Raw genomic sequence first — 72,089 nt, 5'->3', positions numbered from 1 at the left:
GCAAGTTGCACAATTGTGCATCTCCTTGCGCGCGCCAACCCTGGATTTTATAACATGCGCGTGGCTGCGTGCACATGTTATAAAATCAGGTGTACATTTGTGCGCGCCGGGTTGTGAGCACAAATGTACCCCGCACGCGTAGGTTTTAAAATCTGGCCCATAGCTTTGAATTTTTAAAAGTGTTTGTGTCGTTTTTGCCAAGAGTTGCACCTGCACAAATTAGGGATAAATATGTGTAGATACTTTTCCGGGGGTAATCTGGAAAGAGAAAATCTGTGCATAATTTCCCTTTGAAAATTAGTTAAATGTACAAGCTGACTTATTACTTATGTAGCTAGTCTACATGTCAATTTGATCTTTATCACATTTTTATACAGGAATTGCAAGGATTATGTGCATAATACAAGTAGATATGAACAACTGAAAAGTGGATTTATTGAAAGGTATTTTTCAGAACCGGGACAATGAGCATAAAATGTGCATATATTTTTTACAAAAAAATAGAGGTCCATATTCAAAGGCCTTTATCCAGATACCTTTTGAAGAAATGTCTACTTGTGAATATCCCTGGTACTTAGCCAGCTAAATTTTAGCCAGATAAATTATTGTTTGGGGCAGAGTAGAGATAGCTGAATAACGTATTCAGCTAATTGATATTTGGAGTTAGCTAAATATGTTATTCTGCTGTCTCCAGACATGAGCGGCAGGAGGGTGGAATTATCGGCTAACGTGTTCCCCAATAATTTTATCTTAACCAGCAATATTCAGAGAATATCGCCGGTTAAGCAGTGGGTAGAGGCAAAAAAAACCCCAGCATATGGCTGGTGAAGTTTTTTTAAAAATTCCTGTAATGACAAATTGCAATGACAAGAGAACCACCAGCCTACAGCAATTCCCATCGCAACCTGCACTGTTATAAAATTCCACCGCTTACACAGTAGATGCGGCATTTGCACACACATGTGTGCATTCATTTAAAATTCTACACACATGTAGGTGCATCCAGGCTTTAAAATGGACACGAGCTAGTCAATGCATGCCCATGGGTGCTCACGTGCCAGTACTAAAGTTTACCATCTATCAGGATCATTTATCAAATAGCATTATGGCGTTTTCGCATGCGTTAAGCACCTTTAACTAATGTGAAATCCTCAACGCCTGTAAAAACGCCTTTAATGCATGTGATAGCACAATAACGTATGGTGCGATACAAATCAGAAAAAGAGGAGGAGGTAGGGGTGGGATTCACTGTTTTGCGAAGCCCTATTGCATGGCTTTAATGCTGATTTTAGCTACACCTTTTTCAGTAGCTTTATTGCACGTAGCAATGTGTTCTCAAATGCTGGTTTTAGTAGTTTTGAAGCTTGCTCTTATATGAGAGAGAGACAGAGAGAGAGACTAGCCATAATGCCCTCACACTAGATAGGTATTTATATCTCTATGGGAGGCCCACCTAGTAACTCAAGGTGAGGTTTAGGTATTAGTGTAGGGGTTAGGGGCCACTTTGACATTCAAAGTGAGGCATACGAACAGAACAGTGCGAGTGAGGAAACTCACTCAAAGATAGATTTGTGCAATGTTCTCTCAACCTAGCTTGATGGACTCATCAAGCTAGGTTGAGAGAACATTGTACAAATTGACTCATCAAGCTAGGTTGAGAGAACATTGCACAAATCTCATCTTTGAGTGAGTTTCCTCAACGCCTGTAAAAACGCCTTTAATGCATGTGATAGCACAATAACGTATGGTGCGATACAAATCAGAAAAAGAGGAGGAGGTAGGGGTGGGATTCACTGTTTTGCGAAGCCCTATTGCATGGCTTTAATGCTGATTTTAGCTACACCTTTTTCAGTAGCTTTATTGCACGTAGCAATGTGTTCTCAAATGCTGGTTTTAGTAGTTTTGAAGCTTGCTCTTATATGAGAGAGAGACAGAGAGAGAGACTAGCCATAATGCCCTCACACTAGATAGGTATTTATATCTCTATGGGAGGCCCACCTAGTAACTCAAGGTGAGGTTTAGGTATTAGTGTAGGGGTTAGGGGCCACTTTGACATTCAAAGTGAGGCATACGAACAGAACAGTGCGAGTGAGGAAACTCACTCAAAGATAGATTTGTGCAATGTTCTCTCAACCTAGCTTGATGGACTCATCAAGCTAGGTTGAGAGAACATTGTACAAATTGACTCATCAAGCTAGGTTGAGAGAACATTGCACAAATCTCATCTTTGAGTGAGTTTCCTCACTCCGAAAGTCACTGGGTTTTTTTTTATTTAAACTGTTACATGTATAGCCTGTTGCTAATTTATTGTTTCACTGTAAACCGAGGTGATGTATGTCTATACGTACCGCGGTATAAAAGAATCTATAAATAAATAAATAAATAAATAAATTAAATCTTCACACGAGAGCACTGTTCTGTTCGTACGTCACACTTTGAATGTCAAAGTGGCCCCTAACCCCTACACTAATACCTAGACCTCACCTCGAGTTACTAAATACCTATCTAGTGGGAGGGCATTATGGTTCTTTCTCTCTCCCCTCAGTGGTCCTGATAGTAAACATGGTCTCCCCAGTGGTTGTATGTAGGAAATACCACAATTCTGTCACTTATTTCAAAGTGCAAACAAATTATCACAATTTGCAGTAACTTACACTTCACAAAGGGGCGGATTTTAAAAGGAGCGCGAATAGGCCTACTTTTGTTTGCGCTCAGGCGCAAACAAAAGTACGCTGGATTTTAGTAGATACGCGCGGAGCCGCGCGTATCTACTAAAAAACCTGGATCGGCGCGCGCAAGGCTATGGATTTTGTATAGCCGGCGCGTGCCGAGCCGCGCAGCCTACCCCCGTTCCCTCCGAGGCCGCTCCGAAATCGGAGCGGCCTCGGAGGGAATCCTCTAACACCCTCCCCTCACCTTCCCCTCCCTTCCTCTACCTAACCCACCCGCCCGGCCCTGTCTATACCCCCCCCTTACCTTTGTTGGGGGGGGGTATAGACAGGAGGCCCGCTGGCCCGCTGGCCCGCGACAGGGCCCGCGACAGGGCCCGCTGGCCCGCTGGCCCTGTCTATACCCCCCCCCTTACCTTTGTTGGGGGGGGGTATAGACAGGAGGCCCGCTGGCGCAGGAGGCCCGCGCGCCAGCGGGCCTCCTGCGCGCCGGGCCGCGACCTGGGGGCGGGTACGGAGGGCGTGGCCACGCCCCCGGACTGCCCCGGGCCGTAGCCACGCCCCCATACCCGCCCCCAAAATGCTGCCGACACGCCCCGAAAACGCTGCGACGACCGGGACCGCCCCCGACACGCCCCCCCGACACGCCCCCTCCGAAAACCCCGGGACTTACGCGAGTCCCGGGGCTCCGCGCGCGCCGGTAGGCCTATGTAAAATAGGCTTACCGGCGCGCAGGGCCCTGCTCGTGTAAATCCGCCCGGTTTTGGGCGGATTTACGCGAGCAGGGCTCTGAAAATCCGCCCCATAGCTATTAGCACAAATTGCAATAAACTGCCTATTACCATAAATCACACCCTTTTTCCTATCGCATGCATTTTGATAAATCCAGGTCTATGTATGCTAATACCCATAATATGAGAAATGAAGTCCTAGATCTAGCTGCAGTCATGGAAGAGGCTGACTTGGATATAGTGGTTGTCATACAATCTATTCAAAAAAACAAAGAAAGAAAAAGAGGAGGAGTGGTGCCATCTATAAAAAAATATTAAAGCAACAGAACTGCAGGGCTTATGAAGTAAGGAGAAGGCATTCTGGAAACAGAATGTACATTTATGGATTAAGTTCATATGCTTCTATTATGTATGATCATTAACTTTAATATGTTTTATGTTTTTAATTATTTGTTGCTTTTTCTTTGATAGATTATGTTAGTAGATGATTTTGTGTTTTATTCTGTATATCTACTTGCTTTATTGATTTTTTAAAATGCTTGTCGGATGTATCCTGCCTTGAGCGCTGGATAAAATAGGTTATAAATTCTTTAAAATAGATAAATAAAAATATTGGTATGGCATACAGACTTCCTTCACAGAAAGAATAAAGATTTAATTGAAAATTCACAAAATTGCTATAAGGGTAAGGTTCTATTGCTAGGTGATTTCAATCTGCCAAATGTTGATTTGGACATCCCAGCTGCAATGATTCTAAAAGCAGAGAGATCCTGGATTCTCTATAGGAAGAACTGTTCCTACAACTGGTGATAGACGCCACACATGAGGGGGCTGCACTGGACTTGGTGCTTACCAATGGGGACAAATGGGGACAGTGTTTCTGATGTTGTAGTGGATGATCATCTAGGATCCAGTGATCACCAGATGGTGTGGTTCAGAATTAAAGCATAGGAAATTCTAAGATGAGAGTCCTAGGCTTCAGTAAACTTATCATTGTTAAATTAGGGGAGAACGACAAATTATTGTTAGCTTGATGGGATAATATAGAAAAAGTGCATAAGAACATAAGAATGGCCATTCTGGGTCAGGCCAAGGGTCCATCAAGTCTAGTATCATGTTTCCAGAAGTAGCCAATCCAGGTCAGAAGGCAACAAACCTTTTTGTTAGAAAAGTAAATAAATTTTCTAAAGAAGTTGATGAAACAGTAATGAATAAAAGACTATACCCTGGAGGAAAGTCAAGATAAGAGAGATGTGATTGAAACATTTAAATGTCCAAAAGATTTCCATGCACAGGAGATGAACCTCATTCAATGGAAAGGAGGCTCTAGAATGAGGGGTCATGGGAAAAGGGTGAAAGGGATAGACTCAGGAGTAATCTTAGGAAAAAAAAATTTCACAAAGAGTATAGTGGATATATGGAATGACCTCCTAGTGGAGGTGGTGGAGACAAAAACAATATTTGAATTCAAGAAAGCATGAGATAAATAGTGGGGATTTCTGAGGCAGTGATAAGAATTGTAAGGCTAGATAAATTGGATGGATGAGAAAATAGGCCATATGGTCTTTTTCTGCCATCATGTTTCTTTGTTTAGTGTTCACAAACTACAAGAGACAGGCAACAATATCTGAAAAAGCTAAGTAAGCTAGGAAAGTAGTTAGGAGAGCAAATATGCAAATAAAAGAAAAAATAGCAAATACAGTAAAATGGGGAATAAAAGTAGCATTGTAAGACTCAGAGCTGAAGGAGAGTAATATATAGAGGTCGATGAGGAAGAATCAGAATTTCTTAACAAAAATTTCTGTTCATTGATCACTGTGGAAAGGCTGGGAGTAGGACGAAAGAAAATGAACACACATAGGATTGGAAGTCAGGATAACGTCAAGTGATTTTTCAGAAGACTGTGTTCATGAGGAGTTAACTAAACTAAAAATAGGGCCAGATGGGATATATCTGATGGTTTTAAGGGGAATTTAGAGAAAATCTGGCAGCTCTGCCAGCAACCCTTTTCAATATTGTTTTAGATTTGGAGTACTTATGAAGGTTGATGGGCTCTTCTTCATTAAAGCAGACATAAAGAGAGGGCTGGGAACTACAGGCTGGTTAGCCTGACCAGTGATTAGTGACTGAATGGAATCACTGCTAAAACAGAAGATAGTGCAGTTTCTAGAATCCAATGAATTCCATGATCCTGGTCAGCATGTTTTTCCCAGAGGTAGGTTTTGTCAAACTAATCTGATCATTTTCTTTGAATGGGTGACCAGAGAGTTGGAATGGGTGGAGAGTGGTAGATGTAATAGTGGGATCCATTTTCAACTACTGGATAACTTTGCAGGGATTTTCAGCAGTGCGAGCATACTGTTGAATATCTCCAGCTATCTTAAAATTAGCCAGATAAGTGTTATTTGGCTGTGTTAGCTGGAAAATATTAAAAATAGGCATTTATCTGGCTAACTTAACTGGATAAGCACCTTCACCTATCCCCATCACACCCCCAAATTAGTGAGATAACATTTTAGCCAAATAAAAAATTATCTGGCTAAGTTAGAACTCGTTTGTAAGGATCAATTTTTGAATCCTAAATTTCTCCGGCTATGTCTAAACTTAGCCAGATATATGGCACTGAAAATACTGGCCTCAGTGTACTTTGATTTCATTAAGGCTTTTGACACAGGTCTACATGGGTGACATAAATAAACTGAGTCCTTGTTATTGAGTTAGAAAATGGATGAGTGGGAGGCAAAAAAGGATAGTGGTAAATGGAGTTAATTCCAAGAAGAGAGGCATTACTAGAGTTCTGCTGCAGGGATCAGTCCTTGGACTGGTTCTTTTCCTTATTTTTATAGTGAGGCAATGCAGAAGGAGTACCAGGAAAAGTTTGTCTTTTTGTGGATGATAGCAAAATCTGCAACAGTGTAATGGGAGTAACCTACATATTGGCCACATTCAGGTGAACTGATAGGGACTAGTTTGTAGGTCTCAGAACAACCTCTCAGGAAAACCATGTTTACATGAATAATTTTAGCTTTTGTTTGCAAAAATACAGAATTGGTAGAGGAACAACAACGGGGCACGCAGGCCTAGGAAAAGAGGAAGCACTGTACTCACAAATACCCCCATCCCCAGAACGCCCCCCAATGACGCGCATGCTGCGACACGCCCCGACATGCTCCCCTCCCCAGGAAAGCCCCAGGACTTACATGCGTCCCGGGGCTTGCGCGCGCCACCGAGCCTATGCAAGATAGGCTCGGCGCGCTCAGAGGGTGGAAGGGGGTTATGCACATATCTTACGCGCATAACCCTTTGAAAATCTGCCCCTAAGTCTATTCCATGCTACTGTTGCTAGTAATAGCAGTGGTTATTTTCTAAGTCAGCTCAGTTAATAGCAGGTAATGAACTTCTCCTCCAAGAACTTATCCAATCCGTTTTTAAACACAGCTACACTAACGGCACTAACCACATCCTCTGGCAACAAATTCCAGAGTTTAATTGTGCGTTGCATGAAAAAGAACTTTCTCCGATTAGTTTTAAATGTGCTACATGCTAACTTCAAGGAGTGCCCCCTAGTCTTTCTATTATCTGAAAGAGTAAATAACAGATTCACATTTACCTGTTCTAGACCTCTCATGATTTTAAACACCTCTATCATATCCCCCCTCAGCCGTCTCTTCTCCAAGTTGAAAAGTCCTAGCCTTTTTAGTCTTTCCTCATAGGGGAGCTGTTCCATTCCCTTTATCATTTTGGTCGCCCTTCTCTGTACCTTCTCCATTGCAACTATATCTTTTTTGAGATGAGGTGATCAGAATTGTACAGAGTATTCAAGGTGCGGTCTGACCATGAAGCGATACAGAAGCATTATGACATTTTCTGTTTTATTCACTTTATTGCCTCTATGGTATCAGGGCACAGGAGGCAGGCCTCTTTCAACAGAAAGAAAGTTCTAGAATGAGGGGTCATGGCATGAGGGTGAAAGGGAATAGACTCAGGAGTAATCTGAGGAATTATTTCTTTATAGAGAGGGTGTTGGATGCATGGAAGAGCCTCCCAGAGAGTGGACGTAAAATTATTGTCTGAATTGAAGAAATCATAGTACAATTCAGGGGATCTCTAATGAAATGGTAGAGATTGGAAAGCTGAGAAGTTAGTGTGGATGGGCAGACTAGATAGGCCATATCATCTCATGGAAGTATTTACCCCTAGTATTTTTCCCATTATTTGTTTATATCTCTCCTTTTCAAAAAAAGATACTCATCTCAGTATTAATAAATAGGGGTGACTAGGAGGTGGTGCCACCATATGCGATCCATTACAGCCTTCTTATCAGCCAGAAAGAGGTATTTATTTATTTATTTATTTATTTATTTAAAACCTTTTCTATACCGTCGTTAAGTTAGATAACCATCACAACGGTTTACAGCAAGGCACAATATTGAAAATATGAGTGGTATAGATTACAAATTAAGCATGTGCCATCATAGTACGGTAACAATTTAATTCAATAAACTAAGGGGGGTCATTTTCAAAGGAGTTACGCATGTAAATGTGACATACTATCGTAGCAATTTTCAAAAGCTATTTACTCGAGTAAAGTGCACTTACTTGAGTAAATCCTATGGACAATTCAATGGCATATATTGTAGCAATTTTGAAAAGCCCACTTACTTGAGTAAAGTGTATTTACTCGAGCAAAAACCAGTTTTGCTCGAGTAAATGCTTTTTAAAATCTACCCCTATGTGTGTAAGTTAAGCTTGACTATTGGGAACATATTAGGCGGTTTGAATTTAACATGAGGATTTTATCTTAGAGGTCTCCACAATGTATTTATTTTTTCCTGCTTAGGAAACAAGTAAGGTGAGCTGGGTCTTCTTTTTGCCACATAATACCCATTATATTCTATGAGAGGAAATAATTTGTTCAATTATTTTTTGCTCACTTAGAAAATTATGGAATCCAGACCATGCCACTTTCTGTCTCTAACCCTTTCATACTCATGCAGAAGTATCATCAGGACAGAGATATGGAAAACAGTTCTTGCTCTTAAAAAAAGTCATCTTTTTCAAAAATGCTTTGGCAGATCCTACCTACTGGAATTTAAGAAAGCCTGAAACAGGTTCAGGAAATTCTTAGCTGTGAAAAGAAAGTAGACATCAATGGTGATCTCTGGCACTACAAAATGAAACAAATTGGGCAGATAATGTATATTCTTTGTGGCAAGTGTACAACTGTTTGGCGCTAGTGTTACAGCTCCACTAAGCTTTTTAAATTTTGCCATAGACACAGAATGGGGAAAAAATCCTTAGTAAATCAGGCCCTAAGCAAGAGAATTAACAAACAATGCTAACACTGGTAGAGCTGGGTATAAGGATCTATTTAAAAAAGGTTGCGGGCTGTGACTTATGGCGTGCTTTTTAACATTAAAGTCAAGGTACAGTAAGCACATAGGTTACATAAGTAGATTGACAAAAATGAAATTGCACTGCCTAGCCTTTTTTCTACCCCAAATTTACCACTGTAAACAATACTTTGAGCACATTGGTATCAAACATTTACTCCACGATGGAAAAGATGTTCCTTTTTTTAAAAAATGGAATTGTGCCCAATAAAACTATGTACTTGGAATCTGCAGGAAAATCTTGATTATCTCAATAATCTCTAATCTACTGGGCAGAGGCCTAAGTCACTGTCAGCTCTGTGTAATTAGAACATCTATTGGGCGGATTTTAAAAGCCCTGCTCGCGTAAATCCGCCCGGATTTACGCGAGCAGGGCCTTGCGCACCTATTTTCCATAGGCCGCCGGTGCGCGCAGAACCCCGGGACTCGCGTAAGTCCCGGGGTTTCTGAAAAGGGGCGTGTCGGGGGCGTCACCGAGTGATGCTGCGTTTGGGGGGCGGGCCTGGGGCTTGGCGCCGGCCCGGGGGCATTCCGGGGGCATGGTCGCGCCCTCCGGAACCGCCCCTGGGTCGGGTCTCGGCGCGCTAGCAGCCCACTGGCGCGCGTGGATTTACGTCTCCCTCCGGGAGGCGTAAATCCATGGATAAAGGTAGGGGGGGGGTTTAGATAGGGCTGGGGGGGGGGGGGGGGGGTTAGGTAGAGGAAGGGAGGGGAAGGTGAGGGAAGGGCGAAAGAGAGTTCCCTCCAAGGGAGGGAGGGAATGGAGGCAGGCTGCGCGGCTCGGCGCTCGCCGGCTGCCCAAAATTGGCAGCCTTGCGCGCGCCGATCCAGGATTTTAGAAGATACGCGCGGCTACGTGCGTATCTTATAAAATCCAGCGTACTTTTGTTTGCGCCTGCTGCGCAAACAAAAGTACGCGATTGCGCAGTTTTTCAAAATCTACCCCCTATTGTATTACATACAAATAATTTAAAACTTCTATATAAATCTGTTTCACACTGTCAACTCGCTGAGGCTGTGCTGGTCCATAGTGCCTATCTTACCCTTGGTTTCATTATTCCGCTATAAATATAGCGAAATGATGAGCCACAAAAAAAAAAAGGGGGCGGGGCAATAGTGAGCAGATGGCCACATTGTGGCAGTGCTTTTTCAGCTGCCGCAGTTGCGGCTGTGCTGCACACTATCGCCCCCATAGCGGCAATGAAATAGCTGTAGCTATTTCCAGTGCTAATGCGGGCGATAATGTGAGATATGTTATCGCCCACAGCACTACAGGACCCAAATTCTCCTAAACCCCGCCTAAATCCCACCCAAATTCCTCCCCTTTCCCTAATTTACATTTTTGATTCATCCTAATGCACGCAATAACGGCCCATCGCGATTTGAAGAATGACCCCTTAGTTAATAAGCCCCTGTTTATTTGTTTACATAACCAAGCAACCACTCTCATTAACCACACATGCTTTTCCCTTTCATTCATACCTCACCTACATATCCTCTCTCACATGTATACAGTATCTGTTCCTAGACTGAACACATGCATCCATTGTCTTGCTCTCATACACATTAATTATCATCGTCACAAACCACCAAACAGGGGACACAGGAGATATTTAAACAAACTTTGTGAGTTCTGAGATAATTGGAAACCTTTAAAAAAATATTCTTTTGTTTTATGAACTCCTCTGGGGGTGATGACAATCTTTTTAAACATACAACAATAATGATGGGCAGACTAAATAAGAAGTTTGATATTTGAAAGGTTACTGTATTTTGTATCAGGATAATCTTTTTAAACATGCAATACTTGATAACATTTGACATGTATTTGTGTACTTTGCAGCAAGAGCAGGCGTACAGCAGGGCTTCGTATCATGTGGTTACTTTCCTAATATTGGTAATGGATATGCTGTGCCAGTTCTCAGGGCTCAAGCAAGAGTAGCAAAAAATGTATATGACAGAGCCACTTCGCTACAAAGTTGCTTTTGTAAACTTTTGATTTATTCTTCCTTGGGTGGTTTGCGTTTGACACAGAGAACTTATGAATTACAAAACTGAAAAAAACTACAAAAAAAATTTCGTGGGCATGAGCACTAGGGATGTGCATTCATATAATTTTCAAAACTAATCAATAGAAAAAAAGCACATTTTGTGTTTTTCCTGCTGTCATTTTTATACTATTCAGAATAGTGCACACTGTTGCAGATTTTCAAAGGGGTATGCACATAAGATACGCGAGTACCCCCCAAAAACCTGCCCCAAACTCCCCCTGCGTGTGCCGAGCCTATGTTGCATAGACTGCCGTCGCGCGCAAAGCCCCGGGACACGCGTAAGCCCCGGGGCTTTGCTCGGGGGGCGTGTCGGGGGCATGTCGGGGGTGGTGCGGCGTTCGGAGGCATGTCGGGGCGTGGTGCCAGCCTGGGGGCATTCCGGGGGCATGGCCAAGGCCTCCGAAACTGCTCCCGGGCTGGGGAATGGCGTGCCGGCAGCTGGCCGGGGCAGGCGTAACTTTTAAAATAAAGGTAGGGGGGCAATTTAGTTAGGGCTGGGGGGTGGGTTAGGTAGGGGAAAGGAGGGAAAGGTGGGGGGGGGGAACAAAAAAAATTCCCTCCGAGGCCGCTCCGATTTTGGAGCGGCCTTGGAAGGAACGGGCAGCTCACACAGGGCTTGGCGCGTGCAAGGTGCACAAATGTTCACCCCCTTGTGCGTGCCGACCCCAGATTTTAAAAGATACGCACGGCTACGTGCGTATCTATTAAAGTACGGTGTACTCTTGTTTGCACGGGGTTGTGCAAACAAAAGTACACCCGCGCGCTTCTTATAAAATCTACCCCACTATTGCATGAATAATGTGCACTATTTCTGAATTGTGCACACTATTTCAAAAACCTAAAAAAAAAAAACCCAATAAAAATTGGGACAAACTGAAACAAGATGAAAATTTGTATGCAAATAACACAACATAGAATTTGTTGGCCTGCATACCACCAAGAAGTAAATAATAACTACAGTAGATGAGAGCGCAATAAACCAAATAAATTAAACACTTAATTTATTTGGTTGTTATTGAGGCCTTGTAATTTGGTCCAGTCATTATTCTTAAACATTTATTTTATACCAGCACCACCATATATTCTCTTTTTGCATTTTGCTTCTTAACAAAGTATGCACACTATTCAGAGAAAGAGATAATTGTGTGAAAGTCTCACGACTAATTTGAAAGGAATAAAGATAAGTCTGTTTTTATTGTTGGTGGAATTACAGAAGAAAAATTTGGTCACAAATAGTGTGGTATATATAAAAATTAAAAAACAAAGTATATGGGAAATAGTAAATGATGTGATTCTACATCATACTGGTTGAGAGCGTGGAGACTGTATAAAGAGCACTTTTTTAAAAATTCTGATACTAATCCCTATACATAGAATAAATTGTTTTAAAAACGAGAATTAAAAAGAATTCCTCATGGTTATGTTTTAGAGTATATTAAAGCTAGAGCTCTTCCATGGGGCAGATGTAGCTCAATTTCCCATTATCCCTACAGCTGCTACCATGTGTTAATGTGATCAGTTTCCTCTGTGAGCTGTGAATTGAAATCTCACTTTTCCCGTTGACTCTTCTTGTGACTTTGGGGAAATTACTTTATTGTCCACTGCCTTTGGTATCTGCTTAGATTGTAAATTCTTTAGGGAAGGAATTTATTATACCTGTATGTCATTTTTTTGTACATTTCACCAATTTAGGGTGCAATTTTAAATACGAAAAGGAATACATAAATAAATAGAAATTGAAGTATTGTAGGGATTGAATATTGAATGGTCCTTGTATGGCAAAGTTCTGCTTTACCAGCTGAGTGGCCAGGGTTATAGGTTAATAGGAAGCTAAACCGTCATTCAGTGAAATAGAAAAAAGATTGCATAGATTAGAAAGGGTATGTTGCAATGTTTTACATATGCTGACCTTCCCTACTAGTAGTATTTCATTCTTTGTATTTTGCTGAGCCATTTTGGGTGCTTTTTGGACTCTATCGAAGCATTTTCCATATGTGTCTTGATGCTGGATTTTTCACCATTGTATTATAAGGCTTCAGATTTTAGGTTTTAACTGATCAAACCAATAAAACACGACCAATGGAAAGCAAAATAAAATAGTTTCTTGCAGAAGCACTGGAAAAATACCTCTTCTAAAAAACTCTCTTCCCTCACTTTCCCTGCCTTGGATTGTGCTCTCTGTTTTTGTGCGTTGACGTATGTATTTCTTTATTTGAATAACTTATAGCCCACATAATTGTCCTTGGCAGATAACAAAAGTTACATACACAATCATTACATAAACGGAGACATGATAAAATTTTACAGAGGTAAGACTGAAAATTAAAATCTATATAAATTTAGAGTACAATAAAAGCAAAAATAACAGAATGACAAAGTAACAGATAATAACTAAAAAGGTCATTGTTAAAACTTATTAAAAGCAGTTCACCTGTTTCTGAAATATCTTATTAAAATATTGCTGAAAATAGAATGCTTTCACCTGTTTTGTAAACTTAGCATAGCATTCAAGTGACCATATCTCATCTGCGGGCCAATACAGTAAAATTGTGGGAGAGCAGGCGAGCACCCGCTCTCCTGGCATGCGCACAGGCCACTCTCCTGTGCACGCAATTCAGTATTTTAATTTATTAAAATTAGGGCCGGCGGTAAAAAGAGGCGCTAGGGACACTAGCGCGTCCCTACCGTCTCTTTTTTGACAGGAGCGACGGCTGTCAGCGGGTTTGACAGCCGACGCTCAATTTAGCCGGTGTCGGTTCTCAAACCCGCTGACAGCCATGGGTTCGGAAACTGGATGCCGGCAAAATTGAGTGTCCGGTTTTTGACCCGCGAACCGCGGGCCGATTTCAATATCGCCATGATATTAAGTCGGAGGGTGCACAGAAAAGCAGTTTTTACTGCTTTTCTGTGCACTTTCCTGGTGCCCGGAGAAATTAGCGCCTACCTTTGGGTAGGCGCTAATTTCTGAAAGTAAAATGTGCGGCTTGGCTGCACATTTTACTTAATGTATCGCACGGGAATGACTAATAGGGCCATCAATATGCATTTGCATATTGCGGGCGCTATTAGGTTCGGGGGGGTTAGACGTGCATTTTGGATGTGCTATTACCCCTTACTGAATAAGGGGTAAAGCTAGCGCATCCAAAACGCGCGTCCAATTGCGAGTTAACAGTGCGCACTGTACTGTATCGGTCTGCTGGTAAGCAATTCCACAATATGGGCCTGGCAACATAAAAAGTTCTTTCTCTGGTTTCCATGGATTGTGCTCGTTTCATGGATGGAACATCAAGTAAATTGCAGCCTAAGGACCTCAAACAGCGCTGCGTTTTACAGATTTTCAAGAATGAGCCTGATGAATTAATGTCACGATTTTGATGACTTCTCACCTACTAAAATGTATTTGATTCTGCTAGAAAAAAGTACCCAGCAATAGAACCTGATTCAAAAAAACATGGATAAACAATGATTTGTGCTCCCAAAAATTCCTTATCAGCTGGAAAATTAACACCAACATTTAAATTTATGAGCACCTGAGAATAGAAGTCCTAATTATAGTGTTTGGAAGGATATTTAAGTATGGAAAGGATGTTATTGAATTATGGGTTGGCTTTTATCTTCTTGCCCTTAAATTGGGCTTAAAACACTACTTGGACATAATCTGTGGGCTTCCTCTTCCCAAAGCCAGACCACTGACCTCATCAAAATAACATTACATATCCAAAAAGGAATAATGATCCTTATGAATATTTAAATATGACATTTAATGCATGCCACTCCACTGAGAAAGGCCTGCATAAAATTCTTCATTATCATGATCAGCCTCTTCTATGTGGGTTCTTGAGAAGCCTATTTTCAAACTCAGGATAGCATATAAGATATTACCTGACCCTTCCAAAGAGCTATTTGCCTCAGCTTCATTGCCAGTCATTAAATGGGTGAATCGACCCCTTAAAGCACTTTCCACCAAGCCAATTATGACTGTCAGAGTCCATTAAAACTATAATAAAAAACACATATATCAGTACTAACCAAACTTTAAATCAATACTTGTTCATTTTCAGCTCAATCCATTATTAGTTTGATGGCATGATTTTTTTTTTTTTAATTTTAAGAAAATTGAAGCAGAATGGACAAAGGCAAGGCTAGCCATTAAAGCAGAATTGGTAAACCATGGCAGTTATAAATATCAGGGCATCTTGCTGTTCTCAGATATAAAAAAAAATCAGTCAAGAATAAAGATAGGGAAAATATTCCACAATTTTCTTTATAGCATCTGTAGGCAAATCAAATCTAAGACTAAAAGGCACTAAAGCTTAGTATGCACGTAAAACTTTGTGCAGTGCACTATAACCCTTAGCATATAAACCCAGTCATAACTTACTTGCATGAATATGCTAAAAATAGCATGAATATTCAAGCCTGGGCTTCCAGCTTACCTCCCAAGAAGCAATACGCTAGAAGCATATGCTTCCAGCATTGCTCCCTATCGATGGCAGAAGCACAGGGCCTGGGTCACGGTCAGGGCCGTTTTATCCATAGGGCAAAAGGGGCATTTGCCCAAGACCCAAAGCCACCCCCCCCAAAAAAAAAAAATATATATATAAATATATTAAAGAAAGAACAAATGGTAAAAAAAAAAAAAAAAATAACAAAGAAGAGAAGGTAAAATAAGATAGCTAACTAAGGGGGTCATTTTGTAAGCGTGCGATACCTAGATCGGGGTGGAGTCGGGGCGGCGTCAGCACCGGAAGAGGAGGAGTCGGGGTGGCATCGGGGCAGATGTCGTGGAAACTTCACAGATGGCGAAAAGGTAAGACCCCCCCCCCTTATTTCCGCCAGTAGCGCGCCCAATAGCATCACCTTTTACGATGGCGCTATTGGGTGCGAAAGCCGGCAGCGATTCCACCGCGGCGGTGCAATCGCTGCCGGCTTTCGCAGGCCCTTCCCCCACTTCGCCCCCCCGCTAGTGCCGGGACTCACAAACCGGTGCAGAGAAAGAAAATCCAGCCCTAAAATGCCGTATTATCTTCTTTAGGTCTTAACAAGGATCAGTTAAGCTTATGGTTCATGAATTGTAAAAGAATTTTATACAGTGAGGAGTGTGAAGGGGCCCATCCTAGTGAGGTGAGCCTGGGGCCTGGTCACGGGAGTCTGCTACAGCCACCCAGGCTGAAAGGCTTACAGGTTGTAGGCAATGGGGAGGGCGGGATTGTTAGGGTTGAGGTGCAGAAGTGCGAGGAGAGCAATTTAAACATTACAAACATGGAGCTGAGGAGCGGACAGGCACCAGACCTCTTCTTTTTAAATATAATTAATTCTTTTTAGAGCAGCTTGGGTGGCTGTGGATGATTGGGTCTGTTAGGGCTGCTTTCCATAGCCTGGGGGGGTTCAGTCATTTGTGCTGCTAGGCCCTCAAGCTTTGTTGTTTTGATTTTTTTTAATGCTACAGTGGCATTTAACTGGCTATATTCTTTTGAATACAGCAGGTTAATGCGGAAGTTCTCCAGCTAAGAGTAGCTGGATAACTTTACATCTAGCTAGTGATATTAAAAAAGTAACTGGTTAGGCTTAAAGTTATGTGGCTACAATTAACTGGATAGCTTTAAAGGTGAATTTTAAAATTGTTGTGTGTGTAAAAATGAGCACATGTGCACACAGGGATGGGAACTTTCAAACTGACACGTGCGCGCACATTTGCACGCATACATTGGTCTGTGCCCAGGGACGTGGCTATGATATAACTAGCACATGCACATGCCTGCATGTTAAAAATAGCCTGGCCGGGCGCACATGTGTGCCAAATTTTCAGTGGGTGCGTGCATAGGCGGGCAAATCCTGCTTCCACCTCCTAAGTCAGAGGAATTTCAAAGAGATATGCAGCAATGCCATTGCCAGTTAAACCAGTTTGTCTCCAGTTTGCCCAGTTAAGGGGTAGTTTCTTCAAACCCCCCCCCACCACGTTTAGTAGCTTATACTCCCCCCAGTTAGCCCCAACCCTTAAAAGCTCACAGATCTGCCTATTTATCTCTATTTTATAACTTATAACTCCTCAATAGCAGAAGTAAACTTACGTGGCAGCGGAACTGGGTGCATGTCCAGGAGCGCATGGATTTACGCACACATCTCTGGTTCCTCCCTGAAATGCCGACACCCCACCCAGACCACACTCACCCCCTGCCTCTCTTTGGAGATGTGCGTGCTGCGGGAGATTTGCGCGTATCCGGGCGGCTTTTAAAATCCACTCGGCACGCATGAGCCAGACTTATTGGTGCATCTGCTAATTAATGCGTGTGCCGGGCCTTTAAAATTCACCTTAAATTGCCCATATTCATGTAAGTGTTATTTTAAAACCTCAAACATACATGTGCGAGTAATGGCTCGTGAATAAATTTACTCCTATAAAAAAGGGGCAGGCTGGAGTGGGCCGGGGGATTCCAGGGCAGGGCCAAAATGTATGCATATAAAGTGCTATATTATAACCTGGGAATGCAACATAGGTATGCATGGCTGTTATCTGCATATATTTACACTTGCTTGTTATCTGGTTTAAGACAATAAAATTCTTTCTAGCCAAATACTAATTGGGTCAGAGGTCTGGGTAAACTGGGGAGAGTTACGGCTGAAGAACCAGGAGGGGTCTTGATGACCTAGAGATAGACTGGGCAAACTGGTGGACTAATTGATAAAACTGGTAACTTCCTTCAGAGCGCGCACGCTATTAAATTTGATGATAAGCACGTGTAAAAGCCGTCAAGTGCTAAGAAAAATGCACAAGTTAAATTTCCTTGTGCAAATGATTAAAATCAGGAACACAAATATGCGTGCATGGCATATGCGTGCCACTTATCCGGATCCATTTTAATTTATCCACATACAGTAGGTCTGAAAAAGCACGACTTAGCTGGATAAGTAAGATAGTCGGATAAGTCTTCGAACACTAGTTATCTGGCTATCTCACTTACAGCTCGATACAGTAACATTCAGTTGAAGTTTTCTCGTCTGTAACGAGCTCCCTGCGCACAATTCGGACGCGTAAGGCAAATCAGCGATACAGTTTCCAGTTTTGCGCGTCCGTAGCGCTTCTTAAAACAGACGCGTAACCCTTCCCGCACCCGGCATGTAAATGAACGAATTAGCTGTATAATGAAGGAATTAGCTATTCCCCTCCGATACCGTAACGCGCGCTCAAGTTATCTCATTAGTAACGCACTGTTTTGCCGCGGCCGTAACGTGTTAGTTTACCGCCTCCCCCTAGTAGGAGTTAGGACTGTGAGTCTAGTAACAAATCCATCGACACCGCTTAAGACACTCAAAAACAATAAAACACAATTAAAAAAAAAAGCGATACAGAGATGATCGAGAAAATGTAATGATGTGGGACACATAAAACCTGTCAGAAGAAAAAAAAAATTTAAATACCTGTCTGAGGGCCGCGTCGGTCCAGGCTGCCGGCGGGATCCGGGGGGCCGGTGGTCGCGTGTTAAATCTAGGCCGCGGGCGGGTGGGCGCCTGTTCCAGGTGGCGGCGGCAGCGGCGGCGGGGGGACACGCGTTAGTTCGAGACGGCCGGCGGGTGGTCGCGTGTTTAAATCTAGGCCGGGTCGCACAGACGCGCATTCATCCAGGCGGAGGAGCCGGCGGCTTTCGCCGCCGGCTCCTCCGCCTGGATGAATGAATGCGCGCCTGTGCGACCCCTGCGTTTCGGCGCTCAAGGCAGTCACATGCCGTGACGTCACGCCTTGAGCGCCGAAACGCAGGGGTCGCACAGGCGCGCATTCATTCATTCACTGCCGGTGGGGGCTGCTGGAGAGGCAACCCCCACCGGCAGTGAATGAATTCATTCATCCAGGCGGAGGAGCCGGCTGCTTTCGCCACCGGCTCCTCCGCCTGGATGAATGAATGCGCGCCTGTGCGACCCCTGCGTTTCGGCGCTCAAGGCGTGACGTCACGGCATGTGACTGCCTTGAGCGCCGAAACGCAGGGGTCGCACAGGCGCGCATTCATTCATCCAGGCGGAGGAGCCGGTGGCGAAAGCAGCCGGCTCCTCCGCCTGGATGAATGAATTCATTCACTGCCGGTGGGGGTTGCCTCTCCGGCAGCCCCCACCGGCAGTGAATGAATGAATGTGCGCCTGTGCGGACCCGGCCTAGATTTAACACGCGGCCACCCGCCGGCCGTCTTGAACTAACGCGTGTCCCCCCGCCGCCGCTGCCGCCGCGCCCACCCGCCCGCGGCCTAGATTTAACACGCGACCACCGGCCCCCCGGATCCCGCCGGCCGCCTGGACCCACGCGGCCCTCCGACAGGTATTTACAAATTTTGATTTTTACACTTCCTGGTGCCTGTCATTTCAAATGTCATTTGAAATGACAGGTACCAGCGCACCCTGGTTACTGTATAGGCGCTGTATTAAGCGCCTATACAGTAAAATGGGTTACGAGGCCATAACCCTTCCCTACCGCTTTAAAGCCGCGGCATGCATTTGCATGCGATTAGAGGAGAGTATCGGGGAGTTAGTGAAGAGAACTGTGCGTGCGGGGAGGAAGGGTGCGCCTGACACTACCGCACTGTTTTTACCGCGGCCTTACTGGATCGAGCCGAAATCCAGCTAAGGGGTAATTTATCAAAATGCGCTAAGGCATTTTCGCATGCGTTAAGGGCTTATCGCATGCGAAAAGCCTCGTTAACGCATGCGAAAACATCTTTAACGCATGCGATATCACTATATCGTAACTCGAGGTGAAGTTTAGGTATTAGTGTAGGGGGTTAGGGGCCACTTTGACATTCAACGTGAGATGTACGAACAGAACAGTGGTCTCTTGTGAAGATTTGATGACCTATGGAGAGAGGAAACTCACTCCAAGCTGAGATTTGGGCAAGGGTCTCTCAACCTAGCATGATGTTACCCAGGTAGAGAGTCCATCAAGCTAGGTTGAGAGAACCTTGCACAAATATCATCTTGGAGTGAGTTTCCTCACTCCATAGGTCATCAAATCTTCACAAGAGACCACTAGGGATGTGAATCGTTTTTTGACGATTTAAAATATCGTCCGATATATTTTAAATCGTCAAAAATCGTTAGAGGCGCAATACAATAGGAATTCCCCTGATTTATTGTCAAAAATCGTAAATCGGGGGAGGGGGGAGGGCAAGGGGGAGGACGGGAAAACCGGCACACTAAAACAACCCTAAAACCCACCCCAACCCTTTAAAATAAATCACCCACCCTCCCGAACCTCCCCAAAATGTTTTAAATTACCTGGGGTCCAGTGGGGGGTCCCTGGTGTGATCTTCCACTCTCGGGCCACGGCTGCGTTAATAGAAATGGCGCTGGCGCTACCTTTGCCCTGTCATATGACAGGGCAAAGGTAGCGCCGGCACCATTTTGGTTCCTGTCCCCCAACGTCATGAGCGCAGGAGATCGCTCCCGGACCCCCGCTGGACCCCCAGGGACTTTTGGCCAGCTTGGGGTGCCTCCTGACCCCCACAAGACTTGCCAAAAGTCCAGCGAGGGTCCGGGAGTGACCTCATGCACTAGGGCCGTATTGCAAAATGGCGCCAGCCATATGGCCGTATTGCCATATTGCAAAATGGCAATTACCTGTGTTAAGTACACTTAACATGGATGAAACTTATTGACAATTCAATGGCATATATTGAAGCAATTTTCAAAAACTTACTTATACAGGTAAAGTGCATTTACATGTGCAAAACCCAGTTTTAAGCATGCAAATGCTTTTGAAAATCAGAGCCAGTTTTTTTTAATTTTTTAAATGTAGGCATATAAGTGTGCATGCACAAGTTATGCCCTAGAAAGATGTGTAACTTTACATGAGTGAATCTCTGCATCTCTTTGACCACTTATCTGCAAAAGTTCAAAGCAAACTGGCATGCATAAGTTTACTTTGCAAATCTTCAGGGAAGTCTATTTGTACAATGTACAATGTACACATGGGATAGATTTTCAAAGGGTTGCGTGCGTAAGATATGCGTGCAACCCCCAAAAACCTACCCCTGCCTCCCCCTGCGCGCACTAAGCCTTTCTTGTATAGGCTCGGCGGCGTGCGCAAGCCCCAGGATGCGCGTAAGTCCCGGGGCTTGAAAAAATGGGCATTCCGGGGTGGGGCTGTGGGCGGGGCGCCGGCCCGGGGGCATTTCAGGGGCGGGACCGAGGCCTCCGAACAGCCACCGGGCTGGAGGATGGAGAGCTGGCACGTGCTAGTTACGCCTGCCCGGAGGCAGGCGTAACTTCTTCGATAAAGGTTAGGAGGGGGATTTAGGTAGGGCTGGGGGGTGGGTTACATAGGGGAAGGGAGGGGAAGGTGGGAGGAGGCGGAGGGAACGGAGGCAGGCTGCTTGGCTCGCCGCTCACAGGTTGCACAATTGTGCACCCCCCTGTGCGCGCGCCGACCCTGGATTTTATAACATGCACGTGGTAGTGCGCGCATGATATAAAATCGGGCGTAGATTTGTTCGCGCAGGGTTGCGCGAACAAATCTGTGCCTGCGCGTTCCTTTAAAGATTTGCCCCATAGACTTTACCACTGAGAGGGCTGTTTAAGAATTATCCTTATTATATTAAAATCCTAAATCTAGGGAGGAGAAGAGTATGAGGAAGACGAGAAAGGCAACAGTATTTTTTCTTGTATGGAGAATTAATGCCTGGCAGGATTTCATTTTGAAAAACTTTCATTGTACACAGATGATACATTTGTAAAGCTGTACATTTGGCACAGCAGTTTTGTTTACCATTTAAGAGGGCGATTTTGCTCACTGCGCACAGAGCTTACACAAAGTACCTGTGGGCCTGCAAGCTGACACTCTCTTTGAAGGCATGGGCTGGCAGGGGACTGTGGGTACTTTCACAGCTGCATACTTTGTACCTGCTTTGAAGCAGATACAAAGAATGTGTGGGTATTTGAGAATAAAATCATATACTTTGGCGTCTCCCACCCACTTTTAACTGCACTAGGACTTGGAAATTTCCAAATGGCAGTTTTAGGTGTTCTTTGTACAAAAGAATGCCTCAAGGGCAGTTCATGTCCTTCTATCTGTGACACAATATCAGCAGAGAAACTAGCAAATGGATTTTGCTGACATTGCATATATGACAGTTATATACACATGAAAGCCAAAATTATGCTTTCCAACTATGTGAAAGAAATTGCATTAGGAAAGAATGCCATTGACCTGTCTGTGTACAATCGATGCCTCTATTTTTTATGCAGGTAAACATGTGTCTACCCATGCAACATTTTTAAATATTACCCAGTAACAAAATTATGATACCATTGGAATTGCCAGCTGTTTTGGCTTTTCACAGAATCGGACACAGCAAAGCTAGTTTATTTACTATTCTTTTTTCCCCCCTCTCAACTGAAGCCAAAGTTGTACTGTACTTTCAAGTGACTCATTCAATAGTAATGCAAATTGCATAAGACTCTCATCTCAACTTCAGTGAAAAGTGGTCCTTGCCTTGCCCTAGCCCTGCTTCCTTAGGGCTCTTTAGGATCTGTGCCTGAGTAAGTTACTGTTTCCTTTCCTGGGTTTTCTTTGTAGTTTGTCCTCAAGCTGTGGCTGTTTTCTATTTCAGCATACCCAGAGCTAAAGTCAGGCAATTTGGCACCTATACAAAAGTGAAAAAAGTATGCCCTTACCCGGAACACAATGCATGAAACTATGAGCTAGGAGACTCAAATATGTTTGTAAAGCATTTATAAAACAACAGTATTATTATTTATATAATAAATAAGTAGACACAAGTGTGCTCTTATTCTAAATGAGTGACCCTGAGGTCTGTATGCATGTGGTCCTTAATTTCTACCAGAAGTGATCCTTAACCTCTACCCAACTGATTAATAATCTCCATCTTGTTAAGCAGTAGGGATTGAAAAGAAAGTGTGTTCCTTTAATCCATGATGATGTCATCAACAAATATTGTCAGCAAAAAAAAAGATCACAAATTAGAAGCAAAAATATACAAACAAAAAGTGAAATGGAATCCGCAAGAGGACAGACTCTGCATGCAGTACAACACCAGAGAAACAGACATGTGTTTCCTTTCTTAAAGTTGACATATTCCATTGATTAAACTAAAAATGTTTTGTTTTCTACCTTTGTGTTCTAGACATTTTATTTTTCTAGTCGCTTTTTTATTCTGATTTCCTTTTGTAGGATTCTAACTGTTTTCAAGGAATCCTGTTCATTTTCTGTTTCTTCTCTCTCCTCCTTTCTTCTTCAGTAAATAACTTCCCTGCATTATCATCTGAGATTGATTTTCCCTGCCATTTCATTTTCTCCATTGCATTCTCGCTCTCTCTCTGATTCACTACAACTCATCCCTTCTTTTTCCCCTTCAATGCTCACTATCCCAAACCTACCTTTCCTCTTCTAGTGCCCTTTCTCAACCCTTTATCTCCCAGTCCTGGATTTGGGCATAGGCAACATAGGAAACTGCCTAGGGTGCCAAATTTTGTAGGCACCAAATATCCAGGCCAAAGAGAAGCCATATGCCAACACAGCTTCAGAAATGCACCCAATGCCATGGCATTGCCCAAGGAAACCACAATCTTAAATCCAGCCCTATCTCCCCATTAGATTACTCTCTTTATTAGAGATGTGAATCGTGTGATCGATCGTCTTAACGATCGATTTCGGCTGGGAGGGGGAGGGAATCAGATCGTTGCCGTTTGGGTTTTTTAAATATCGTGAAAATCGTGAAAATCGTGAAAATCGTGTAAATCGAAAACCGGCACACTAAAACATCCCTAAAACCCACCCCGACAATTTAAAATAAATCCCCCACCCTCCCGAACCCCCCCCCAAATGCCTTAAATTACCTGGGGTCTAGTGGGGGGGAGGGCGGGAAAACCGGCACACTAAAACAACCCTAAAACCCACCCCGACCCTTTAAAATAAATCCCCCACCCTCCCGAACCTCCCCCCCCAAATGCCTTAAATTACCTGGGGTCCAGAGGAAGGGTCCCGGTGTGATCTTTTACTCTCGGACCTCCGGTGCTTGTAGAAATGGCGCCGGCACTACCTTTGCCTTGTCATATGACAGGTCAAAGGTAGCGCTGGCGCCATTTTGTTTTTTGTCCCCCGAGGTCAGGAGCATAGGAGATCGCTCCCGGACCCCCGCTGGACCCCCAGGAACTTTTGGCCAGCTTGGGGGGCCTCCTGACCCCCACAAGACTTGCCAAAAGTCCAGCGGGGGTCCGGGAACGACTTCCTGCATGTGAATCGTTTTTCCGTATGGAAAATGGCGCCGGCCATAGACAACACAATTCGACTGCAGGAGGTCGTTCCGGACCCCCGCTGGACTTTTGACAAGTCTTGTGGGGGTCAGGAGGACCCCCACAAGCTGGCCAAAAGTCCCTGGGGGTCCAGCGGGGGTCCGGGGCGATCTCCTGCCGCAAATCGTTTTTCCGTACGGAAAAAACCAAAGGTAGCGCCGGCGCCATTTCTACAAGCACCGGAGGTCCGAGAGTAAAAGATCACACCGGGACCCTTCCTCTGGACCCCAGGTAATTTAAGGCATTTGGAGGGGGGCCGGGAGGGTGGGGGGATTTAATTTAAAGGGTTGGGGTGGGTTTTAGGGTTGTTTTAGTGTGCCAGTTTTCCCGTCCTCCCCCTTCCCCCGATTTACGATTTTTTGACGATAAATCGGGGGAATTGTTATTGTATCGCGGCTCTAACAATTTTTGATGATTTAAAATATATCGGATGATATTTTAAATCGTCAAAAAACGATTCACATCCCTACTCTTTATCATCTCTTGCCATCTGGCTCCCCTGGCCTTTTCCTCAACAGGTTCCTCTATTCTTCCTTTCTGAAACCCCATCTACTCTCAATTTTCCTTACCCTCCTCCTTACCTTTGTTTCTCCTCTCTCTCCTTCCACTCTCCCTTTCCATCCCGTCTCTCCTCTCTCAAATTTTAAGTTCTCTGAACAAGTATGGTTTTGAATATGTGACTTTCCCGTATCACATAACACTGCCTCCAAGGACCCTTCTCATCTCTGCAATAAGACCTTTATTTTGATTTGATTGCATTCCATCTTTCCCCAAGGCTATATTAGAACATTTTTTTCTGCAGTGTTGCCTATATAGCTTGTGTTCATTTTCCAGCTGCTTGTCCCCCTTTTCCTTGTATGGGATACAATCCTTTGTCACACTATCCAACAAATGTTACATGAATACACAAGATTACTAGTATATTACTGTTTCTGTGGATAATTCAATCAGAATATCAATATTCACCTGCCCCTGTACCTGCTGGCATTCTAAGTCTCTCCTCTTCATCCAGAAGTGCTCAGAGATAATTATATCATGAAACGTTTTATATGATTTGGAAAAGTTTCCCTGCAAACATACTACTTGCATAAACTTGTCACAAGTACACACACAATACCGATTACTGTACATACTTTCTTGCCTTGATGTTGTGCAAATTCATTATAAATGCTAGGCACTAGCATCCCACAAGTATACATGCTACAAACATTAAATCATTAATCACTCAATAAAGAGAATGAGATACTGGCTTACTATGGGCAGCATGCTGGCATCCCCGTCACAAGTGTGTGTGTGTTTGTGTGTGTGTATAGATAGATAGATAGATAGATATACTTTTATTGGAGGGTAGATGGCTCCTATGTGTAGCGGTTGGGACTGTTGATGGTAGATTTCATCATTGACTAATTGGTCTTAATGCCTTTCTCCTACTGCTGCTACAGGACACATAATGCAATGCCAGGCAACAGAACCCTAAAGCACAAAGGGCCTGAGTTTAAAAAGCATGTTCATGCGTAAAACTGGGTTTTACTCGAATAAATGCACTTTACTCGATGAAGTGGGCTTTTGAAAATTGCTAAAGTATATGCCATTGAATTGTCTATAGGATTTACTCTTCTAAAAGCACTTTACTCAAGTAAATAGCTTATGAAAATTGCTATGATAGTATGTTACATTTATCCAAGAAATTCCTTTGAAAATTACCTCCAAAACATGTACTCCCTAATCACTTTGAAAAGGGACAGTTTACAATCCAGGTACACAATTCGAGCTTACATTTTCCAAAAATGTGACTCCCTAGGTCTCCACTAGATGGCCCTAGCCTTAGCGCTGGGTTAGGGATAGAGGAGAGAAGCATGCCATCCTTAACAGCACCTCCTCTGAGGCTTTCTGGAATGGTGAGTTCCTTGATTGAATAAGTGTGTGTGTGTGTGTGTGGGGGGGGGCGAAAATAGGTGAGTAGAGAGAGTGGTGAGTCATTTTTGGTTAACATTTAAGGAAGTAGGAGTTGTTTCTTTTCTGTTTCCTGCTCTAGGCCTCACAGTCAGAGACACTTGGAGAAAAGGAGAGGAAGTTCCCTTCGCGGTACACAATCTGCTTGAAAGGTTTGACTCAGGTTTTTGGAGGAGGGGATATTTTTGTGATGTCAATTTTGGATTTATTTTTTTTTTTGTGAATCCCTGGTCCTGGCTTCAGGAGGGAAAGAGCCCTGCCTTGGGAGGATGGAGTAGGGAAGCCTTGCTGTGTTCATCTGTGGAGGGACACAGGTGACTCGTTGCAAGAGAAAGTTGGAATTTTAGAGTTTTGAGAAGATTGTTTCCTCCTTTTTATGAGTTAGGAGGACATTTTTTTCTGCCACCCTTCCTTCCTAGTGGTTGGGGAAAAGAGAAGAACTGACTTTTTCCTAGCTACAGGACCTTACAGCTAGAGAGATCCAACTATACTGTTTGGAGATGAGATAAGGAGTAAGAAGTTTGTGACATCTAGAGACCCCCCTACTGGAGTCTTTACCCTGGGACACAGAACAAGGATTGCTTTTGAGGACATCTGGAATTCACATGGTCCTCAGGTGCTGTTTGGGAAAAGGAACTCATCACACCTAGGATGTTAATATGTTAGGATAGGTAAGAATATCTCAGGACCCAAAAAAAGAGACACTTTCATAGAGAGAAGAGAAGCGCGATGAAATACAGCAGTCTGGGACACGAATGTAACTGGGAACAATTGTGTTGGTGCACAATGGTTACACTGAATTAATAATTGCAGTAAAGCTTTGATTTGGAACACCCAACCAGAATATCCTGCCTGTCCATTGTTTGCACCTGTACTTAAGTATCGACAAGTATACACTGAGGCAGATTTTCAAAGGGTTACACGCGTAACCCTGAAAACATGCTCCTGCACGTGCCGAGCCTATTTTGCATAGGCTCGGTGGCGTGAGCAAGCCCCGGGATGCGTGTATGTCCCGGGACTTTGAAAAAGGGACGGGAAGGGGGTGGGGGCATTGCGCTGGTCCGGGGGCAGACCAGGGGCAGGACCAAGGCCTCCGGAACAGTAGCTGTGCAGGGGATGGTGTGCCGGCAGCCGGGCGGCACGTGCAAGATATGCCTGCCACAGGCAAGCGTAAAAAGTGAAAAAGGTAGGAGAGGGATTTAGGTAGGGCTGGGGGGGTGGGTTAAATAGGGGAAGGGAGGGGAAGGTGGGGGGGAGCGGAAGGAAAATTCCCTCCGAGGCCACTCCGATTTCGGACCGGCCTTGGAGGGAACGGGGAAAGCCATCTGGGCTCCCCTAGGGCTCAGCGCGCGCAAGGTGCACAAGTGTGCACCCCCTTGCGCGAGCCGACCCTGGATTTTATAACACGCACGCGGCAGCACACACATGTTATAAAATTGGGTGTACATTTGTGCACACCGAGTAGCACGCACAAATGTACCCCATGCGCGCTTCTTTAAAAATCTACCCCACAGTGAAGAGGTTTCCATACTTAATCCTTGAGTCTTGGAGGTTTAGCCTCTCCTTCCCTCCCTGCCTCTCTCCATTCAAGAAATCTACACCTGGACTGAAAGAACTGGTGACTGTGATTTGGAAGTTATTTATTTATTGAAAAAATAAAATATATACCTCCTAATCCAAAAATTCATGGTAGTTCACGGTTACATTCATCGTTACATATAAGCAAACACAAATTAAAACAACATAATGATATAAAAAATATATTGGCACTGTAAGAAAAAACTGTATGTCATCTTCATGTTACACCCAAGCATGAAAACTATCTGAAAATGGGGGACCAAATATCTATTAAAACGTGTGGCTAAGAGTGCGGAGTCCTGAGGTACTCTGGTGTCAATGGAGTGCCAAGTAGATTTTGATGAGTCAGTTCTAATCTGTTGTTGATTATTTGATAGATATGATCTAAATCATTCAAGTACCATAGCCCTGGAACTAAGTGTGGCCCCTGTACATTTCAGACCATACCCTGAAATAGGGGCTATATATAAAATAAGTTTTGTGCGTAAGATGGTAATATGTTCACCATGTGGATTTTAGAAGCCTAAAGATATGCAGGCAATTCCATATACTATTTTACCTGACAAAAAGATGTTATCTGGAGAGAGAAGGAGCATTTCAGGAACATGTTTTTAATGTAACAAATTTGTATAAGTTTATGCATCTAAATGACATGCTGTTTAAATGTGCAATTGTAAGCAATGTTTTGAAGATAAATGTGTACATATTAGATGCATACCCATCCAATTTTAAAGTTATCCTGTGTGTTTATCTTGTCTTCCGTAATTAGGAGGGGTTTGAAAGTACATGTAACTCTGCACTGATACACAATATTGTACATTGAGGCCTATGTTTGTCTCATTTGACATGAATGTTTAATCTACTTTGAATTTTCTTTTTTTCAGAAATAGTGAAATATGAGAATAATAAAATACATAAATAAATATTATGATGTGTATAAAACTGGCTGTCACACTCAGACACTCTTCTTTGTCTTGCTGGTTTTGTTTCAGTGTCAGTTGCTGCCTTTTTTCATTTTCTTGGTAGATCAAGTTTTCTTTCTCTATCTCTTTCTCTCTCTGTGCACAGATTTTTCTACCACACAGCTGCTTCCTAGTCATATCTTCACCTCTGAAAGTGACCCCACTATGGTAGAAGAGTTTGTGATAGCATGGTAAGAGAGGCAGAGAGTCTGAAATTCTACAAATCAATCAGAAGGAAGGGATTTCTGTTCTGCATCAGTGTAAACTAGCACCAGACATGATTCAATTCATACCTGTAATTTATGGATGGAATTACATCACAAACTCCTAAAACCCAGATCCTGGTTTTATGTATTATTAGCTGAATGTTTAACAAAAATTACATTTGAAAACTCCTCTTACTAATAAATCTCTAGAGCAGGGACCGTCCACTGAGAACCATGAACAGTTCGATCTTTCAGGTTAACAGAAATATCTAGCTCAACCCAGTTAACAAGCCAAAGGTTTGGAACTATATCCAATTAATATTTCTTTTGTAGACATAGGCCCTTGAGGGCTAGAGTTGCCTACCCCTGCTCTAAAAGGTCTTCCTTAATAGCTTTGCAACCTCTTAAATTGGGGAGTACTTCCTTTCAATTGCTGTACTTCTTTCCCAGGGAAGTTATTGAACAAGTAGCTCAAGCAGATGGATGGCTATTCACAAAAAAAGATGCCTAGTGATCAATTGAAATGACAACCACATTTAACGTTATCAGAAATGACTAGAAAACCCATTTACTACAGCGATCTTTTGCATCTGGCTGTCTAATGGTGCTTTTAATGAAAAAGACAAGCATAACTTCACTAATTACTTAGAGATATTGAAATCAGTCATGTCAGCACCTCCTTTACATAAGCGTTCCCAAAATTCTTTTTTTTTTCTTAAAGAAGAAAAATTGCAATCAGGCAGCCGCTCCTGTTCTGAAATGTAAGGTCATCTTGTGACAAATGGTTTCACTCAAAACTAGCTTTATTCCAATTTGATATCACTCACATTGGATCACAACTTATGAATGCATCAGAAATTTTCATAACTGCAGTTCACATGACAGTTTTGATTTAAATGATTAAATGCTAAGGAAACTTTATAACTGATTCTACATTAAGATTAAAAAAACCTATTGCTGAACATGTGATGATGATTTATCAAACTAATATGGACAATAGTTTTATCTTTTTTTCACTTGTACATTAACAAAAAGTTGCCAAAATTCTATTCATTACATTGATGATTCATTTTTACAAAAGTTCAAGGTGAGGCACAGAAGAATTAAAAGTATAAAAAGAAAATAACTTAATCAGCAATAAAAATATAAAACAAAGTAATATAAATCACCTTGAAATAAAACATAATTACAGCTAAATTAATGAAAGAACACATTTTACTAAAACCAGGATAACACCATTTGCCATAGCCAAAACAGTCAAAATGACTCAAAAGACAGTATTAAAAATAATACCTTGTCCCATACCATCTAAAAAAAAAACCATTATGAAGGGATGGCAAGATCATTTAGTAAAAGCTGTTTTACCAAACTCCTAAACCTAAAGTAATGATCAGTCAAATGTACCTCCTCTGAGATGATCTAAGTACTTTTTAGGCAATATATAAAGATAGGTAGTCTTCTTAAATATTGTACTTTTATGGTCATGATTGCTAAAATTGATATCTTAAACTGGATCCTATAGCGCAGTGGTAGCCGACGATAATCCTTCAAGAATGGATAATATTTTTTTTAAGCATTAAATCTTAAGAAATTGATGGACCCTTCGGTTACAACACCACCAAGTCCTGGGTATTCCTATATTCAGAAAGCCATCCTGTTTAAGTTAGAAATAGGGGAGGTTCCATTAAAATGCAGCTCCTCCCTTTGAGGGTACTGGGATGGTCCATCCCCTGAGAATTAACAAAAGCAGCTTGTAACAGTGAGCTCTGGGGGCAGTGAAGCTTTGAGTTAGAGTTAGAAAGTAATGTGGAACTTTTCCTGAGTTAGATTTTTCAGGTCCAATCAAAGGAGTCAGGCAAACCCTGCCTGAGGAACCTGATCAGGGTTGAGAGAGTTTCCTTTTCCAGTCCACTCCCTGGCTGGATGGGATTTTCCCTCTGGGTTGTTTTAGGGTTTTTACAATTTTCTTAGTAGGAGCCTTGTGAGACATCTGGGCCTCTCCTGGGTAGCCCAGGGATAGGGAAGACCTTAGAGGTGGTGACTCGCTGCAAGGAACAACTCCGATGTTAATATCAGTTTTTGGGATGAAAAGACATTTTATTAGAAGATGTGAGAGGAAAATTTAGGCTGCCCCTTCTTCCTACCCTGATAAAGGAACATCAAAACCTGTGAGTTCTAGAGGCTCACTTCCTAACTTGGGATCTGTGAAAAGAGAGTGAGATCGAGACAGAGGCAACTGTAAAACTAAATCTGAGTTATAGCAGAGGACCACCTCTTGGATTCTTCGCCCCTGGGAAGAGAGATAATTGGGAATACTGTGCAGCGACTGTGTGATAGATTTTTGGCCAGCTGGAAGGGGGTTTTCCATCTCAACAAGGATATCCCTGCCCACATGAGAACCTCATTAATTCAATCCCTGGATGGTGAGTTTTCCCTAGTCCCTGGACCAAAGTAAAGAGACCCTTGCACAGATGGAAAGAGAAATAAGTGTAACAGCCACCTCTGGAAATTAAAGGAATTAAGTAGGAATGTGAATCGGGCTTCGGACGATTGAAAATATAGTACGATATTTTCAAAATCGTCAGAAATCGGGGGCTCCCCCAAAACGATAGGAAAACCCCACAAAATTGTTTGTGGGGGTTCTCTTATCATTTTGGGGGAGGGTGGGAAAAACGGCACACAAAAATAAACCCTAAACCCACCCCGACCCTTTAAAACTAATCCCTTAGCTTCCCCCACCCTCATGACCCCCCAAAAAACTTTTTACAGGTACTTGGTGGTCCAGTGGGGGTCCCGGGAGTGATCTTCCGCTCTCGGGCCGTCGGCTGCCACTAATCAAAATGGCACCGATGGCCCTTTGCCCTTACCATGTGACAGGGTATCCGTGCCCTTGGCCGGCCCCTGTCACATGGAGGGAGCACTGGATGGCTGGCACCATCTTTAAAAATGGCGTGGGCCATCTAGTGCTCCTACCATGTGACAGGGGCTGGCCAATGGCACAGATACCCTGTCACATGGTAAGGGCAAAGGCCATCGGCGCCATTTTTATTAGTGGCAGCCGACGGCCCGAGAGCGGAAGATCACTCCCGGGACCCCCACTGGACCACCAAGTACCTGTAAAAAGTTTTTTGGGGGGTCATGAGGGTGGGGGAAGCTAAGGGATTAGTTTTAAAGGGTCGGGTGGTTTTTTTGTTTATTGGCTCGGGCGCAGCCGATAAACAAAACCACGATCGGGCCGGATGAAAAAAAAAAAACACGATGTGAACCGGAATCAGAACCGATTCCGGTTCCGATTCACATCTCTAGAATTAAGTTGAATTGTGCCATTTTTCATCTAATTACCCATCAGTAAACATTTTGATTTTTGGACACTCAACCACAGTCTCCTGTGTATTATTTCTGGCACTTTACAGTGTCCACAGTGTGGAGAAAAGGTTATCCCTCTCAAAGAATACAAATAAGAGTCACCCCTATCACACTGGCCCCTAAAAGTAAATATTTCTGTCTGCCAACAAAGGATCTGGCCCTGGGAGTAAGAGAGATTGTAAGAAAGTTAGCCAATGAGTGTTCCCAGTCCTGAAGAGAAACACATTGTTTTATGGCCCCATCGGGTAGCAGTACGGACCCAGGATGGGGTTACAAGAACATAAGACATGCCGTACTAGATAAGACTAAGGGTCCAGTGAGCCCAGCATCCTGGCTTCATCTGTGGCTAATCCAGATCTCCAGGAATTACCTGGCAGATCCATTCCTTGTTGCTCACTCCTAGGGATAAGCAGTGGATTTGCCCCAAATCTATTTTCCTAACTTTATTTATGGAACTTTATTCCTGAAACTTGTCCAAACCATCATTAAAGCTGAAGAAAATTTGGGCCATAGCATTCTGTATCAACTGGCTTTTCAAAGTCTCAACATTAAAAAGAGAACTAAAGTAATTAGTTTAGAGATAATTAATGCATACTACTATGGCATCCTTCCACCCCCTTCCATGCTAAGAACATAAAACTAATAAAATAATGATGATTATTATCTCTCTCCCTCATATTTAGATATAGATAGTGTAAAACCCTACCACCTATGGGAGGGGCCACCAAAATAACTCCACCTCTCCACCCAGCGGCAGGAAGGAAAGGCTGGAGAAGAAAATAATAATAAATAAAATAAATACACAATGTATTGTTATTGCAAATAATGTTAAAAGAAAATCAGTGCATGCACATTTATATAACACATTTGGATTCTTGTATTCTATAGGAAACAGAAATACATGGGGGCCGATGCAATAAAAAGCGCGGAAAGCGGGCATTGAAAAGTCAGCACCTGCTTTCTTAATGCGTGCATGGCGCCCGCAAGGGGCGCCTTGCTATACCCAAATTAGGGGGTCGCGCTAGCAAGGAGGTGCTAGGGTCGCTTGCGTGACCTTAGCGCCTTCTTGCTAATGTGACCCCGCCGCGGCTGCCGGTTATGAAGACCGCCGCCAGTAAACTCAGCGTTGGTTTTCATAACCGGCCATCTGCCAGTAATGAAAATGGCCACCGAGGTATTTTTTTTAAGTAAAAAACAAAGAAGTACAGAAAAGCAGTTTTTTTCTGCTTTTCTGTACTTCTTTTACCTGAGCTCAGCTATTAACGCCTGCTCCAGGCAGGCGTTAAAACCTGAGAGCAAAATGTGTGTCTGAGATGCACACTTCTTTTTTTGAATGCGGAGTGAATGAGTAATAGCCTCATTCACAGGCATTTGCTTGTGATGAGCGCTATTGCATTCACTCTGTGTCAGACGCGGGTTAAATAGGCGCTAATCTCTCAATTGCATTAGGGGGTAGATTAGCGCCTATTTAACCCACGTCCCAGTGCGGGTTATACAGTGTGCTCGGCTGAGCGCACTGTATTGCATCAGCCCCATGGTATTATAGAATGAGAAGAATTTATTAGCATTGGAAAATTAAGAAAATCAGCATTTCATAACTAAGGTGGCCAACTTTTCCATGGACCATAACTGGATACCCCACTAATCTTCATGTGTTGGAAGGGGAGGCGGGGGGGGGGGGAGTTTACAGACTACTGTCAGTTTTTAATCCACTCAATACTTGGCATTCACGCACCCCCTAAATATACTTTGTTTTTTAAAATGTTATTTCAACTATCATCAAACACATCAGCCTCTCTTGCGGTTTTGCTCTCTATCAAAACTAGTCATACATACCCACCTCCATACTTCCCCATAAACACATAGCCTCCTCTCTTTTAAACACACATAAACACACACACACACACACACTCCCAAACATACAATCTCCTCTTTCATACACACAGCGTCCTCTCTCATACACACATGCATACTCCCAAACACACAGCCTCCTGCCTCAGTCACAGGTGGTTCACTCTCCTTTTCCTTAAAATCTTCCCAGCCTTTCATCTGTAACTCCCTTGTGCCACCTGTCTCTTAATATGCCTTCCTCCTCCTCTGTGCACTCTTTTCTTATGCTGCCTTCCTGTCTCTAGCCCCTCCCTCCCCATGCTCTTGTCTTTCTCTCCTCCTTCTTCTCTCTCCTTCCCAGTGCCTTCCTCTTTCTCTATCTCCTTTCCTCCTGTCCCCCTGTCTCCTTTGTGCCTCTTCCTTCCCTTCTCCCATCTATAACTCCCACCTTCCCTCATGCTTCTATTGTGCCTCTCCCCTTCCCTGTGAACTACCTTCCTTCTATACCCCTTCTGTATCTCTTTCTTCCCTTGCTCCCCATATGTCTATCTTCCTTTCTCTTCCCTTTTCTCTCTGTCCCCCTCTGTCTCTCCCCTTTCCTCACTCTGTGACTCTGACTGTCTCTTCCCTTTCTCTGTTCCTATATCCCTTGGCTGGCTCACTGCGGCTCCTCTGTTGGGTCTTGGCCCAGTACTCAGTGAGGGGATGGGGAAGGACCAAGAGGACATTGCTGCAGAGATCTGTTGAGCCACTGGGAACTGATCACTGTGCTTGCCCCGCCTCCTCTCCTCTCCCCATCCTATCCAATCACAATATAGGAAAAGAGGCAAGAAGGCGGGGACACAGCTTAGCTCTCAGCTCTGTCTTTCCCTATGCCCAGAAGCTATGGGAAAGAGGAGGATGATCTTGAAAAAACTGGATTTTCAGTGTTTGGTCAGCACTTCTGAATGGACACTGTACAGCACAACTGTAAACCTGGCTGTCCAATCCAAAACTGGGCAGTTGACAACCCTATCCTTAACATAATATAAAACTGTTGTGGAGATGGACCCCTGGCCCAAGCTGGTGTTGGTGCCACCCATGGGGGAAGCCCCCACGGGTCCCCACTGCCAAGAGGCAAGGCCAAGCGGGAAGCAGAGGCTGACTGGAACTTCGCCAATACCATCCCTAGTTCCCACAGGTTGAGCCCTTGGGTACCGGGGCCGGCTGGACTTAGGCGAGCTTCCGTGTGGTTGATCTCGAAGAAGATGTCCAGAGGCAGAGTGCCGGATTACAGCAGAGACGAAGGGTCAAGTCCAAGCAGAGGGTCAAGGCAGGTGGCTAGAGGTGAGGTCAAGTCCAAGCAGAGGGTCAGGCAGGTGGCTAGAGGTGAGGTCAAGTCTGAGCAAAGGGTCAAAGGCAAGGAGGTCCGTCAGAAGGTAAGCAGGAACGAGGACAGGAGCTGGAGCAAGAACTGGAGCTGGAACAGGTACTGGAACAGGAGCAGGAACTGGAGTAACAACAAAGCGCACAACAGGGAAGCATGGAGACCTGTTGCCATAGCCATGGAGTGCAACAAAAACTATTAACCCCATTCTATATTTCAGTTCAGTTCAAGAAAAATTTCAAGATGCCCACCTAAATTCTGCTTATTAACATAAGTTCTCAATTAAATCTCACGTTATCGTTGAATCCTTTAGATAAACTTTTGTGCTGCCCAGATGGCTGATGAAGCAGTTGTTGATGATTGTGGCCCAGTTCACTGCATAGATTCAGGGCCCACTTGTCTCATGGATAAAATGTGCAAACTCTAAATAAAATTGTGGCAAATTTTCTGAAATTCCTTACAACTTAATTAGCCCCATATGAAATGTGTGTACATACAATTTTTAACAGTGTTAATCTATTTTGAAATAAAAACATATTCAGGAAATATCTGCAAATTTATTTCCTTTCCCTTGCTACAATACATATCTGTCTCATTACTGCTGAACATGTACTTTTCTTCAGGTAATGACTATAAGAAAACATCCAACCATTGAAACTTCTTTATTTTTCTAACCCCTGCTCCCGAAGAGGCAGTGACTTCCCCTCTATAGTAGCTGCAGTGTAGTGGCAGAATGGGGTTTGTGATGGTTCACTATTACCACAAAGGTGGGGGAAAGAGAATACAAGTGTCCTCCTTCCTGTTGAGGTTTCCCTTACAAAGGAACCTAGGTGATTAGAACCCACCCAACTAGTCTCTCAGGGATAGGGAGGGAAGTCAGGGTCTTGTAAATGTAACAGATAGGTCAGATGAATACAAGAATTGGACATAAAACTCACTTTTTACAATTTTATTCCTCACAAAGTACCTGCAGAAAAAATAGTAGTTAGAAAAATGTATCAACTGTTCCAAAATCACACATGAAGTAAGCAAAATATACATTACAGAGGTATATTTCTATCTAAGAAGCTTTCTCCTTTATTCTTTGCTTTCAGACTAACCAGAGGATTTACCTAGGAGCACTCATCAGATAAGTATAATTAAGTATACTAATATTTGAATAATTTGTATTTGTATCTCAGTAATTTAGCTTTATCTCCAATGTACCAACTATGTTTATTCAACCAATACTAGCTTTAAAATAAAGTGATTTTTTTAACTCTCCTTTCCAGGTGTTCTAGTAGTTTCTCCGGCATGTCTATTGATCGTAAATTTATTTGTTTGTTTCTGTCTGTCTTTTAGTGTTCTCTTCCTTTTGTAAAAATAATTGATAGCACTGTCTTTTCTTTTTCCTCTACTTTTCTTTTCTATTTTATTTCTTTTCTGTTGTGTGTGTGCGTGTGACTGACTGCAAGCCATAAAGGTGTGGTACAGAAGGATTTCACATAGCTGCTCCGCCAAGTGTCTCCTTTCAGGCTACTTCTTTCAGTTCTATCTCTGGATCTTGTTGTTGGTATCTGGGTATTGTCTGTCTCTCCTGTTCTCCTGTTCTACAGACCGGTTAGCCTGACTTCAGTGCCAGGAAAAATAGTGGAAAGTGTTCTAAACATCAAAATCACAGAACATATAGAAAGACATGGTTTAATGGAACAAAGTCAGCATGGCTTTACCCAGGGCAAGTCTTGCCTCACAAATCTGCTTCACTTTTTTGAAGGAGTTAATAAACATGTGGATAAAGGTGAACCGGTAGATGTAGTATACTTGGATTTTAAGAAGGTGTTTGACAAAGTTCCTCATGAGAGGCTTCTAGGAAAAGTAAAAAGTCATGGGATAGGTGACGATGTCCTTTCGTGGATTGCAAACTGGCTAAGACAGGAAACAGAGAGTTGGATTAAATAGGCAATGTTCTCAGTGGAAGGGAGTGGACAGTGGAGTGCCTCAGGGATCTGGATTGGGACCCTTACTTTTCAATATATTTATAAATGATCTGGAAAGAAATACGACGAGTGAGATAATCAAATTTGCAGATGACACAAAATTGTTCAGAGTAGTTAAATCCAAGCAGATTGTGATAAATTGCAGGAAGACCTTGTGAGACTGGAAAATTGGGCATCCAAATGGCAGATGAAATTTAATGTGGATAAGTGCAAGGTGATGCATATAGGGAAAAACAACCCATGCTATAGTTACACAATGTTGGGTTCCATAGTAGGTGCTACAACCCAAGAAAGAGATTTAGGCGTCATAGTGGATAACACATTGAAATCGTCAGTTCAGTGTGTTGCGGCAGTCAAAAAAGCAAACAGAATGTTGGGAACTATTAGAAAGGGAATGGTGAATAAAATGGAAAATGTCATAATGCCTCTGTATCGCTCCATGGTGAGACCACACCTTGAATACTGTGTACAATTCTGGTCGCCGCATCTCAAAAAAGATATAATTGCGATGGAGAAGGTACAGAGAAGGGCTACCAAAATGATAAGGGGAATGGAACAGCTCCCCTATGAGGAAAGACTAAAGAGGTTAGGACTTTTTAGCTTGGAGAAGAGACGGCTGAGGGGGGATATGATAGAGATGTTTAAAATTATGAGACGTCTAGAACGGGTAGATGTGAATCGGTTATTTACTCTTTCGGATAGAGGAAAGACTAGGAGGCACTCCATGAAGTTAGCATGGGCACATTTAAAACTAATCAGAGAAAGTTCTTTTTTACTCAATGCACAATTAAACTCTGGAATTTGTTGCCAGAGGATGTGGTTAGTGCTTAAAAAAGGATTGGATAAGTTCTTGGAGGAGAAGTCCATTACCTGCTATTAAGTTCACTTAGGGGCAGATTTTCATACTCCGCGAATAGGCCTACTTTTGTTTGCGCTCCAGGCGCAAACAAAAGTACGCTGGATTTTAGTAGATACGCGCGGAGCCACGCGTATCTGCTAAAACCTGGATCGGCTCGCGCAAGGCTATCAATTTTGTATAGCCGGCGCGCGCCGAGCCGCGCAGCCTACCCCCGTTCTCTCCGAGGCCGCTCCGAAATCGGAGCAGCCTCGGAGGGAACTTCCTTTTGCCCTCCCCTCACCTTCCCCTCCCTTTCCCTACCTAACCCACCCACCCGGCCCTGTCTAAGCCCCCACCTTACCTTTGTCGGGGGATTTACGCCTCCCAGAGGGAGGCGTAAATCCCCGCGCGCCAGCGGGCCTCTTGCGCGCCGGGCCGCAACCTGGGGGCGGGTACGGAGGGCGCGGCCACGCCCCCGGACCGCCCCGGGCCGTAGCCACACCCCCATACCCGCCCCCAAAACGCTGCCGACACGCCCCGAAAACGCCACGACGACCGGGCCCGCCCCCGACACGCCCCACTCGGAGAACCCCGGGACTTACGCGAGTCCAGGGGCTCTGCGCACGCCGGTAGACCTATGTAAAATAGGCGCACCGGCGCGCAGGGCTCTTAAAATCCGCCCCTTAGAGAATAGCCACTGCCATTAGCAATAGTAACATGGAATAGACTTAGTTTTTGGGTACTTGCTAGGTTCTTATGGCCTGGATTGGCCACTGCTGGAAACAGGATGCTGGGCTTGATGGACCCTTGGTCTGACCCAGTATGGCATTTTCTTATGTTCTTATGTTCTCTGACATCTAGTGCAGGTGGCCGAAGACCTGTCTTTAAATAAAAACAATGTGTTCCCTAAATACTCTAACTGCGACCCCTTCTTCTAAAGATGTGTTTAGTTATGTTGCTGCATGTAGTGTATATGCTGTCTTGTTGGAACTTTGACTGACTTAGTGTAAAAAATAAAAGATAACTAGTTCTACCCTAGGCTATTTTATAGAGAGAAAATCATGAAAAATCAACTCACTTGCACACTGCACCTGCACACAGACTTCTCTGCTGAGTATAATAAATATTAATGCAGGTACTCTAAAGAATCTGGACTTTCAGTTCACAGATACTATTTTCAGTATTAGTTCTAATTAATTCAGATGCTGCCTATTTATATTCTCACTAGGGATCCATTATTAAATCTTGTATCAGAAATCACTTTTGCAGACTATTGTTAATATGCAGTGACTTGTGTCCAACGGTCTACATTACATTCACTGAAATGTCTTGAGGATGAGTTCTGTGAGCTCTCTATACCACATTTAAAAGATGCATAGAGCCATTTTATATTCCTGTTCTTCCAAATGTTTTTCTCCATCAATGTTACTGCTTCAGCACTGCAACACAGAAATGTTTATCTACACTTTCCTCAACAAATAGGGCTGGGATTATAACCACTTGTGTTATTTTAAAAGAACAAATATTTACACACCAACCCTAAACTTCTCTCACAACTTGTCTATTTTAAGCCAACGGTATTTCTGCGATTAGTCTGAATTTTAATTTGTATGCTAGCTGTTCTATCCTTACCTAATGACCTAAACAACAGCAATACATTACTTCACACTTTCACACATCCTATTCAGTCACTGTCAACATAATGTGTGTAAATTGATATTTTTCCCTCTGGATTTTTATACTAAGAGATAGAGATGTGAATCGTGTGCCAGATCGTCTTAACGATCAGATTCGGCTGGGGGGGGGGGGGGGGGAGGGAAATCTGAGTATAGTATAGAGTATAGAGTAGAGTATAGACTATAGACTATAGAGTATAGAGTATAGTATAATAGGGGCTGATGAGTAAAGATGGCCGGCGCCATCTTTAAAGCTGGCACCGGCCATCCAGTGTTCCTACCATGTGACAGGGGCCGGCCAATGGCACAGATACCCTGTCACATGGTAAGGGCAAAGGGGCATCGGCGCCATTTTTTTTTTTTAGAACAGCTGATGCCTGGGAACGGGAAATCTCTCCCCGAGGCCCCCCTGGATCTCTCCTCTCCCCGAGGTCCCCCTGGATCTCTCCCCGAGGCCCCCCTGGACCACCAGGTAATTTTAAAATGTTTTGGGGGGGTCAATTTAAAGGGTCGGGTGGGTTGTTTTTTTTTAGCGGCGCGGGCCTCCCTAAAAAGAAAGGGTCGGGAGGGTGGGGGAGGCTAAGGAAGGTCAATTTAATGGGTCAGGTGGGTTTTTTTTTATCAGGCCATTGGCGCCATTTTAATTAGTGGCAGTCAAGATGGTGCCGATGGCCCGAGAGCGGGAGATCGCGCCAGGACCCCCCCACTGGACCACCAGGTAACTTAACATTTGGGGGGGGTTTTGGGAGGGTGGGGGAGGGTAAGGAATTGGTTTTAAAGGGTCGGGGTGGGTTTAGGGGTTGTTTTGGTGTGCCGGTTTTCCCGCCCTCCCCCAAATAATTCCCATGCCCTATTTAACGATACAATACAAATGCCCCTGACGATAAATCGGGGGCATTTGTATTGTATCGTGCACTCTAACGATTTAGAATGATTTTAAAATTATCTGATGATAATTTTAATCGTTCAAAAACAATTCACATCCCTACTAAGAGACATGGAACTGGTTCTGGTACAGGCTACTATGAAAACAGAACTGTTCCTTTCAGTATCTCCCTCAACAACAACCAACGTTCTCTCTGTGTCAGTTTGGAACTGATCAATGCTCTCCTTGTGACATAAGTGAAAATAGTTCCAGGCTTTCCTTTGTGTAAAGTTTTAGCCAACTTCATACCTCAGAACACCCACTTTCTTAGTATTAGTTTATTCCTAAGAGCTTTTATGAAGTTTTCAGCTTCTTTTTAAGTTTAGATGGGCTTTGCGTTTGGTTAATCACCTATGATATGAGAGATGGGCATTATGCCAGCCCTGTTACCATAGATCCTGAAGTTTTTCAGGAAAAGGTGAGAGGAAGCAGCTCAATGATAAAAAGGTGAGAGGAAGCAGCTCAATGATAAAATGGAGTCAGAGGACAGCTAATTACCTGAAAAAAAAAGAACTTCAGAGCCTGCATGAAGTACTATGATTTCTCATTGGGTGAGTTTATTCTCAATGAATTACCATCTGGACCCTGACTTCAGTGGGAGGGGCTGGAGAATGCCTCTAAGACCGGCACTGAGTGACGCGCCACTGCTGCCGGTGCGCCGCCAAAACCACGCGCGCCTAAGGGGCGCCCGTGGCTTTGCCCGGCTTAGCCAGGATTAGTTTGGGTTAGTTTGTGAAGGCTAATAGTTTTTAATATTTCTGTTTAAATTGTTATTTCTTGAGATTGCTGTCCCACCAAGAGGCAAATCTTAGGTTTGGTAACGTGGAAGGGTATCTCTGGATATATTCTTTGTATATTTAATCTTTTTAGTACAATATGCCTCATAAACGTAAAGCCAAGGTGAAAGTATACCCAGCAGAACAATCACCTTCGCTACAACAAAGATTTATTCCTGAGTATGCTGTTTCAACATCAACTCAGGGCTTGGCAAATCCCATACGTGGGAATGTGGGAGGAACACAAGTTTCACCAGGGAAAATATCACTAAGCCCACCCCTACCTCGCCAGCTGATTATAGCTTCCCCACAAACTCCTTCGAATGTTGCTGCAGGAGGAGGAGAAATTCTCGCTCCATTACCCCAGCATGCTGGGAACATTGAGGGTAGTTTGGAGAAAGCTACATCTTTGACTCCGGATTTTAAATTAAATCTGGATGACGGAAACAGCATCCTAGCGGGTATTGGAGAAAAATCAGCTGTAACATTAGATTCTTTGGCAGGTCTAATGAAAAGATTAGAGGAATAGCCTAGTGGTTAGAGCAGTGGCCTATGAACAAGAAAACCAAGGTTCAAGTCCCACTGTCGCTCTTTGTGACCTTGGGCAAGTCACTTTACCCTACATTGCCTCAGGTACAAGAAACTTAGATTGTAAGCCCTCTGGGAATAAAGAAATACCTACAGTACCTGAATGTAAACCGGTGTGATATCTCAATTGAGATCAAATGTTAGTATATAAAATAAATAAAGCACAATCAAAGTTATTACAGCATGTGTGTAATAAACTGGACTCTGTTACTCAAGATCATCAACTGATCCTTTCGGATCAGTGCATACAGATTATTTCTTTGGAAGGGGAAGTTAGAGGTTTAAAAGATCTAACCACTACTATTACTCATGAAAGATCTGCCACTTTGAGGAAAATAGAGTACTTAGAAAATACAGTAAAACATTTGAATATTAGGTTATTAAATTTCCCTAAATTGAGAGGAAAATTTATTGACAACTTTTAAAAAATATTTGGAAAAAAATTTAAAAATTTCCTCTGAAAAAATTCCTGTTATAAAGAAAATAATTGAATTACCTTATAAGCAAAGGGGTAGATTTTTAAAAAAAGCACGTTCGCGTACTTTTGTTTGCGCACCAGGCGCAAACAAAAGTACGCTGGATTTTATAAGATACGCGCGTAGCCGCGCGTATCTTGTAAAATCCTGGATCGGCGCGCGCAAGGCTGCCGATTTTGGGCAGCCAGTGCACGCCGAGCCACGCAGCCTGTCACCGTTCCCTCTGAGGCCGCTCCTAAATCGGAGCGGCCTCGGAGGGAACTTTCTTTCGCCCTCCCCTCACCTTCCCCTCCCTTCCCCTACCTAACCCACCCCCCCAGCCCTATCTAAACCTCCCCCCTACCTTTATCCATGGATTTACGCCTCCCGGAGGGAGACGTAAATCCACGCGCGCCAGCGGGCTGCTGGCGCGCCGAGACTCGACCCGGGGCGGTTCCGAGGGCGTGGCCACGCCCCCGAAATGCCCCGGGCCGAAACCACGCCCCGGTCTCGCCCCCGAAATGCCGCGCCCTGCCCCCGAAATGCCGCGTCATCCAGTCCCGCCCCCATGACACGCCCCCTTTGAAAAACCCCGGGATCTACGCACGTCCCGGGGCTCTGCGCGCCCCGGCAGCCTATGGAAAATAGGCGCACCGACACGCAAGGCCCTGCTCGCGTAAATCCGGGCGGATTTACGCGAGCAGGGCTTTTAAAATCCGCCTGAAAATGAAGTAAAAAATACTGAATCTAAGCAACCTATAGATTTCCAGAATTTAACCCAATATTTGGAAGAAACACAGGATGAGATTTTGGATCAGATTACTTTATTAGTAACATTTCAGACCCAACAGGAAATGAATCTGGTTATGCAGGCATATTTTAAAAACATGAGTATTTAATTTTTAGGTGGTAAGGTCAGGGTATACCCCGACCTTGCCAGAAGTATTAAGATTAGACGCAAAGCTTTTCTTTCTTTAAAGCCCAGCATCATGGCATTGGGGGCAACTTTGGTTGTAAAATACCCATGTAAATGTGTAATAAAACAACAGGGAAATGTTTTTATTTTCTTTGAGGTATCTCAATTGCAAGATTTTCTGAATGCTAGGATGGAGATATCTATTAAAGATGGAGGTGTAAGAAATTAGTATATTGTTGAAATTTTCATGAATATCCAAATTATTCTACTATAATGTTTTTCAAAAAATATACTTTTTCCTCACTTACAAATCTCATCCTCTTGGAATTGCCTCTATGATGTTTAGTTTTTGAACAAATATGTTTACTTCTTATCTGTAAGTTGTGAAATTAGAATGTATGTTCAAAACTTTAATATTTCATTTTGCAAAGTTGATTCTTACTTTGTAATAGTTTTGAAAAACTAATAAAATAAAATAAAATGAAGTCAGTTTCAAAATGAAGACACAGACTGGATCAGGATTTTAGGGAAATGAAGTTTAATTAGAACTCAAACACACTGCTTGGACCCAAATTTTCTCTCATACTCCATTTATTTCATCTCCCCAAGTCATTAAATCAGTTTTCCACAGCACAATAAAATGTAAATCCCTCAAGTAGATCAAAGGTAAATTCTTTCCTTCTCCAGTGAATTTTCTTAATCACATATAGGGCAGGTGGAAGGGTATTAGGTGCCCTAAGCAAACCTTACAGCTTGGCACCCCCACCCCCCACCTCCCCTACACAATTTTAAATTATGCATTTATAACATATTTTACATGAAAAATAACATTCTGAGGAAAAATAATATACACATCATGATAGTTACATGCACTGTTTTGATGCCAAGAAGAAGACTCTGCAACTTGGAATTCATATGGCATTAGACCTATTGTAACATGTTTTGTATAGGCATGGTCCTCCCATATCAACACAGTGCTATCTGCCAACACTCAAAACAGTAACAACCCTACCTATGAAAAGGAATACCTCAAATATTACACCAGAATCTAAAATATCAATACACCTCCTATCAGGGAAAACAGGACAGACCAAACTACTACAGGTCCCTACAAGGAAACCACATGGTAACAGAACGCTTCATCTCAGTCTCACATGCAGAACACAGTCCCTCACCAAATACAGAATAAAGCTACCAGGGGCAGTTTGCCTATCAGGGGATTGGGCATCCCCCGGTCAGTCGCTCCAGTCACATGTTTATAGTTATTTATATATATATATATATATATATATATATATACATATATATAGGTTATAGTATGTAAATCAATACCCCCCTCCAGTGTATTGCTTCCCTGGTTTTGTTAAGGGCTATGCCCTAAAGTTAACTGTATTTATCTGTTCTTTGTAAGGGCTTCGCCCATAAAGTTCATGTTTTACTGTGAACCGATGCGATGTGCGAACGGACATCGGTATATAAGAGACATTAAATAAATAAATAAATAAATAAATGCGTGGCCAAGATGGAGCCGTGCTTGGCAGACCACGTGATGTGTCCTGGGCTGGCCTGAGTGGCGAATACCCGGGCTGGTCCGACATTGTGAATCTGCCGCTGAAAGCTACCATGAAGTATAAATAGAAATGTGCAGACAAAAACTAAACTGAAAAACACAAAATGCCAGACTCTATACAGTGCAGCAATGGGAAAACAAAAATGTTACCATTCCTAATGGAACATTAAACAAAAAGACATTGCCTCTTTTCTGCTGTGTGGCCCAGCTAACACTGCCTCTCTTCTGTTTTGTGGCTCGGCTGATCCTGCCTCACTTCTGCTGCATGACCTGGCCAATCCTGCTTCTCCTGCCGCATGGCCTGTCCTATCCTGCTTCTTTTCTGCCCCGTGGCCTGACTGATCCTGCTTCTCTTCTGCTGCACAGCCTGGCCAATCCTGCCTCGCTTCAGCTGTATGGCCCGAGCTGCCCAGCTGATCCTACCTTCAGCCATGCATCCTGGTTGATGCTGCAAAGTTATTTCACAATTCTGAGCTTTCAGATAATAGAAAGACTAGGGGGCACTCCATGAAGTTAGCATGTAGCTCATTTAAAACTAATTGAAGAAAGTTCTTTTTCACTCAACGCACAATTAAACTCTAGAATTTGTTGCCAGAGGATATGGTTAGTGCAGTTAGTGTAGCTGGGTTTAAAAAAGGATTTGATAAGTTCTGCTATTAATTAAGTTGACTTAGAAAATAGCTACTGGTATTACTAGCATGGGATATACTTAGTTTTGGGTACTTGCCAGGTACCTATAGCTTGGATTGGCCACTGTTGGAAACAGGATGCTGGGCTTGATGGACCCTTGGTCTGACCCAATATGGCAATTTCTTATGTTCTTAAAATTAGAATTTCTTCCTGTTATCACTGACATCACCAACAAAAATCATCCACAACTCCATGAAGGTAGAGAACCATCTCAATCTATTGCTACAACCAACTCCATCCAACTCTCAGCTCAACTCCTCAACTCTAGCTGAACCCCAAATTATATATACTCACCAACACCAGAAAATCGGAACATATTATTCCCATACTCAGAGATCTGCACTGGCTCCCCATTGTGCAGAGAATCATGTTCAAAACCTTATCTCTAATACACAAGACCCTACACAATGAAAACATGACATGGTTCAATAATGAACTTTACTTCCATAAACACTCCAGAACCCCTAGAACACAACATGCAGCCACCCTACACACCCCCACACTTAAAACCACCACTCTTGAGTCAACTAGGAAGCGTGCAATAACCATAGCCGGGCCGAGCTGCTGGAACAAAATGACACCGGAGCTACGGCAAGAAACATGCCCAATAAAATTTAAGCAAAAACTGAAAACATGGCTTTTCCTAAAGGCTTACACTTAACCCTTACGCTCTCCTTTCTCTCTTACTCCACAGCCTTGCCCACTAACTTACTTAAGTGTACATCCCCATTCTCTCTCACCACACCTATCGTCTTATTGGCAACTACTCATATCTTTGTATTTCAATTGGTCATAAGACTTCTATCCTATTTCTTTCTCTCAGGCCCAGCTTCTCTCTTTTCCAATTGTGTTTTATAAAACTCATTCTATTTATTTACAGACATAAGTTCAGCGAGAATTTCCTATGTACCACTATTTGATTTTTCCCTTCCATTGTTTCCACCCCTCCTCCCCCCCCCCCCCCCCCCCCCCGGTTAAATAAGTTTATTGTAAAACACTGTTGCATATTTTCGTTAACAAGTTTATTGTAATGATTATTGTAAATGTTTATTGTAAAGCATATTTTCGTTGCATATCTTCGTTAACAAGTTTATTGTAAAGTTTATTGATTATTGTAAATGTTTATTGTAAAGCACTGTTGCACATGTTTGTTCTAGTTCGCACAGCTGCAATGTTTCTGTTATCTGTGAACCGATGTGAGGTTACTAAACAAATGTACTGCCTTCCTGAATAGTTCAGAAATAAAGATTATCAAATAAGACTATAAGGTGTATTTTAAAAGCAAGGCATGTGCATAGGGACAATACCTTTGAAACCAGTGCATGGGCACACATGTAGGCACTTGCATCAGTTGAAGGACGTAGCTCTTTTATAACTTGCTTGCATGTTATAAAATTGCCTGGCCATGTACACATATGCCCCAAATTTTAAGTGGGGGTGCACATGGGCAAGCAAATCCTGCTTCTACCATGTAAATCATTTATTTATTTATTTTTTTATATACCGATAACCGTTTGTACATCGTATCGGTTTACAAGGAACACTGAAATTACATAGTATAGGATTACAAGGCACAATGAGAGTATAAAGCATAATATAACTGATATAGGAAATAAACCTTTTACATAGAACAATTGGTAGCATGTAGGGTTAACATATGTATATGTATAAAATACAGTATAAATATATTATGAGGCAAGAAGATAGAGAAGGCGTTTAAAAGTTTAAATGGAGCGGATGATGAAAGAAGGGTTAAGAAACTATATACATATTTTACAAAAAGTTAGAGGTGGGAGCATATGGGGCAAATAATAGTAAAAGATAGGGCTGAGAAACTCTATGTAGAAGGAAGGTGTGATTAAGAAGAGGTGATACTTAAGAAGTCATTCCCAGTTTTACCAGTTCTTCCCCAGATCACCCAGTTAAGAGATAGGTCCTCCAAATCCCCCTAGTTTAATAGCCTTTACTTCTCCCAGTTAGCTCCAATCCTTAAAACCCCGCAGATCTGCCCATTTTTCTCTATTTTTTAACTTATACATCATCCATAGAAGAAGCAAAATTACACGGTAGGGGACCTTGGCACGCACTAGATCGCATAAGTCTTTACACGCACATCTCAGGTTCATGCCCCAAAATGCCCATACCTCTCCCAGATCATCCTCCTCCCCCCCCCCTTTATGAAAATGTTTGATATGTGCACGCTGCAGGAGGTACGTGCATATCTCGGCAGCTTTTAAAATCTGCTTCACACGTGCAAGTCAAGCATCCCATAATTAATGCTTGTAGCGGGCTTTTAAAATTCACATTTAATTAGGGGATGCATGAATACACAGGTGTAGTATAACAGCTGAAGTTGGTGTTGCATCAGAAAATGTGCTGCTGTCAGGTGCCCTAGAACACAGTCCATCCTTCCACATTACCCTGTGAGTACTACTTTCTTTGATGCAAAAAGCCTAGCAATTTTATGCTCCCAGCAACCCAATCCTTAGAGGGAAAATTTGCTAAAGCCATCCTTTAAAAGAATTGTCTAATCTACTAACATCAGTTACAATAAAATATGTGAATGAAAAAAATATTTTCTGCAAGAACATTCAAAACCATTTTTCTGCATGCAAATGATATTAATGAATAGCAAACGTCTGTTTAAAATGGAAATGAGAGAGGACCATAATGCCATAAAGGCCAGTGATAAGTACCATAATTTTCATATCAAAATTCAAATTATACAAGAAATGAACCTTTAAAATACAGACAAACCCTCACCAAATACAAAATAGAAATGTGCCACCGAAAACTGTGCTGGAAACCAGAAGCCCGACTATATTATTATTCCTTAGAAAACATTAAGCAATAAAATCAAGAGATATAAAACATCATTAATAATAGGGATGTGAATCGTTTTTTGACGATTTAAAATATTGTCCGATATATTTTAAATCGTCAAAAATCGTTAGAAGCGCGATACAATAGGAATTCCCCCGATTTATTGTCAAAAATCGTAAATCGGGGGAAGGGGGAGGGGAAGGGGGAGGGCGGAAAAACCGGCACACTAAAACAACCCTAAAACCCACCCCGACCCTTTAAAATAAATCCCCCACCCTCCCGAACCCCCCCAAAATGCCTTAAATTACCTGGGGTCCAGAGCGGGGGTCCCGGTGTGATCTTTTACTCTCGGGCCTGCGGTGCATTGTAGAAATGGTGCCGGCGCTACCTTTGCCCTGTCATATGACAGGTCAAAGGTAGCGCCGGCGCCATTTTGTTTTTGTCCCCCGACGTCAGGAGCGTAGGAGATCGCTCCCGGACCCCCGCTGGACCCCCAGGGACTTTTGGCCAGCTTGGGGGGGCCTCCTGACCCCCACAAGACTTGCCAAAAGTCCAGCGCTGGACTTTTGGCAAGTCTTGGGGGGTCAGGAGGCCCCCCCAAGCTGGCCAAAAGTCCCTGGGGGTCCAGCGGGGGTCCGGGAATGACCTCCTGCAGTCGAATCGTGTTGCCGTATGGCCGGCGCCATTTTGCGCAAAATGGCGCCGGCCGTATGGCAAAACGATTTGAGTGCAGGAGGTCGCTCCCGGACCCCCGCTGGACTTTTGGCAAGTCTTGTGGGGGTCAGGAGGCCCCCCAAGCTGGCCAAAAGTCCCTGGGGGTCCAGTGGAGGTCCGGGAGCGATCTCCTACGCTCCTGACGTCGGGGGACAAAAAACAAAATGGCACCGGCGCAACCTTTGACCTGTCATATGACAGGGCAAAGGTAGCGCCGGCGCCATTTCTACAACGCACCGCAGGCCCGAGAGTAAAAGATCACACCGGGACCCCCGCTCTGGACCCCAGGTAATTTAAGGCATTTTGGGGGGGTTCGGGAGGGTGGGGGATTTATTTTAAAGTGTCGGGGTGGGTTTTAGGGATGTTTTAGTGTGCCGGTTTTCCCGCCCTCCCCCGATTTACACAATATTTACAAAAACAAAACCGCGACGATCCGATTCCCTCCCCCCCAGCCGAAATCGATCGTTAAGACGATCGATCACACGATTCACATCTCTAATAAGTATTAATCTGTTAAGCAAGCTAAGGTTTATAGCATGTTTGTACCCGCCCATGATACAGAACTTTCTTAGGGTAAATTGGTGCTTAATGGCCAAGATATTAGAGACAGGAATTGTTGTCATCTTCTAAATGCTAAATACTGCCAAATTTAATAAGTAAAAGTCTATTTCTGAGGAGAACTCGTGTTTTTCCCTGAACTTAGGATCATGAAGTAAAGTGGAAGGGCAACTTGAAGTGTCCTGGAGCAGACAGATCCCTGCACCCTGTTATGGATAGAGTGTAAGTTAAAAGAAAAAAGATCGAGCCATTTTGGAAGGAATTAAAGGGTCTGAGGTTAGTGGGGGGGAGTATAGGCTTTCAAACCAGGGGATCTGGAGGACCTAGCTATTAACTGGGTGAACTGGTGGTTGGAGTGCTAAACTAGAAATGGCATGGATGCACCCCTTTTAAAATCGCCCAACTTACACAGTAGAAGTGGGATTTGCATGCCCATGAGCGCACCCACTTATATAATATGTGTGCATATATGCTAGGACTAGGGGGTACTCCATGAAGTCAGCAAGTAGCACATTTAAGATAAATCGGAGAAAATTCTTTTTCACTCAACGCACAATAAAGCTCTGGAATTTGTTGCCAGAGGATGTGGTTAGTGCAGTTAGTGTCACTGGGTTCAAAAAAGGTTTGGATAAGTTCTTGGAGGAGAGGTCCATTAACTGCTATTAATCAAGTTAACTTAGGAAATAGCCACTGCTATTAATTGCATCAGTAGCATGGGATCTTCTTAGTGTTTGGCCAGGTTCTTGTGGCCTGGTTTTGGCCTCTGTTGGAAACAGGATGCAGGGCTTGATGGACCCTTGGTCTGACCCAGCATGGCAAGTTCTTATGTTCTTATGTTGTTAAGTTTTAAAAATAGCCGTGTCCCTGGGCACAGACCAACACATGCGTGGAAATGTGTGCCATACACCAGTTTGAAAGTTACCGTTCCTGAATATGTATATACAGTTTATCTATCTATATAGATAGATATTTATATATTGATACAAAGATAGATAAATAGATAGTGATACCTTTTTATTGGACTAAAAATATATTTCTTGACTAGCATGTAAGAGCTAATACTCTCTTCTTCAGGTCAGAATTCAAATGATCAAAATGGGGCATTACCAGGAGATATATAGTAGTGTGGTTGCAATAAGTGAATTTGTCAAAGATAGAATACACCGCATGTAGCTGTACAAGAAAACAAACGGGCAAACTCACCGAGGGACTAACACAGAAGCCAACATAATTTACTCTTTAACAGTGAGAGTGACAAGATAAAATGGATTTCTAGTCAAAAAAATAAAAGTTAAGAGGAGTGGGGCACCCTTCCTTGTATTGTGGGAAAGTGTTGGCACCTGTAATTTGGGTGAGAAGACTACTAGGTAAGCACCTGGAGCTAAAGAGTTGTCATCCCAAATGCATGCATTATTGTTATGACACAGCTATTCTAAAACAAATACAATTATATCAGCCTGATCTGAACCTACGCTAACCAATTCTACAAACCTAAGAACTGATTGGGTTTGGCTGTCTTGAAATCCTCAGAAAAAATGCATTATGCTTTGATTCAAAATGCAAGTGCTGCCACATTAATCATTTGTGCTGTTTCACATTTTTCCTGTGGAAAGTTGAAGATAGGTCACCCCACATAATGTGAAGGAGTTGATCCCATATGACATATCTCAGAAAGATATATGGCCATGGAAAGCAAAGAAATTAGAGTTCAAAGGATAAAATATACTGATTTTAAAGCCTGAGCTTGATTTAGCCCCCAAAACTTTTTTTTTTGCTTTGGAGGGCAAATTGAACACACACACACACACAAAAGAAGAAGAATAGCAACTGTCATAGAAGTTGCTCTTTGGCCCAAAAAATTACTTGATATTGCCTAAACAAAAAAAGTATTTGGGGTGTTCAGGAGTAGCAAAGACTACAGATGCTGAATTTGCATGTTTCACACTACTCACAGACCTGCCTACAAACATCTTTTCTTGTAAAAATAAATACATGCCTTTTAATAGTCTTCTGGAGCTCTTGGACTTACCGTAATTTTGAGCCCAATATTCAAAGCGCCTTTAGCGCTATTTAGCTGGATAAGCAGGACGTATGCGGCTAAGTAGCGGCCGCTGAATATCCACCCACATTCAGTGGCTGCTGCTTAGCAATATAAGTCCATTATTTGGCTAAAACGTTAGCCACATAAGTTGTGGATGGGCAGCGGGCAGATCAGGGTAGAGAGAGTTAGCTGTACAACTTATGCGACTAACTGCCGATATTCGGAATTAGCTACATAAGTTGTACGGCTAAGCTTGACGTGCCATGGAGCAGGTCTAAATTTAGCCGGTTAGACTGAGATGGCTAAGCACTCAGGTACACGTGTATATTCAGTGGCATGGCCATAACTTAGATGGATAAGTTCTAACCAACTAAGGGCCTAATTCACTAAGTCTTTTCTCCCATTCTGTGTCTATGAGAAAAATGCTTAGTGAATCAGGCCCTAAGGCCTGGATTCATCATTCCTCGCAGAATGATTAATCCTGCGAAAACGGTGGGGGGCAGGGGGGTGAAGGGGAGACGGGCCTGCGAAAGCCCGCAGCCTTCGCACCACGGTAGTGTGGCGGCTGCCAGCTTTCGCACCGAATAGCGCCACCATGAAAGGTGGCGCTATTCGGCGCGCTACTGCCGATGATAATGTTAGTAACGCTATTGCCGGCAGCGAAGACAAAGCCAACTCCGCCCCTCCCCTGCCCACCCCATCTCCTCCCCTCCCCCTAATTTGCATTCTATCACATGCGAAAAGGCCGTATCGCATGTGATAAGCCTTTAATAAATGACCCCCTCAGTTACTTAACCAAACAGTTTTGAATATCTACCCCAAAATATTTACTCCTGCTTGAAGTGTCCTCAGATCTGAGCTGGGGCTCTACCATAGCAATAGAGTTCCTCCTACAGGAGTGATATTTATTTATTTATAGGCATGTGATATTCTGGTTTTTTTTTTTTTTTTAAAGGGATGGACTCAAGGAGGATTAAAACTAACTTAGAAAACACAATTTTTTAAAAATTAACTATTCAGTTAACCGCAGTTCACAACATAGCATTTAGCATCAGTGATATATAACTAATACTCCTTATTCATGTTAGGTTTATTTATTAAAACTACTTTTATTTTGGGGAGAAATAAGAGAATCCTACTTGCAACGAACCTGATATCTGATAACAGCTCAGACAAATTTTGGCAGCCTTCCTCTCTTTTTAAGCACATTTGATAGCTGAATAAAATGCTAGAAGATAAATCATATTTTATGGTTGGCTTAAGAAAGCGATACAAACTGTACAACTACATTAATTTGTAATAGCAGATTGCGAAACCATCATAGAATCAAACCCTTGACTATTTAACATCACTTCATATAAGCAGAAGAGCTATCAGGATAATGAATTGCAATGAATGGTAGTCCTTATATGAAGACTAGAAGGTATGATCTAACTCCCTTCTGACCTAGTTTGAGATGATGCTGCAATAAAATGAGAATAGTCAGGGTTGATCAAATGTTTTAAAAATAGAAAGATTGGAAACTATGCTTTTCTTTAAAAAAAAAAAAAAGATTGATTTATTTTTCTGGTATTGCTTAGTTTCCTTCCACCTAAATTTTTATGAACATTCTAGATGATGTTGATCCTCAAGCAGGATCCAGAAACACTTCCTAAAAGAACTACTGCCTAGGTTCCACATGACCAGAACAGATGTCCCAGCTGTGGGATGACTGGGGTTCAGAGTAGACTAGTCTCACAGCTTGGCTATGAATGTAAAAGCACTGACCACTCTGCAATATCTGGTTACTGATATTCTCCAGGCAGAAATGATATTAGTCAGTTCTTTATTTCCAAATCTGTCAGCACCATTTTGGGCATCATGGTTGCCTAAACAACACTGAAGTGACTATACACTTAACTCTGCTAAATTCAGGAGGTTCTCATGACTGATCTTCTGAGTTCAATACTTGCTATAAAAGTTTAAGTGGCCAATATAGTAAGGTAAAGAGATGTAGATCACAGCTGAATTAAAAAGACCGTGTTAAACTGAGTACAAATCATTTCTGCCCTGCACCAACTAGTCATATGACTTTGACCTGGTTAGTATAGGTTCTCTCTTCCCAAGATCCTCCCTTCTTGCATACAACTCAAGGCTCCCATATCCAGACACCCCCAGAAGAACCCTTATGTCAGTCCCCCTTTCCAGACATCCGTGCCTCGGATGCTTGGCTGACAAGTGGAAAAAAGATGCATACCTCCCTTCTGATGCTTATTGTTCTCTACTTAAATGCTGATTTAGCACTTTGTACTTTGAACAGAAAATGAACGTCATGAGATAACATTCATTTTAGCTACCTTCTAATAAAGGTATTGGGTTTTTGTTTTTGGTTTTTTTTACCAGATATGAAATGTATTTCCTTTCATTATTTTAAAAGAAAAAAAATACAAATCAAATATTTGTATTGTCTTAATTTTTAAGGAGCTTTTTAGATCTTCTTGAAAGTTAGATACGTCCAAATAAAGGATACGCAAAGGCCTACCTCCTCCCTACTCTAAGAACAATTAGTAACAACAAGAGATTTAAATAGAGGCAATACTTCCAGCAAGGAAATGGGGCTTTCTATTTTCCATTTCTGATTATACTTATACATTGCCACTTTTCCCAAACAGGAACCCAAAGTGGATTACATGCAAGCATATAAATACATAAATACGACAATAATAACGCACTACTCTAGGCCTTCCATATCCCTACTCTCACTAGGGAAATGATAGGCTGCATCACACACTACAATAACACTTCCCACCTTCTCCCGTCCCCTCCCTGTAATTAATACAATACATTTCCCATCAAAATATATCATATTAAAATACATCATTATAATAATATAATGCATAATGAAGACCTGCCCTTTCACTGGGAGTAAGGCTCCTAATGGGTGTAAGAGCATTCTTTAGCATTTGCTTACAATTTAAGTATAGACATTGTTGCTGCTTTCTTTCTAATGCTGGAGCCACTGAGGTTTTCCAATAAAAATATATAGGATTATTTGCTGATACCTTTTTAAAGAAAACTCTACGATTCTGGACTGTAAGAAAGCATTTTTAATAACATTCTGAGAACCAATGAATTTAAAATTAAGGCTGCCATAATAACAAGATCAGCAAGATGATTATATTAAAAAAAAGACAGTAAAGACATACTGTAGTAAGGTTATTTTGTAACATTGCAAGCCATTTATGTGGCAGCCACATGCAGAGTTATGCAACTCTTTCAAAGGAAGCTCATGCACATACAGCAATAGTTGAATGTTACTAGCCTGGCGTGTGCCCAAACCAGGAGATATGTGCATAAGCCGCCTGGGTATGTGTGTACTTGCCACTACGCGCACAAATGAAAAGTTCCAAAAAAAGGGACAGGGCACGGGTGTGGTCTGGGCATGGGTGTGGTCTGGGTGGAGCATGGGAGTTCCTGGATTTCACACTGAAATTAGTAAATAAATACTTATGCGCACAGATGCACACCAGGGTCCCCTGCCACGTAACTTTACTTCTACTATGAATGACGTAAGTTGTAAAACAAAAACTTCTGGGTAGATCAGCAAGATTTTAAAGAACTAACTAACATGGGAGAAGGGCGGCTATTAAACTAGAAGGGGATTGAAGGTCTTATCCCTTACCTGAGTGAACAGGGAACAAACTGTGAAAACTGGTAATGGCGTCAGTGCACATGTCTATTAAAATCCCCCCTTGTACATGGTAGAAGTGGCATTTGTGCGCATAGGCACACATATACCTAAAATTGTGTGCACATGTGCGTACAGTCAGGCTGTTTTATATCATGCGCACATATACATGTGTATGTTATGAAATGGCTGCGTCACTGAGCATGGGCCAATGAACACATGCCTATGTGTGCCCGCACATTGCTATGAAAGTTACTGTCCCTGTTAGCTTTGAAAATTAAACATAGGCACATAAATTCACCCACACAAAGATATACTGGCTCATTGTAATGCATCAGTAGCATGGGATCTTCTTAGTGTTTAGGTAATTACCTGGTTCTTGAGGCCTGGTTTGGCCTCTGTTGGAAACAGGATGCTAGGTTTGATGGACCCTTGGTCTGACCCAGCATGGCAATTTCTTATGTTCTTATGTTCTTAACTTCAGCATTTCAATTTATATACATAGACGGTAACATTCAAACCGGCATGCGAGCGCACATATATGCACATATGTTGGTGCACATCCAGGGACAAGGCCATTTTATAACTTGAACACACATGTGCATGCATGTTATAAAATAGCCTGGCCATGCACACAGGTCATGCAATTTTAAGTATAGGCACCTAGCCATGTAAATTTCATTTTTACCACATAAGTCAAGGTATTTTATAATGGTGCATGACAACATCATGACCAGTTTCACCAATTTATCCACCAGTTCACCCAATCTAGACTTAGGTCCTTGAAACCCCCTGGCTTAATAGTAGAGATGTGAATCGTGTCCTCTATCGTCTTAACGATCGATTTTGGCTGGGAGGGGGAGGGAATCGTATTGTTGCCGTTTGGGTGTTTAAAGTATCGTGAAAATCGTGAAAATCGTGAGCCGGCACACTAAAACCCCCCTAAAACCCACCCCCGACCCTTTAAATTAAAATGGCCGGCGCCATTTTCCGTGCGGAAAATGATTCGCGGCAGGAGATCATTTTCCGGACCCCCGCTGGACCCCCAGGGACTTTTGGCCAGCTTGGTGGGGCCTCCTGACCCCCACAAGACTTGCCAAAAGTCCAGCGGGGGTCCGGAACGACCTCCTGCAGTCGAATCGTGTTGGTCTATGGCCGCCGCCATTTTGCACCGCCATTTTGAAAAATGGCGCCGGCTGAAGACAACACGATTCAATTGCAGGAGGCTGTTCCGGACCGCTGCCGTTCCGGACCGCCGCTGGACCCCCAGGTAATTTAAGGCATTTGGGGGGGGGGGTTCGGGAGGGTGGGGGATTTAATTTAAAGGGTCGGGGGTGGGTTTTAGGGGGTTTTAGTGTGCCGGTTTTCCTGCCCTCCCCCTTCCCCCGATTTATGATTTTTTGACGATAAATCGGGGGAATTGGTATTGTATCGTGGCCCTAATGATTTTTGACGATTTAAAATATATCGGATGATATTTTAAATCGTCAAAAAATGATTCACACCCCTACTTAATAGCCTGCATATCCCAGACCCTTTAAATCCATCAGAAATGGTAGATTTAAGTTACACCTCCTCTATAGCAGAAGTAAAGTTATAGAGCACTGGACCTAGGCGTGTGGCCAGGTGCGTAAGTATTTCCATGAATATCTCTTGGCCCCGCCCTGGAATACCCATGCCCTACCAGACCATGCCCAAACCATGCCCCTTTTTGAAACCAGGTGAGATATGCGATCTGCGGGAGATGCATGAGCATTGTAATGGGAAGTACATCTCGTTCCTGAGATTAAAGGGGGAGTGAAGGGAAAGAGAAAGTCAGTATAGGCAGAACTTGGGGTAGGGAATGGGATAACTACACCTCCCAGAGGGCCACAGGGCTGAGGGAAAAGGAAGTTGTGCAAGACCAGGAACCAGGCAGTGACCTGATTAAGAGGGAGCTACTCAGTGTTATCAACCTCGCTTATTTGCCGTGAGATTGGCCTTCTTTTTCTAGTCATTCGCGGGGTTTTTTTCAGATTCGCGGGTTGCTTTTAATTGGGCTATTTTTTCTGCCCGTCGCATTTTTTTGTGCTCTGATGTTACAGTGATTGGCTGCTGCTGCTATGAAGCCTGTCCCCAGCAGGTGCACCCTATATTGCAGCAGTAATCCAATCAGAGCTGGAAACCTTCACGAGCACATTTGTGGGCAGATCCAGCACGGCATGCACAAGCATCCCATGTGGAAAGACCTGGGAGGCCAGCAGCACGGCATTGCAGTGCAGCAGCAAGCAACAGAGAAAGAATCTTCAGAGTGCAGCTACAGCCAGGTATTAGGAGGGGAGGAATTAGTATGTTGGGAGGGGGGGAAGAGAATGTGGGGGCCAGAGATGTGCTCAGAGGGGTTAGGGGGGGGATGAGAGTGTGGGGGCCAGAGATGTGCTCGGAGTGGGTAGGGAGGGGGGGGAATGAGAGTGTGGGGACCAGAGATGGGCTCGGAGGGGGTAGGGAGGGGAGAATGAGTGTGGGGGCCAGAGATGTGCTCGGAGGGGGGAATCAGTGTGTGGGGGGCCAGAGATATGCTCGGAGGGGTTGGGGGGGGGGGAATGAGAGTGTGGGGGCCAGAGATGTGCTCGGAGTGGGTAGGGAGGGAGGAATGAGAGTGTGGGGGCCAGAGATGTGCTCGAAGTGGGTAGGGAGGGGGGAATGAGAGTGTGGGGGGCCAGAGATGTGCTCGGAGGGGGTAGGGAGGGGGGAATGAGAGTGAAGGGGCCAGAGATGTGCTCGGAGGGGGTAGGGAGGGGGGAATGAGAGTGTGGGGGCCAGAAATGTGCTTGGAGGGGTTAGGGAGGGAGGAATGAGAGTGTGGGGGCCAGAGATGTGCTCGGAGGGGTTAGGGAGGGAGGAATGAGAGTGTGGGGGCCAGAGATGTGCTCGGAGGGGGTAGGGAGGGGGGAATGAGAGTGTGGGGGCCAGAGATGTGCTCGGAGTGGGTAGGGAGGGAGGAATGAGAGTGTGGGGGCCAGAGATGTGCTCGGAGTGGGTAGGGAGGGGGGAATGAGAGTGTAGAGGCCAGAGATGTGTCGGAGGGGGTAGGGAGGGGGGAATGAGAGTGTAGAGGCCAGAGATGTGCTCGGAGGGGGTAGGGAGGGGGGAATGAGAGTGTAGAGGCCAGAGATGTGCTCGGAGGGGGTAGGGAGGGAGGAATGAGAGTGTGGGGGCCAGAGATGTGCTCGGAGTGGGTAGGGAGGGAGGAATGAGAGTGTGGGGGCCAGAGATGTGCTCGGAGTGGGTAGGGAGGGAGGAATGAGAGTGTGGGGGCCAGAGATGTGCTCAGAGTGGGTAGGGAGGGGGGAATGAGAGTGTGGGGGCCAGAGATGTGCTCGGAGGGGGTAGGGAGGGGGGAATGAGAGTGTGGGGGCCAGAGATGTGCTCGGAAGGGGGTAGGGAGGGAGGAATGAGAGTGTGGGGGCCAGAGATGTGCTCGGAGGGGGTAGAGAGGGGGGAATGAGAGTGTGGGGGCCAGAGATGTGCTCGGAGGGGGTAGGGAGGGGGGAGTGAGAGTGTGGGGGCCAGAGATGTGCTCGGAGGGGGTAGGGAGGGGGGAATGAGAGTGTGGGGGCCAGAGATGTGCTCGGAGGGGTGAGGGAGGAATGAGAGTGTGGGGGCCAGAGATGTGCTCGGAGGGGGTAGGGAGGGGGGAATGAGAGTGTGGGGGCCAGAGATGTGCTCGGAGGGGGTAGAGAGGGGGGAATGAGAGTGTGGGGACTAGAGATGTGCTCGGAGGGGGTAGGGAGGGAGGAATGAGAGTGTGGGGGCCAGAGATGTGCTCGGAAGGGGTAGGGAGGGAGGAATGAGAGTGTGGGGGCCAGAGATGTGCTCGGAAGGGGTAGGGAGGGGGGAATGAGAGTGTGGGGGCCAGAGATGTGCTCGGAGGGGGTAGGGAGGGGGGAATGAGCGTGTGGGGGCCAGAGATGTGCTCGGAGGGGGTAGGGAGGGGGGAATGAGAGTGTGGGGGCCAGAGATGTGCTCGGAGGGGGTAGGGAGGGGGGAATGAGAGTGTGGGGGCCAGAGATGTGCTCGGAGTGGGTAGGGAGGGGGGAATGAGCATGAGGGAATTGAAGACGTGTTTGTAGGGGATGGAAGAGGGGAATAAGTGTGTGCCAGGGATGTGTTTGGAGGGGGGTGGGGAGGGGAGAATGAGCATGAGGGAATTTTCTGTACCAGCTTCTTGCCAGGTAGTAATATGCTGAAGCGATTAAACGAAAAATGTGATTAAACGAAAAATGAAGAACTGGCTGTTATCACTAATTGTCAGACCTTGTTTTAGTTAACTGTGAGAGCTACAACAATTTATTACAATAAAGTCAGCTGTTTTGTGTGCATTACAAAAGTATTTCAAGCCTTAAATGCTATAAAAATTTTTTAAAAAGTTTCAATCTAAGGTGTTTTGGGCTTTTTTTTGGAAAAAAATGCTTGTTCTTTCATGAAAACCTGGCAACCCTGGAGCTACTGGATATACAAAGCTGGTGGGGAAACCAAACAGAGAAGGTTAGCATGGGGAAAGAAGGAGGAGAAGCGGCTGGGATCTAATAGCAGAGAAAATCCCCAATTGGATTGCAGTGGGCAGATTAGAAAAAGCTGAAATCCTTGATAGTGAAACATGATCAATTCAGCTTTTGAGTTTCCAACAAAGGAGAAGGTGGCAATCCTCCCCAGCTATGGAGAAGTAACCAGGCTGGGGATAGGGCAGCCAGTTTTGAACTGCTTTATATATATGAGTCCTTGTGCTTGGGACAAAAAAAAAATGAACTTCCATATAGTGAGGTACTTGTGCTGAGGACAAAACTGAACTATCATGTAGTGAAATACCGGTGCTGGGCACAATACAATTTTGCATTGATTTTCAACAAGTAAATTCCATCTCCCACTTCGATGCATACCCAATGCCCAGAATTTAGGATCTCCTAGAGCAACTGGGAGGTGCTTGATACCTGTCAACCCTAGACTTAACCAAGGGACACTGGCAAATCCCATTAGACCTGAAGCCCCAAGATAAATGGCTTTTGTCACTAGGGATGTGAATCATGTGATCGATCGTCTTAACGATTGATTTTGGCTGAGGGGGGGGGGATCTGATCGTCTTAGTTTTTTAGGTTAAAAAATTGTTTTATCGGGGGAGGGGAGAGGGCGGGAAAACCGGCACACCAAAACAACCCTAAAACCCACCCCGACCCTTTAAAATAAATCCTCCACCCTCCCGAACCCCCCCAAAATGTTTTAAATTACCTGGAGTCCAGTGGGGCGGTCCCGGCGCGATCTCCCACTCTTGGGCCACGGCTGCGCTAAGAGAAATAGCGCCGGTGGCCCTTTGCCCTTACCATATGACAGGGCAAAGGGCCACCGGCGCCATTTCTCTTAACGCAGCCGTGGCCCAAGAGTGGGAGATCGCGCCGGGACCGCCCCACTGGACCCCAGGTAATTTAAAACATTTTGGGGGGTTCGGGAAGGTGGGGGATTTATTTTAAAGGGTCGGGGTGGGTTTTAGGGTTGTTTTGGTGTGCCGGTTTCCCCCCCTCCCCCTCCCCCTCCCCGATTTACGATTTTTGACGATAAATCGGGGGAATTGTTATTGTATCGTGGCTCTAATGATTTTTGACGATTTAAAATATATCTGATGATTGTTTTAAATCGTCAAAAAAGATTCACATCCCTATTTGTCACTCCCAGGGGCATATACCAGTTTAAAGTGTTCCCATTTGGAGTACACGGGGCTCCTGCCAGTTTTCAAAAGATGATCAACATAGTCCTAAGGCCCCTTCAGGCTTATGAAGGGGCCTATTTAGATGATATGAAAATATTTTCAAAAACTTGGCAAGCCCACTTGGATCATCTAACAGGATTCCTGCAAACCCTGTGCCAGGATGGATTAACAGCGAATCCGAAAAAGTGTACAATTGGGAAAGTAGAAGTTCAGTATTTGGGACATGTGGTAGGGCTTGGCCAGATAAGATCCAGGGTAAAGAAAATAGAGGCCATTGAGAAAACTCCCTGGCCTAAAACAAAGAAACAAGTAAGAACATTTTTAGGCTGGGCAGACTATTATAGGAGATTTATTCCCAATTTTGCAGATCTAATGGTCCCATTAACAAGGCTGCTAAGAAAGAACCACCCGATTCAAGTTAGTGGGATAATGAGATTGAAGGTGAGTTCGAGGAAAAAAACCCATAAATTATGTCAGAACCTGGTATTGCACAGCATTGATTATTAATACCCGTTTATAGAGATGTGCATAGTTTTGAAATTTCGTTTTGAACTTCATTTTCAGTGAACCGTGGGAAATTTCATTTTTCCAGTGGTTTTGGCTTTTTTTTCTCGTGTGCCCCGATTTTCAGGTTAGCGTGCACTAACGGGGTTTAGTGCGAGCTAACTCCCATTGGCGTGTACTAACTTGCGTTAGTGCGCACTAATGTTTTAGTGCTAGTGTGCTCTAACCCAAAATATGAATTTTTCTGAAATTTTGGAAAAATTATTTTCAGGTTTTGGTGCCCCCGAACCATGCCAAATTAGACAATTTCATTGAAATTATCTAATTGTCTAATTTGGAAAAAACGAACGACTGCAGACAGATGCTTCAGAGATAGGGTTGGGGGCAGTATTATCCCAATGAGTGGGGGTTGAGGAAATTCAGTCTGCTATCTCAGCAGAAAGTTACGGACAAATGAAAAATATTATGCCACCATAGTGTCTGGTGATTAAGTGTGTCGTGGAGACTCTCCAATATTATCTTTTGGGTAGAACCTTTACTTTGATCACAGACAATGTCCCACTAAAATGGCTCAACCAGATGTGGACTTCAAATGCTTGCCTCACGAGGTGGTACATGGCCCTGCAAACTTTTAAATTTAGAGTACAGCATTGGGCCAGAAGGGATCAAGAACTTCAAGAGATCAAGTACTTCATATAAAGCAGTTCAGTGCTGGCTGGTTTGTCCCCCAACACAAGAATTTAATGTAAGGCAGTTCAGTGCTGGCTGTCTTGTCTCCAGCCCAGTATTTCACTACATGGCAGTTCAGTTTTGGCCTCAGCACAAGTTCCTCACTATATGACAGTTACGTTTTTTGTCCCTAGCCGACGTCTTTTTCCAAGACACAACTCTCTCCAAAAATGGGAAGGAACCTGGGACCTCTGAAAAAAGGAGGGAGGAATGCAATGGGAGGTACATCCCATTACTCAGATAAAAGGGAAGTGAAGGAAAGAGAAATCCATTGTAGGCAAAACTTGGGGTGGGGGAGGGGATAACTACACCTCCCAGAGGGCCACAGGGCTGAGGGAAAAGGAAGTTGTGTAAGACCAGGCAGCACATGGTGACCTGATTAAGAGGGAGCTACCAGATATACAAAGCTGGTAGGAAAGCCAAACAGAGGAGGACAGCATGGGAAAAGAAGAAGGGGACGTGCCTGGTATTTAACTGCAGCAAAAGTCTTCAACTGGATTGCAGCAGGTGGAGTAGGACAAGCTGAATGAAATCCTTGATATTGAAACTTGAGTAATTCAGCTTTTGTGTTTCCTACAAAGGGGGAGGTGGCAATCCTTTCCAGCTAGAGAGAAGTAACAGGGCTGAGGGCAGGGCTGCCAATTTTGAACTGCCTTATATATGAATCATTGCGCTGGGGACAAAAAACTTAACTGTCATATAGTGAGGTTCTTGTGCTGAGGACAAAACTGAACTGCCATGTATTGAAATATTTGTGCTGGGGACAAACCAGCCAGCACTGAACTGCTTTATATGAAGTACTTGGGCTGGGGACAAACTAAATGGCAGGGAACAGCTGTCTATAAGTAATGGTACTGGAAGGGAGAACCAGAGCTAAGCCAGGCACTGCTGTGCTTCTAGCCCAATTCTGTCTCCGTTGGTCATAGCATCCTGCAGAGGGAACTGGTCTAGGAAAGTTCAAGCAGCAAAATTCTACCTAGCAGGTCTCTACAGCATGTAGGTGGTTTTTAAAACATGGCCAGCATGTGTATGTTGTTCTCGGCCAGTTGCGGGTTTGTCCCATGATCAGCCCCTTTTACCTCCAGCCCCAGTTTGTAGGGGGCCTGCTGATGCCGAGGTTCAGCCCCGGTCAAAAATGTGGCCGTCCACCATGCAGGCCTGATGCACTGGGCCAGGAATGCCACTCAGCTGAACGGGGCATCCGTAGGCGCATGGACGCATGCAACTCAGGCACCTTTAAAGGGCCCATGGTGGGAAATCCTCTGCGGTGCACCTGCATGACATCACATACCTCTTCCTATATAAGGCCTGCTCTGCACTGCCTCAGACACTTTGGCAATAGGGTGAACTCCTCAAAGTAGCTGTTTGCCACGCTGTTCCTGGTTCCTGATCCTGCTTCTGCTCCAGTGCCTTGTCCTCGTGTTCCTGGTCCCTTCCTGCTTCTTCGGAGTTCCTGTGTTCTCGTCTGGTGGCCCCTCGTCTGTCTTCGGTGTCTCCCTGCTGTTCTGCCTTGCTTTCCTTCCCCCAGATTGTCTCCTCGGCTTGACTTCAGACCTCTTCTCAACCATGTTGGATTTCTGCCTGCCTTGTGACCTTGGCTTGCTTCTCATCTTGCTGAAAGCTGCCTGCCCCAGCCTCTGCTTAGACTGACTTTGTTCTCTTCCCGCTGGCCAACTGTCTTTTCTACAACAGATTTATCTCCATACAAAGACCCATGCCTAAATCCAGCTGGCCCCAGTACCTGAGGGCTGGTATTGGTGAAGTTCCTGTTAGGCCTCTGCCTTCCGACACTGAGGACCTGCAGCGCTCTTCCCTGTGAGTAGCGCCATCCTCACCTCAGTCCAAGGGTCCACTTCTGCGACAGTGTGAGCCCTACATGCATGCACATCTCCCGGCTTTTAAAATTTACCTTATAGTTTTTAAAATCTAAAGTATGCACAAAAATCCAAACTCCAGCCAACTCAAACCTGCAACTCTTTATTTGTGTGTACAAAAGTATGTAGAAAATCAGTTTTTATGTACACTTTTATTAACTCAAATCCTGAGCAATTTTATAAAAAGACATTTATGCACATAAACCTGTTTTTTATGTGCAGAAATAGCTTTGATAATAATCTACTCATCTATGAGTAACTATCAGTTTTATAGATATATGAGCTGCAAGGAATTTTGTTCTACTCAAGCCTGTTTATTCCGGTGTTAAATCAATTAGTCTTAATTGCTGTTTTTCACTTTTTTGTTTCTATGCTGTTCAGTAGAAAAAGACTATAGGTACGAAGAATTAAGGCAGGCTGAACACAGGAAAAGCACACATGCAGAAAGATAAATTTCCTCATTTATAAAATCATGCCGTTTCTCAATATGAATACCTGGATCATAAACCCCCAGAGAGCTTTGAAACAATAGCTGAAAGACAAAGGAGTCCATGTATTGAACATTTCTCCCTTTTTGGGCTTTTCTTCTACTTTTTGTCTCTGGTAAATCGCTTCGTGCATAGGGCTCAGACTAGGCATACCACAGAATTCACAAGCAACTCATGTAAGGAGGAAAATTAGGGATGGGTGAAATGGTTCCCACTTAGCTGAAACCATTCTGGAGCAATGGATGGGGGTGGGGCGAGAGGTATGGTTTGGATAAACTGTGGTTTAGGTAGGCTGAGCATGAGTCATAGGCACATCTTCCTAATGCAGCTTGGATCAAATATAACAATATCCCGATTCGATCCTGATTCACCTCAGATTTCCATATTTTGTATCCAGCTCATTGACCAGAGACCAGGGTGGCTTTGGGCTGAATGCTCGCTTGACATCTAACTACTGAAGGATTTCTGAAAAAAAAAAATATATAAAAAAAGTCATATGCTGGATAAAGCAGCTGCTCACCTCTCATCTGGAATGTCAGGCAGGATTGCTCTGGCTTACACTGAAAATCTAAGACTTTTGTAGTGAGCCAGGTAAAACTGAGCACAAAAAATTTGGCATTCAGTCTGACACAGGTGACAATGAGTTCAGACCCCCTCCCCTACCAAAAAATGAAATCTAGGCAAAACTATTTTCGACAAGCTTCATGAAAGTCAATTTGTACATACAGAATGTAAAGGATAAAATCAGTACTATATGTTTAGATGGAACTCAGCTAGGAGAATCTACTGTATTGGAAAATGATGCCAACATATTGACTGTTGACTGGAACCATGGATTGTCCAGATTAAAACCCATTCATCTCAGTGAAATGATCTAAAATATCCCTGTACTATATACATTATCTGTCATCTGGACAGATTTTTTCAGCTGAGACAGTTTGACAAGGCATTCATTTATCATTTATCAGTGCTCAATGAACAAATGATATGTTAAATAAGCAAACCCTACGTTTCAAGAAAGATGTCAATGGAGGATAAATCAGCAACCTCAGCTTAAATATATAATTAGAAAATAGAGCAGTGCACACAAATAATAGTTTTATCATACAAAGATGGGGACAATGGAAAGGTGAGGGTATCAATATGATTTATAAATTGTCTTATGGGAAGGAAATGTGTATTGTGTAAAAGTGTTGCTTAAGACAATTCTGTGCAAGATACTGAATTCTTAATAGGCTGTGGTATGTTTTATTGTTTAAACATAATAAGAAATAATTGGTTTTCTTAAGGCAAAGTCACTCTTATGTGCATAAATGATGAGGCATCAGTACAGATGGACTATATTATTGCGGAGGCATCAATCATTTATCTTATGCATGTAATATTTTTTCTTTTCTTTTTTTTTTTTTTTTTTTTGTTTGACAAATATCCATGACCTATATTCATCTTTAATTCTCTTGTCTTTTTCCAAGTGCAGAGGTTTAAAACTCAGGGAGGGGTAGTTATATAACAGCCCCACGAATGAAGTTGCTCTATAGATAGAAAGTGCCTTTCGGAGGTAATGAAGCTAATTGTCCCAGAAGGTCTGATTATTTTATTATGTAGTTTTAATTGTTTATTTTCTGTTTTTATTTTCTGTTTTGTACTTTCTTGTAAATCGCGCAAGAAGATATTTTCTGTTAGGTGATAAATAAATGAATTTTAAATAAGTAACTTTCCTTCCGCTTCCCCCCCCCCCCCCCCCCCCATCTTTATTGCAGGATTTACGCCTGCCTCTGGCAGGTGTAACTTGCGCGTCCCGGCCGGCTGCCAGCGCGCCATCCCCTGGCACGGCTGCTGTGCCGGAGGCCTCAGTCCCGCCCCCAAACTGCCCCTGGACCGGTGCCACGCCCACAGCCCTGCCCACTTTCCACCCCTTTTTCAAAGCCCCGGGACATACGTGCGTCCCGGGGCTTGTGCGCATCGCCGAGCCTATGCAAAATAGGCACGGCATGCGCAGGAGCAGGTTTTCGGGGTTACGTGCGGAACCCTTTGAAAATCTGCCCCTATGGGTGTATACATTTAGGGCAGGATTTTAAAAGGGTTACGCGCATAAGGTATGCGCATAACCCTTTTAAAACGCCCCTGCGTGGGCCGAGCCTATATTGCATAGGCTTCCGGCATGCGCAAAGCCCCGGGACGCGCGTAAGTCCCGGGGCTTTCTTGGGGTGGGCGTGTCGGGGGTCATGACGGGGTTGGCTCATCATCGGGGGCGTGTCGGGGGTCACGATGGGGTCGGTGCGTCATCCGGGGGCGGTGCCGTGGGTGTGGTTTCGGCCTGGGGGCGTTCCGGGGGCATGGCCGCAGCCTCCAGACCAGCCCCGGACCAGAACATGGCACGCGGCAGCTGGCCCGGCGCACACAAAGTTACGCCTGCTTCGAGCAGGCATAACTTGTGCGACAAAGGTAGGGGGTGGTTTAGATAGGGCCGGGGTGGTGGGTTAGGGAGGGGAAGGTGGGGGAGGCGGAGAGAACGGGCAGCGCACGCAGGGCTCGGCACGTGCAAGTTGCACAAATGTGCACCCCCTTGCGCACGCCAACCCCGGATTTTATAAGATACGCGCGGCTATGCGCGTATCTTATAAAATCCGGCGTACTTTTATTCGTGCCTGGTGCGCGAACAAAAGTACGCGTGCGCGTAGATTTAGAAAATCTACCCCTTATTGTTCATCTTCTTCAGAGCAGATATAAAGCTGTGAGTGCACATTTTTGTTATGATTTCAAAAATCAAAAGTATACACAAAATTGCTTTTCCTGCTCCAACCACGTGCTCAGGAATGCATCTTTCAGGTAAGTGCAAAGTGCACACTCAAAATCACTTCCACCTGTAGAGTCCTGCGGACAACTATAGGATAATTTTTCAAAAAGCCCATTTATGCATGTAAAACTGTGTGTTCACCTGCATAAATGCTTTTGGAAAATTGCTCCCTTAAAGAGTGACAACAGTAGGGAACAATAAATAAACAGAAACACTTCTCTGAAGTTGGAGAGCACCTACTCCTTATGAAGAACAGCTGTGCTCTTCTCCATGAATATTCCAAACTGATCATCTAAGGCTGGGGTAGTGAACTCCAGTCCTTGAGTGCCACAAACAGGCGTTCTCATGCATATTCATTGCAGATAACCGAAAACCTGGCCTGTTTGTGATACTCAAGGACTGGAGTTTGCCATCCCAGATCTAAGCTGCCAAACAGATTTGATCCCTGAAAAAGAATCACATACCAACACTAGCTGATGATTCAGTAGAACCTTCATTAGAGGAAAAAGAAATGTTGATCAACAAGGTGCTTACAGTCTAGCAATCTTGTGGAACTGGCCATCCCAGTCACCTCCAAGTCCATAATCCTTATAAAATAGAGACTTTTTATTGTAGTATTATCAATCTATTGTAAGCCTCCTTTTCGGAGGAGGCAGACAAATAAATGGGATTGTTAGACTCTTTATAAGCACCTTCTTGGTTAATATTTCCTTTAACACAAGCTATGCAGATTGGTGGGAAGCCATCCAGGGTCATCGAGCGGGAGGGGTCACCCAGGAGGAATAGAGGTGCCCCATCTTCCTTGATTTCTGTGGTCATAGGCAAATCTCCCACCCACCCTCTTATTTTTATTAATGTGCAAACAATTTCTTTTATGACAGTGTTTCGATCGTTGCAGCTTTGTGTATGGGGCAGAGTACTCAAGCCATTTATTAGTTTGGGGTAGTGTGGAGTCTTCTTACTTGTAGACCGCAGTAAGAGACAGTTATAGGTTGGTGGTGTGACTTGGGGGCTGTCAGATTGGAAGACGATGGTGTGGTTGTAATTGGGGTATCACACCCGATAAGTCCACAGCCAGGATGTGGCAAGGGCCTGTATTATAGCAGCTTTCCACCAGATGGCACCTGAATCCCTGGCTGAGAAGATGACCTTTCATGCTGAGATGTGGCTGATTGGCTGCCCAAATATTGGATGTGAAAAATGTCCCGTTGTTATTTGAGTAGTTCAGATTCTGTTAACCTTATTAAAGCCATGGCCCTTGTTTTTCAATTTGCCTCATTTTGTATTTCTTTTTGTGGTTTGAGGTTTTGTTTAAAGAGGGTGAGGGAGTGAAGCAGGTCAATTAATCCCTGATGCCTGTGCTAAGAAAAACCTGACTTGATACAAAGAGACATTCTCTCATTATTAACCTCCATGGTATGGTCCACTTGTTGTGCTATTATTCATGATAGCAAATATGTCAGACAAGTAGGCGTGTTTCTGGGAATGGGTTGATAGGTTGAATGCTTCCAGTGCTGCATAGTTGCTTTTCTTCTCCATGCCCATATAAAACAGAAACTTTTACAGTATATTACAATTACTTTTTAGCTATAAGTCATCACAGACAAGTTGACTCAATTCTGTTTTATTAGCTACCTTCCAACTGCCTGCAGATTTTAATTTTCCTTTGCAAAGGGAGATCAGGGCTATCAGCCTCAGAATATACTGAGACAGAACTAAAATTTCTGCTTGGGTGCCAACATTCTCTAGTGACTGCCAGATATCTAGCATCTGTAGATTTGATCTGCTTGTTACATGCATCTTTTCCCCATAAATATGAAAATTCAATGTTAATTGTAGAATAAAGGCGGGTTGTGACTTGAATATTTAAGGGAGAAAAATGCGTCCTAGAATTTTCCTTCCTAGACTGCCAATTCACCCCATCCTCATATCATGTAGAATTACACACCACCGTTCACCACTACTAAAAACTATCTATTTTGCTTATCAGAACTCTCAAGATGAAGCTCCTGTGCAGTTGCATACTGTAACTCCTTCCATAGCGAGAAGAAAAATTGAGCCAGAGAACCAATTTAAAAAGTAGCATTGACTGATGTAGTCTCATCTCCAAAGTCCTTATGCACTGGATGCTAGAAAAATGGGTTCTAATTTTCATATAAATATAAAGAGTTGTAGGCATGATGGGATTAAAAAGTATCAACAGATATTGCAAAAAAGGCTATCAAATTATAAGGGAGCTTGAGCATCTTCCTATCTTTGCCTGTAATTGATGGGAATCATTTACTTTTCTTTCATTTTATTTAAATGTATTTCCTTGTAAACAAAAAAAGTGACTAGACAAAAAGCACAGACTCTATGTAAATATGCATTTCTTTAACTGGTTTCAAATGAAACAATAAGGAATGGATATTACATTGTCTAGTGCCTAATGAAGTACTTTATAAAACACTGGCACATTGAAGATCAAATGGAGAAAGTGCTAAGTTTATCTCCATCTAAATAGAAATTTTAGGATATAGTACTTTCAAAATGAATGTTCTTCCTTAAAGACAAGAGAACTCCAAGTACTGCAAGAATTGAAATATGAGTTGAACTACAGCCTAAACTACCGAGACAGTGAGCTCCATTTTTATGCCCTGAACTGTATTAACAACTGTTAATAACTATAATGCATTAATTTTTTTGCCTATGACTTAAAAGAAATACCAGGAAGGACTGGATGGTTCATGAGAATGGCATAGGGTTACAAATCCTTTTACATTTAAAATTCTCAGCTGAAATGGGTATCAGGTGGATAGTGACCAAATTTTACATGCACAGGCAGATGTGCAAACAGCACAGTAAACATCAGTGAAGATTTGACATGATTTGGTATGAGGAGAGGTACACAAATATAGTATTCTGGTAGAAAGGGCATCAAGCTAGCGCAAGAGAACCTTGTAGAAATCTCATCTTTGTCTACCTTTCCTCATTCCTCATTCCAAATCATGTCAAATTTTCACTTGATGAGTACTGTGCTGTTCGTACGTGAACCTGTGCATGTTAAACTGGAACCAAAACCCTAGACCTCCACCAAAACCTCACCTCTATTTACTAGCTGGCTTTCCTATAGTGGTATAAATACTAGGGATGTGCATTTGTCCTGGTTCGGCCACCCCAAAAAACGAAGCAGATTTTCCCAAAATTTCGGGAAAATTCATTTTTCGGGGTGACCGAAATAAATTGGCCTGAACCGCAGGAAAATGAAATTTCCCACGGCGGGCCTATAAAGAAGGCCAAACCAAAAGGTTTGGCCAAATAATATCTCGAAGAAATAGTTGACTACTATGGGTGCCAAACCAGAGGTTCTCTCTCTCTTTCTCTCTCCACAAAATCCCATTTCAGACATAAGTCACATATCATTAACACTAGGAAAAAAGGTATAGTTATTGCCTGCAATAGCATGTATATTGGTAATAGTGATCATAACATGATCAAATTTAAACTAATAACTGGAAGGGGGACAATAAGTAAATCTACAGCTCTAACACTAAACTTTCAAAAGGGAACCTTTGATAAAATGAGGAAAATAGTTAGAAAAAACTGAAAGGATGTGGTTAGTATACTTAGGGGTAGATTTTTAAAAACTGCGCCTGCGCGTACTTTTGTTCGCACGACCGGCACAAATAAAAGTACATCAGATTTTAATAGATACGCGTGTAGCCGCGCGTATCTTTTAAAATCCTGGGTCAGTGTGCGCAAGGCTGCCCAAAATCGGCAGCCTGCGCACGCCGAGCCACACAGCCTGCCTCCATTCCCTCAGAGGCTGCTCCGAAATCGGAACGGCCTCAGAGGGAACTTTCCTTCCATCCCCCCAGTGCTATCTAAAACCCCCCAACCTTTGTTGGACAAGTTACGCCTTCCTGAGGCAGGCATAACTTGTGCATGCTGGGCCGGCTGCCGGTGCGCGATTTCCCGGCCCGGGAGCAGTTTCGGAGGCCTCGGCCACATCCCGAAACACCCCTGGGCCGGAACTACGCCCGCGGCCCCGCCCCCAAATGACGCACCGCCGCGACCCGACATGCCCCCCCAGAAAAGCCCCGGGACTTACGCGTGTCCCGAGGCTTGCGCGCGCCGCAGAGCCTATTCGACATAGGCTCGGTGCGCGCAGGGGGACCTTGGGGCAGGTTTTCAGGGGGTACGCGCATATCTTACGCATGTGCCCCCTTGAAAATCTGCCCCACAGTGTAGCTGGGTTCAAAAAAGGTTTGGACAAGTTCTTACAGGAGAAGTCCATTAACGCAGATTAAATGAAAATGAGATGTGGTAATGCTGTGTATGATAGCACAATGCATGTGTTAAGAACA

This window comes from Rhinatrema bivittatum, chromosome 2 (genome assembly GCF_901001135.1).
Source record: "Rhinatrema bivittatum chromosome 2, aRhiBiv1.1, whole genome shotgun sequence".
In the NCBI taxonomy this organism is placed as follows: domain Eukaryota; kingdom Metazoa; phylum Chordata; class Amphibia; order Gymnophiona; family Rhinatrematidae; genus Rhinatrema; species Rhinatrema bivittatum.
Note: the sequence above shows the minus strand (reverse complement) of the source record.